Source organism: Carcharhinus amblyrhynchos, chromosome 5, assembly GCF_965287045.1.
Source record: "Carcharhinus amblyrhynchos chromosome 5, sCarAmb.v2.hapA, whole genome shotgun sequence".
Taxonomy (NCBI): domain Eukaryota; kingdom Metazoa; phylum Chordata; class Chondrichthyes; order Carcharhiniformes; family Carcharhinidae; genus Carcharhinus; species Carcharhinus amblyrhynchos.
Window position 1 is genome coordinate 54,773,287 of NC_137328.1, and position 72,089 is coordinate 54,845,375.

Below are 72,089 nucleotides of genomic sequence, written 5' to 3' on the forward strand. Positions count from 1 at the left end.
CAAGGGCAGATTGTGTTTAAAAAACTGGCACGTAAATTTGCCTTGTGCAGAGGAAAGCAGTGCTGTCTAATTGGCACTCAGATATGTGATTCGAATTCTTAGAACCGCTTTACTGCATTTTAATTACAGTTTGCTCGATTTAAAAGGGTGGGAAATTACCACTTTTTTTCCCAAAAATATTAAATTGCAAATGTGATCATCAAAGAGGATAAAAGTTTAACAATACTGCGAATCTTTGGCGTGAAAATGTTATCATAGAGAGAGGCTGCACCCTTGCCAGCAGCAGTGAAAAGAGAGAGCTGAGTTTGCTTTTATCTTACCTCTGCATGAACTGGGCCAAAATGGCTACTTTCTGTTTTTTGCCGTGGAGTGTGATTTAAAATTACTTCCTGATGGATTACCTGCTGGTGACCTTCGGGCAAACTGCGATTAATTTTACCAAAGCCATCTGGGGGCCCCATCAGCGGCCAAAAATTATGACCTTGGCATTGTTGCCTGAAACCAGACACCGTGGAGCTAAGCTGCAAAATACCAGCATGGAGGCTTTTGTTTAGGATTCTAAGCAAGTTTTAAATTAGGTAGGACTGGAAAAAATGACTCATTTGAAGCTTTTTATTCCCCCTTCCCCTCCTTCTTGAAAGATTAATCCAGCATGCGTTCAGAGTACAACATCTTGTCTTAATAACAGCAGGAGAAAAAAAATCAATTAATTGAGTAATGAATTGCAAATGTGGTAGATGATGTCTTGTATTTCACGAGAAGAAATAAGATTTATTCTTCTGTGAAGACGTTTTGATTCTGGAGACAATCTTTACAATTAGCTCCTACCGATCCCCACGTGATGCGCCGTAAAATAACAACGTTCTGTCACAATCAAGTTTTTCTATCTTGCATCAGCAAAGAAAAGGATTAAATCGAACAAGCCCTTGTTGAGGCCACAGGTGTCAGCCCGACCTGCCAATTGGAAACTTTTGCTTCCAATCCGGATCAAATTGTGCAACAGCAACAACACTTGATCACAGGAGTGGAATCTCTTATTCTCTCTTTCCTTTTGTCCTGTAGCAGCCGGAGAGAGAAGTTGAAATTTAAAATTTGACTGTGGGCAAGTCAAACCAATGGGAATTGCCACATTTCCATTTTGATGTGCTGCTTGGAACTGCTTGTAAACTGGTTATTGTGTTTAGCACTCATTACCAGCAGCACGTTAACCCCAGCTTTACTTCATTTTCCTTTGGCATTGAAACCTGAGTCGTGGTTCCAATGGTTTTATGACCAGAACTCGTAATTCCATGGCTGAGTCAAGGCTGCAGGACACAAAATTTCCTACCAGTCATTAAACTCAATTTCACATATTGGATTGCATGATCCAGGTCTTTATTTCAAACTGGTTCCCTCCTGTTTGTTGATTCATAAGAACATAAGAACATAAGAAATAGGAGCAGGAGTAGGCCATCCAGCCCTTCGAGCCTGCCCCGCCATTCAATAAGATCATGGCTGATCTGTCGCTGCTCAGTTCCACATTCCCGCCCTCTCCCCATAACCCTTAATCCCCTCTCCTATCAAAAACCCATCAACCCGCGTCTTAAAAATATTTAGCGAGGCAGCCTCCACCACTTCAACGGGCAGAGAATTCCAGAGATTCACCACCCTTTGAGTGAAGAAGTTCCTCCTCAACTCTGTTCTAAACTGCCCCCCTTTTATCTTGAGGCTGTGCCCCCTAGTTCAAAATTATTGGGAGAAGTAATTTTAGAATAGTGTGTGGAATCTGCACATTTTCTCCGTGCCTGCGTGTGTTTCCTCTGGGCACTCTGATTTCCTCCCACAGTCCAAAGATGTGCGGGTTAGGTGGATTGGCCATGATAAATTGCCCTTAGTGCCAGGAGAACTAGCTAGGGTAAATGCATGGGCATGTGGGGATAGGGACTTGGTGCGATTGTGGTTGATGCAGACTCAATGGGCTGAATGGCCTTTTTTTGCCCTGTGTGATTCTATGATAATTCTTCCTATGAAATTGCTAATCATAATGTAATTCATATTTGAGCTTATATTTACTTTTCCTGTTGCATTTGAATAGCCAGAGTGTATGGCACATTCTCAATCAATCTATTAGAGACCCTTCTAAACTTCTTAACATCCCACCCCTATTGATTGTATCTTTATTTCCCAGTGGAATAGGCCTACAGGTGAGGTGTAAGTCTACAGCTGCACAAAGTGAATAGTTGCATTCCTGATGAAGCAGTTTTTCCAAAGGTGGAGGGCGTTTCAATCAAGTGTTGCTCGGCTGTGCTGCTACAGAGGTACAGCATTTAGATAGCTGCCCATTCCCTCCTGACTTTGTCCAGGATTCTAAACTGATTCAAACAAGGGGCAGAGGAAGTGGTTTTTGAATGTCAGTCACAACGAAGTGGGTAAGATCTTTGTCTTTTTGATACAGGTCATCTTAAAGTTGGAGCTGGTTGGCACAATGGACAGTAAGAAGTCTCACAACACCAGGTCAAAGTCCAACAGATTTATTTGCTAGCACAAGTCACAAGCTTTCAGAGCATTCTCCCAAACTTCCTGCTTCTCATCTTAAACCTATGTCTCATCGTAACGGACCCTCCAACTAAGAGGAATAGCTGCTCCTTATCCACTCTGTCCACGTTCCTCATATTCTTGAACACCTCAATCAGGTTGCCCCTCAGCCTTTTCTATGCCAGCGAAAATAACCCTAGCCTACACAACCTCTATTCATGACTTAAATGTTCTACGCCAGGCAGCACCCTCCTCCAGTGCATCACGTTCTTCCATGTGGAAACCAGAACCGCACACAGTACTCTAGGTGCAGCCTCACCAAAGTTCTATATAACTCCAACATGACTTCCCTGCTTTTGTAATCTATATCTCGACTGATAAAGGCTAGTGTCCCATATGCCTTTTTCACTACCGTACTAAAATGTCCTTCTACTTTCCGAGCTCTGTGGACAATCATGCCAAGGTCTCTTTATTCCACAGAATTCCCTAGTGTCTTACCATTCATTCAGTACTTTCTTGTCAAATTACTCTTTCTAAAGTGTATCAGCTCACACTTTTCAGGATTAAATTCCATCTGCTACTTATCTGCCCATTTGACCATTCCATCTGTATCCTCTTGTAGCTCAAGACATTCCATCTCACTGTTAACCACCCAGCCAATCTTTGTGTCATCCACAAACTTAATAATCCTACATGCCACATAGTCATCAATGTTGTTTATACAAATGACAAATAATAGGGAGCCCAACACAGATCCCTGTGGTATGCCCACTGTACACCGGCCTCCAATCACTAAAGCAGCCTTTTGCCATCACCCTTTGTCTCCCACAATTGAGCCAATTTTGAATCCATCTTACCAAATTACCCTGTGTCCCATGTGAATTTACCTTCTTTACAAGAGTCTCATGTGGGACCTTGTCAATGGCTTTGCTGAAATCCATATAAACTACATTGACTGCACTACTTGTCTATACATCTGATCACCTCGCAAAAAATTCAATCAAATTTGTTAGGCATGACCTCCTTGTAAAAGTAAAGTTTATTAATTAGTAACAAGTAAGCTTACATCAACACTGCAATGAAGTTACTGTAAAATTCCACGAGTTGCCATACTCTAGCGCTGTTTGAGTCAATGCACCTTACCAACATGACTTTCAGATTGTGGGAGGAAACCCCTGGAGCATCCAGAGGAAACCCACACAGACACAGGAGAACATGCAAACTCCACACAGACAGTGACCCAAGCCAGGAATCAAACCCGGGTGTTGTGAGGTGCTGTGAGGCAGCAGTACTAACCACTGTGCCACCATGCTGCCCTATGAAGTGATACTGACTGTCCCTGATCAAGCTTTTCCTCTGCAAGTGGAGATAAATGCTCTCCTTCAGAATTTTCTCCAATAATTTCCCTACACTACCTCTCTATCCTCTACTCCCAGAAGACCAAGGGCAATGGACCTTCATTTAACAAGATAAAAAATAACGACTCTTCCCAAGGGTATAGACTTTACTCTGACACATAGATAGATCACTGAAGCTGTTGTGAGCCTTCTGTCTCCTTTCTCACATTGACAGAACCATCAGTACACGAGCAGTGCATCACTTCTCTTGATCATCTTCTCCAGTCTCCTCAGCATGTTGTTTATGGAGAGGCCAGCAGATGCTGTATGCTCAGCCATGTCACATTGCATTGACAATACAAATCACTCCACACATATTGCTGCCCAATAAAGACTATCCACTAACACACAGCCACATTGTTACGCACACAAGTGAGATGTCCCTCAGTCCCCTTCATTCAACAATAAGTGCCAAACATGACATGTGACAATGCAATAAACTCTTTGAAGGAGATTGTCCCAACAAATGTTCATAATGTACATAATGATTAAGTGAACAAAATATATCATACCATATAAATGTGCAAAATATAACAGTATCTCAACATCCATTCCACCATTGTGCCTTCAATAATATTACTCCCAATATATTGCTGATGTCCACCTAGCCTCAGTGCAACCCCACAATCAGCAGTTGATGAAGAAGCACGCTGCTGAGAGCAATGTCCCTCTGTCTGAAATGACCCTAGCAGATGTCCTCTGGTTGACCAAGGACTTGAGGGGCTGGGCCAACTGGTGGTCTCCTGCATGAGTGCAGGGGTACTCTCCCCGGCCTTGCTTACTTGGAGGCTCTGGGCTCACTGACAGAGGGGATGAGGAGCACCTGCTCATATAGGGAATGCCCTGGGAGGATGCCCTCCCACCCCCTCAGTTTGGTTGGCTGGCATTCCTGCTCTCTCTCAGTGCACAAAGCCACATCCCTGTGTCATTAGAGGGAGATCCAGTTGTTTCATTCTTCTTTCACCGTCTCACTGCTGTGCTGAGCCTGTGGCTAGAGTGACAGAATGCAGCTCCTCGTGCATGTGGGTTGTGTATTAAACCTGGTTCCCCACGATGGTCACCAAACTCTCTGTGAAAGAAGGTATCCGCTCATAATACAGGGCTATGGCAAAAGTCACGGCTTGACCGGACATGTCCACCATCCACGAGAGGTTCTGCATCATCTCTGAAACCACCACCAGATGTTCCCCTGCCTGTCTCTGCATCTCCATCTGTCTTACTGTGGTTGAGACCAGAGGCACATCATCAGACTGGGACTCAGCATGGGCCTGATCCCAAACAGTCCTCCTCCCACAGTTCAGGAACTTCAGTTAACAAAGCTTCCTTCAGCTGCTGGGATGTGCCCCATATTATATATTAAATACAAGTGTCCTCTGAAAGTCAAGCAAGTGTAATTGAGCCCATGGATGATGAGGGAGACTAGGTGACTGTGCTTTCCCTGAGTGTTATAGGCCTTTATCCTCAGAAGTGGAGCAGTCTGTTTCTACTTTGAGCTTTTGCCTTCTCAGCCTGTGGCAATGAGCCGCAGTAGACAACAAGAAAGACATTAAAGAAAAATGTAGTCCACAATTTCACGTGTCTCTCTAATGTACCAATGTCTCAATACCAGATTGGAGACATTCGCACCCTGCTGGCGAGTCCAACCTTAGAATCTGAGTCATGGAGCTAGCTATTAACCTCTATCCAACAAAAGGCAGGAGATGGTCAGGACTTTAAAAATGTTAAAATGGGGAACGTGTCCCCATTGCCATTGTTATGTTTGTGGGTTCTGCAAAGCAGGATGGGAGACTTCATTAACATATTTAAATACTGAGGTGGAGACGCCGGCATAGGACTGGGGTGGGCAAAGTAAGAAACCTCACAACACCAGGTTAAAGTCCAACAGGTTGGAGATTAACCACATTTAAATAAGGCTCCCTTTGTAACTGGGATAACAATTTATATCCCACAGTTGCAAATGGGTATTACAGGGACCTGGTGAAAGGAGGTGGGCGCTGCCACTCCACAAGTTTAACTGCCTTTTCCAGCTCTCCATGTGGGCCAGGAGGAGTTGGAGCTGGAGCAACAAGGGAGCCTCGGCCTCCACCACCACCACTGATCATGGCCTCTTGTTCCCACCTGCCATAACTGTTGGTCTCGATGTCCCCAAGCCTTTTTCTCCATGGTGCCAATTATGGCCTGTCCCATTCATCTCAATTGCTGGGGATTGTTCCTGGCTTTGGATTCCTGCTGCTAATTTCTCTAACCAGCAGACAGCCAGTTTGTCAATGTGGCTGGCTGCCAGGTGGAAAATGGAAGAGATAAACTATGATGATATCTTGACACCAAACACTGGGGTATCTGGGCTATTTCCAAGCTCCCTTGCACCCTCCTCATAAATATCAAGAAGATGACTTTTTGTTTACTAACCAGTTGAAGTGTTTTGAAGTGCAATTAACATGCCCCAGAAATGTGTTGTACAGTCCAGAGAAAGTAATATCCAATTACTGATGTTGTTAGTATAATTATTCATATTAAATTTCCAGTCACCTTATTCGCAAATGGCAAATTCCCAAGACTGGCAAGCACCATGATTAAGGCTAATAGTTAAGGATGACAAAAGGATAAAATACCTGCAGATGCACAAACATTTCTTTTCACTGCAGGCTATTTTAAAGAATTAGCATCATGGTGATACTCGATTCCAGAAGTCAAACAGGAATCAAGTTGTCAAAAATCTGAGCCCAGAAATGACTGAGCTAATTTGCATGCACTGAAAAGTTGCTATTTTGAGAAAGATATGTCTCACAAGTGGTTTTTATGTTGGTCTCAATTCAGATACATGTCAATGTGGCAACTGATGGATAAACTCAAGCCAAACTATACTACTGTACTAAACTACAATAATTTCCATTTATATTGGGCCCTATTTTATCTTTTTGATTCTAAGTGCTGGGTGGACTTAACCTGGGAGTGTTTCAGATCTGACTTTTAGACCCATTCTCAGATGCCCCCATATGCACCCTGCCTGAAAAAATATTAGCGATTCTGAATCGCGCCTGTGGGTGGGGCTTAACGTGCCCGAAACCCTGCAGCTTCAATCGGTGCCTCCAAATGCGCAAGCGCAGAATAAAATGATAGAGTGCTGTTCCCCTGCCACACCACTCCCAGGCTGAATAATGCTTCCCCCTGGCCCGCACAGACATTGCTCCACCCCCACAACATTACTGACCCCCTTATCCCACCAATTTCTTGCCATCCAGACCGATCGTGGACACCCCCACCACCCCCCCCCCCCACCCCCGCCAGCCCATTGATCTCAGGCTGAGTGGCAACAGACCCACCTTCCCCTCCACTGATCTCAGGCAGAATGGCAGCAGACCTCCTTTGACTCCATTGATCTCAGGCAGAGTGGCAGTGGACCCCCTTCCCCCACCACCGATCTCAGGCAGGAGCCACTTCCTCACTCGCTGGAGCACCTGAATCAGACTTCTGTGGAGTATGTCTGTTTTGCGCCGATTCTGGATGGACAAATGCAGTGGTAAAAGGTGAAATGCCGGTAAAGGTGGGCGTGCAGCCTATTAAGTCAATTTAAATGCATGCAAATGCATTTAAATGGCCGTTGCGCTCGTTTCGTGCGATTGTGGCCATTTTCGGGTCTTGGTAAAGGGGCAACTGGCGTGGAGGAGGGCGCAGATCGCACTATTCGCCTCACGCCTGACTTTACCAAGTTTTTGTGCCGAAAGGCACAGGCAAACACAATGGTAAAATCGGGCCCATTGTGTCATTAACATGCTAAAATGTCCCAGGGATTAGCAATCAGACAAAAAGTGATAGCAAGCTAAACAAGGAGATATTAGGATAGATATCCAAATGTCTGATCTAAGAAGTCAATTATAAAAATTATCTTGAAAGAGACAGGGATTCAGCAAGGAAATTGTAGAGTTTAATATCGACATCAGATATCGACAGGCAGCAATGGTGGGGTGTGGGGTGAAGGGAGGGTGGATTTACAGAAGGTCAAAGTTGGAAGACTGCAGAGCTATTTCAGTGTCATAGAGTTGGCAGAGTTTACAGTTATGGAGGGGCAAGCTATAGAATGATTTGAGTGCTAGAGCGAGATTTTAAAATGTTGGTCATTGGTAATGTTGGCATTGGTAAGTGGGAGTCAATGAAGGCTTGTGGGCACAGGGCTTGGGCATCAATGGGACTTGTTGTGGGTGAGGATATGGGCAGTAGAGTTTTGGATGAGCTCAAGTTTATGGAGAATGGAAGATGGAAGATCATTTGCCTGATCCCAGTTTAAAGGTAATGAAAGCATGGATGTGGATTTCAGCAGCAGAAATACTGTGAGACAGAAATGGAAAAAATTGTTGTGGAGATGGAAACAGACAGCCTTTGTGATGGAGAAGTTACATGAGTTTTGCGTCTGACAGCACCTAAAGCCAATTATTTGTTATGGAGGAAGACATGCTTTCTCCGGATTTTGGGTAAAAAGGAAATTCACCCTTCAAACAGCTTAACACGAGCGTGTAGCTTGAGGAAAAGATCTTGGCGTTTCTGCAGCTATGAATCTTTATTGATAAATATTTTTTAGCCCTTTTTGCTTGGGCTTAAAATGGAAACAAATATAAAGAAACCTCACCCTGGCTTAAAGAAGAATAAGGGGCATTTGGGTCTTTACTAAAATGCAGCAAGACAAAATAGCTTGATTTTTAACCCATTCACTGGTTCCCATGGTGTATGACTGATAATTCCAATGATATTAATATAAAACACAATCAGGGTGCCTTTAAATCTGCCTCTCTGCTGAAACCGGGCAGGTGTGTATTACTGTTACTAGAGAGGCAGTGCTCGACAGACTGGAGGGGCTGATTGTGGACAAGTCCCCAGGACCGGATGGAATGCATCTGAGGGTTCTGAAAGAAATGGCGGAGGTGATAGTGGATGCGTTGGTGGTTATTTTCCAGACGTTGCTGGATTCCGGGGAAGTGCCGGAAGATTGGAAAGCGGCTAATGTTACGCTGTTGTTTAAGAAGGGTGCCAGGCAAAAGGCGGGGAATTATAGGCTGGTTAGTTTAACATCTGTTGTAGGTAAAATGTTAGAATCTGTCATCAAGGAGGAAATAGCGAGGCATCTTGAGGGGAATTGCTTGATAGAGCAGACGCAGCACTGTTTCGTTAAGGGGAAGTCGTGTCTGACAAATTTACTGGAGTTCTATGAGGCGGTGGATAGAGGAGAGCCGGTGGATGTGGTCTTTCTTGATTTTCAGAAGGCGTTTGACAAGGTACCTCACAAGAGGTTATTGCAGAAGGTCGAGGGACATGGAGTTGGGGGTAGGGTGTTAGCGTGGATAGAGGACTGGTTGTCAAATAGGCGGCAGAGAGTGGGGGTCAATGGGTGCTATTCGGATTGGCGGTTGGTGACGAGTGGAGTGCCCCAGGGGTCGGTGCTGGGGCCTCAGCTATTTACCATTTATATAGATGATCTGGAGGAGGGAACCGAGTGTATGGTGTCGAAATTTGCTGATGACACCAAGATTGGTGGAACGGCAAATTGCGCAGAGGGTGTGGAGAGTCTACAGAAGGATCTAGATAGGCTGGGCGAATGGGCCAGGAACTGGCAAATGGAATTTAATGTTGGCAAGTGCGAGGTGGTCCACTTTGGTAGGAATAATGGTAGGAAGGATTATTACTTACGTGGAGAAAAACTGCAGCAGGCGACGGTGCAGAGGGACCTCGGGGTCCTTGTGCATGAGTCGCAAAAACCCAGCTTGCAGGTGCAGCAGGTGGTCAGGAAGGCGAATGGGATGCTGGCCTTCATAGCGAGGGGGATTGAATATAAAAGTAGGGAGGTCTTGTTGCAGCTGTATAGGGCATTGGTGAGGCCACCGCTGGAGTACTGTGTGCAGTTTTGGGTGCCGTACTTACGCAAGGATATTTTGGCCTTGGAGGGAGTGCAGAGGAGGTTTACTAGGCTGATGCTGGAGTTGAGGGGGTTGAGCTATGAGGAGAGGCTGAATAAACTAGGCTTGTACTCGTTAGAGTTTAGAAGAATGAGGGGAGATCTCATTGAGACGTATAAGATGATGAATGGGATGGATAGGATAGAGGTGGAGAGACTCTTGCCGCTCAGAAAGGACAGTAGGACTAGAGGGCACAGCCTCAAGATAAAGGGGGGGCGGTTTAGAACGGAGTTGAGGAAGAGCTTCTTCACTCAAAGGGTGGTGAATCTCTGGAATTCTTTGCCTGTTGAAGTGGTGGAGGCTACCTCGCTAAATATTTTTAAGACGCGGGTTGATGGGTTTTTGATAAGAGAGGGGATTAAGGGTTATGGGGAGAGGGCAGGAATGTGGAACTGAGCCACGACGGATCAGCCATGATCTTATTGAATGGCGGGGCAGGCTCGAAGGGCCAGATGGCCTACTCCTGCTCCTATTTCTTATGTTCTTATGTTCATATGTGTCTGCTTAACATTGCCAGGGAGGTTTACACACTGATGTCCCCCTCCTATCAGAACTGGCAGGATTCTTCTCTAAAGGTGCTGAAGGAGCTCTGGTAGTGTCATTGAGTTTCATCTGCTATTTTAACTCATCACCTCTGAGGAAACCATATTGCTTTCCTGCAGGTAAGTGGGTGGAAGAGTTGAGGCTACTGTCCATGCAGAATAGTTTTGCAGGAGGAACCATCAGAAAAGTTTAGACCTCCAAGGCTCCCACCTCCCGATCACAAGGACTCCACTGTGTAACTCCCCTGAGTGCTGGGGACTGTCTTTACAGTCCACATTTGCCCTGCCTCGTGACACTCAGCTTGCACCCACCATCTGGCTGTTTCTCCCCACAAGTCATTGAATGGACAATTGACAGGAGTGTTACAGATGAGGCTCATGAGCTGAAATTATGTGTTGGGGTCAGGGAATTTGTCAGTTATCTCCACTCATGCCCAACCAATTTCTACCCTAAGTTAAATTCAGACTAGAATTTACAAAAATTAAAACAGATGTGGTGCTGATAGAGGCCACTCATTTTACCTCCTAGTTTAATGGTTTGTAGTGTGCAGGCAATGCTAAGCAGATTGTTGAATAGCTGCACACCTAAGCAGGGGGCTAACATGAATTAACGTCAGTCTGTGCAGCTCACGCCAGGAGGTCTTGCAGCTCAATGGTAGCGTCACTACCTCTGGGCCAGAGGTCCTGGGTTCAATTCCCAGAAGAAATGCAAGAAGCAATGCCTGAAGCAACATGTCTAAAAATGTGGTGTCAACCTGGTAAAGGACGACTTGCATGCAAAACTTGGAAGCAGCACGCAGTAGTCAGAGCTCAGTGATCCCACAACCAACAGATCAGATCTAAGATCTCAAGTCCTGCCAAATTCCAGTCATGGTAATTGGACAATTAAAATCTAACAGACGGACGTGGATCCACAAATATCCCCATCCTCAATGATGGAGGAGCTCAGCACAGCAGTGTAAAAGACAAGGCTGAAACATTTGCAACAACCTTCAGAGTTGAAATGATGATCCATCTCCACCTCCTCTGGAGGTCCCAGCATCATAGATGCCAGTTTCCAACCAATTCGGTTCACTCCATGTGATATCAAGAAACGGCTGAATGAACTGGATACTGCAAAGGCAATGGGCCCTGACAACATTCCAGCAATAGTAATGTACTCCAGAATTAGCTGCATCCTAAGCCAAGTCCATGTACAGCTACAACACTGGTATTTACTGAATATTGTGGAAAATTGTCCAGGTATGTCCGATCCAGAAAAGGCAGGACAAACCCAAGCCAGCCAATTACTGCCTCATCAATCAATCTCAGCAAAGTAATGGAAGGTGTTGTCGACAGTGCTCTCAATCTGACACTATCCCCCTGACACTGAGGGGCAATTTAGCTTAGCCAATCAACCTAACCCACACATTTTTGTCAAAGGCAACAGCTCCAAATCACTCACCATCCTGACTTAGAAATGTATCTCCGTTCCTCCACTGTCATTGGGTCAAAATCCTGGAACTCCTTTCCTAACAACATTATCATTATTCCTGTGCCACTAGAACTGCAGTGGATCAATAAGGCAACATATCAGCATCTTCTCAAAATAATTAGGGACTGGCAATAAGTGCTGACCTTGCCAGCAAAGCCCAGAATCCATGAATGAATAAGAATAGGACTTGTTGATCATAGAACTAAGGAACATTCATAATGCCTTTCCAAGGGCTGATAATCACCTTTGGATTCCTTCAACTTCCCTATTATTCCTCAAAGAGAAAATAAGTGTGTGATAACACATTAAAAATAAAGAGCTGCACTTCTCAAGAGGAGGTGCACTGTGGTTGAAGAAAGTGCTAGAATTCATTCTACAACTGGTCGAGGAAAGATAGCACAACCTGTATGCTAGGGGCTCTAAGATTTTCTGACATTACTCTGAAGGACTTGTTGCAGCAGGTCACCTATCCATAGGGGATAAGGAGAACTTCCAGGCAAATTTGCAAAGACAGCAAGTTCCAAAGACTCACTACTCTCTGAGAGAGAATAAAATTCTCCTCTTCTTGCCTTATTTGCCACTTATCAGCCCAAGCCTGAAATAATATCCAGGTCCTGCTGCATAAGAGCATGGGCTGCTTGAGGGTCTGAGGAGCTATGAATGGTGATGAACACTGTGCAATCATCAGTGACCATCCCCACAATGTGGCGAAGACGGCGTCGGACTGGGGTGGGCACACTAAGAAGTCTCACAACACCAGGTTAAAGTCCAGCAGATTTATTTGGTATCACAAGCTTTTGGAGAACTGCCTCTTCATCAGGTGAGTCTCACCTGATGAAGGGGACAGTGCTCCAAAAGCTCGTGATACCAAATAAACCTGTTGGACTTTAATGTGGTGTTGTGAGACTTTCTACTTGTGACCTTATGATGGAAGGAAGATCATTGATGAAGCAGCTGAAGATGGTTAGGGCTAGGACATTATCTTGAGGAACTCCTGCGGTGATATCCTGGAACTGAGATGATTGCCCTCCAACAACAAAAACCATCTTTCTTTGTGCCAGGTATAATTCCAACCAGCGGAGAGTTTTTCCCCTGATTCTCATTGACTTCAGTTTTGCTAGGGCTCCTTGATGCCATACTCAGTCAAATGCTGTCTTGATGTCAAGGACAGTCACTGTCTCACTTCATGAGTTCAGCTCTTTGTTCATGTTTGGACTAAGGCTATGTTGAGGTCAGGAGCTGAGTGGTCCTCGCCAAACAAAAACTGAGCTTCAGTGAGCATTGCTGAGTAAGTGCTGCCTGAGAGCACTGGAAACAGCCTTTTCCATACTTTCCTGATGACCGAGAGTAGACTGATTGAGTGGTAATTGACCAGTTTAGATTTGCCCTGTTTCTTTGCCCTCCTATCTCCCCAACACATACCTGGGGAATTTTTCACATTGCCTGGTAGATGTCTGGTAGATAACTGTTCTAGGAGAGCTTGGTTAGGGGCACGATTAGTTTTGGAGCAGAAGTCTTCAGTACTATTGCTGGAATGTTGTTTCAATATTGCACCAATCATCCTGAGTTTTCAAGAAAACAATTTGTTAAATGTTGAAAGGTCATAAAATTATGTGAACAGGAAAACTTCTTCAACAGACTTCATAGCATGAATTTAAAAAGTACTTTGGCACAATGTTATCATAGCACGTAAACACCAGGTAGTTGTGAACACATTCTCAGGGACCAGTATCCAGAATGAATTCCAAACCTCAGTTGGATCAGTTTTGTTTAATTAATTACCAAATTGCAAAATTTGGCCCAAATTTGATTCATTTATTTTGGATTGCCTTGACACCTTCAAGAAAGCAGATGACGCTGGGATGGGAATGGGGGGGATGTAGGGAGGGACATATAAGTGGTCAAAATGTCATTCTATACTACCATGCTTCTATTTCTCCTTCGTGCTGCTATTATTTCTATGATGTTACTGCTGCAATTTTCCCAATCTGAGCCCTGATCTTCTTGTGAGAACGTACAGCAGACTCCAAATGCAGACTCTTGGTTTGTTCATAGATGATTTAAGTTTTGGACATTGCAAATGTCCTGCATTTAAAGATGAAGTTATTCATCTGATTAATTTAGCCTTCAAGACAGTCGGAAATAGAAAATAAATAGCTTCACTTTGATTAATCTTTGGAGAAGAAAAGATTAATGTGGGATTTTCCACCCCTGTTTTTGGTGGGCAAGAATGGAATAAACCAAGAATCCAATGGGAAACCTAAAATGGCTTTTACGCTGGTAGCATTTCCTCACTCAGTTGTCTCTACTTCCTGCTGGTGAAATAATGGATTGCTGCCACTCAATGACAGGAATGCCATTATAATGCATTTAAATATTATTAGCAGGGTCACATGATGCGGGGAAGAGTTTAATATCAGTTCTGATCAGGCTGCTCTTTAAGGATGGCATCGTGGTCTCTGTGGAACCAGCCTTGCTGGCTCTATCATGCCCACCTCACCAGAGTGACAATGTAAACCATGATTTGCTTTGTCAGAGTGTCAGAAAATTGGGAGTGAAAACTCGGCTATGCATCTGGAGAGATACATGTCAGTCTTCAATCATATTGAATGAATCTGTGCCTGATTCTCTGACTAAAATTGGGAAAATTCTTCCCTTCGTCAAAAAATGAGAAAATTCTGCCGAAAGACTTTTTAGTTACTTTGGTAGGACAAGTTGCTCTCCTGGGGACTTCAGGCGAAGCAGCCATCCGTCATTTTGCTCACAAGGTTACATCAGGACAGATGTTGGTGAAATGTCCTTGCAGATGTTAGCCACTCACCACAACTATGCAACTGATGCTGTCCTCCCAGTTTGGAATGTGGAATGTATCTTGGATGTGGTTGGCTTGAGGTTTCTCTCCAGTGATGACCCAGAATGGCTGATGCAAAACTTGTGGTGAAAAAAGAACAGATATCCTTTAGTGGACCATCAGAGAGAACCATACAGAGCCAGACAGATACCAGACCTGACCCCTGGTGTACCCCTGATCTTAGCAGGGGCGAAAATTGGCAATACAGCAGCACAATTGGTTTGAATATCCCTGGACATGGGATATAGAAAGAAAACTAAATCTGGATTGGAATCCAGAAAACTGCTGGAATCAGACATATCTGGATTTTGGATATCGGAACAATGGATGTTTATTATCCTACTACGTTAAATAGCACATCATCACTTACAGTGCGAGGTCATACAGGAAGAATAAGCAAGGTAAGGTGCCAAAGGGTGAGTAATAGCTATGGAAACAGCGAATCAAGGCCTTCAGGAGAAGGCAAATGGAAGGTGGGAAGTTTGCTGAATTTGCCAGACAAGACTCCAAGATTTTGCTACAATCTTGGACCAGGTCCCCAAATTTGCAAATAATCCTGCTGGGGATCGGGAAACTGCTTGTTGTTAAAGTAGACCAAATTTGAAATCCCAGTTACTCACTAAGGGAATAAAGTCACAGAATTCCACAACTTTAAAACAAGCAGAATCATTTTTACTATATATGAGTTAATAAAGTAAACAGTTGATAGTATCTATTTTATACGCTAACATCCAAAAATAACATGGACTTTAATATTTTGGATGGCGGGATTTACCTTCCTGCCATCTGAACAGTTAGTGGGGAACATTTCCCCGTCATCTCTGATTGCTCCTGCAATCAGTCAATTAAGGCTCAAATAAGCGCTGTTTAGCTGCAGGCTGGACTTCTGACCCTCACTAGGGAGGAAGGCCTGCCTTAAAAACATGCCCGCCAATCAGATTGGTCAGCTACTTTCTGGTCCCCGCAGGAGTTGCAGTGAAAGAAGAAGAAGCACTTCAACATACCAGAGCCTGAGTCCTGGGGCAAGACAACAAGGTAGGTTTTGGAGATGCCAGGGTGACGTGGGGAGGGAAGGCCTGGAAGGGAGATGGAGAATGGGTATTTGAGATTCCGGAGAAAGGTTAGGGGTGGAAGGGAGCCCAGTGGCCACTGGATGGGGTGGGGTGCCTGAAACCAGAAGGGGGCTTCTGATGGAGGGCACCCATCCTTCCAGCCGATGTCTAAGCCTGTTCATTTTCAGGTTTCATCCACACCAGGTAAATCCTCTAATCAGTCTAGGTGAAAAACAGCCTTTATGTGGCCAGTAATTAATCATTTATGGATTTCAATTGAGGTAAGATGGGTGGGCCAAGAGGCCTTGCCTAGCCCAGCATAAAATCACTGCCAGATCGAGATGGGTGGGAAGACAGAAAAAATCACATTCTTTCAATTTTACTCACCAACCCCCCCACTGGCCCAGCCACCACACCCCCCCAACCCCCCACACCCCTCCAATAGTTAAGCTGAATATTGGAGCCAACCTTCTTCTTCATTTGTTCTTGACTCACTGACAACTGCTGTAAGCCTAACCCTTGAACTGACCTGTGATCTGTGATATCTCCCGAGGGTTCACCCCATTGCCCTGAGGCAGAGTCAGATGTGATAAACAAAATGTACCATAAATGTTTCAATCTCCAATTAACCAAAAGTCTCTCCCCACAGGTGTGAAATGACTATGGCTCTGCCCCTAAATATACACAGACAAAAAAATCCAAAATAATATAGCTCCTGTCAAAAAGCTGGAAGAGAGAAAGCACAGTGTGTAATAGTCAATACATCCAATGAAAGCAACAAGAAGCGGTGACAGATTGTACAAAAAGCAAAATTTAGCTACACCACAATCACCAGATTACTTGGCTGAATCCATTTGTTTTTGCTGAAACACAGAAAAATAATATGGTGCAGTGTAATGACAGACTGTCTTTAACAAAATAGCTGTGGTGAGCTCTGAGCATCCCCTCCCTTTCTCTCTCCAAACTCCATCACCAAGGATCGCAGTAGTATTTTTACACTGAAACAATAGCACAACATGAACATGAAAAGATTTTTGATCTCTGTATTTTCCTAATTGTTATTAAAGTTTCATCTTTAAGTTTAAACTTTATTTATGAGTACCACAAGTAGGCTTACATTATTACTCTGCAATTAAGTTACTGTAAAAATCCTCTAGTCGCCACATTCTGGTGCCTGTTCGGGTACATTGAGGGAGAATTTAGCACGGCCAATGCACCTAACTAACATGTTTTTCAGACTGTGGGAGGAAACCAGAGCACCCGGAGGAAACCCATGCAGACATGGGGAGAATGGGAATTCTGCACAGACAATGATCTAAGCCAGGAATCAAATCTAGGTCACTGGCACTGTGAGGAGCAGTGCTAATCATTGTGCCATTGTGCCATGATAGGGCTGTATCTTGTTAGAGCATCGGATCTCATCGTATAGTCCATTAGATGGACTTTATCCTGCACTCTTTGGCTCAAAGTGATGTGGCACATGGTAAAGGTCATGGTTCTCATTCCCATGTATTCTACACAGACCAGGAACACCCAAACATGGATGCAGTAGTTTCTATTCCCTCTAGGCCTGCAGCATTAGAGGGAGAATTCATTTTTGTACTTCTCCTTTTTCTTTTCTCTCTCTTTCTTCAATCTCTCTTTCCTTGTCTTTCTTTTTATCTCTGACTTGACAGTAATTCACCCTTTTTCTCTGTCAGTCCTGTTTCTTTTTCAATCTTTACATCTTATTGTGCAGTGACCGGCTGGAACAGAGAACTAATAATGATAGTGTGAGGGCAACAAGGCACCTGGAACCAACAGAGTATCTCCTTAACCAATAAGTATCTCCTTACCAATAATTTACCATGGCCAGTGCACCTAGCCTGCACATCTTTGGACTGAGGGAGGGAATCGGAGTACCCAGAGGAAACCCACGTAGAAAGGGGAGAATGTACAACCTCCACACAGAGATGATGTGGAGTTGCTGGTGTTGGACTAGGGTATTCACAGTAAGTACTCTCACAACACCAGGTTAAAGCCCAACAGGTTTATTTGGTAGCACGAGCTTTCGGAGCGCTGCTCCTTCACCAGGCCCTCACTTGATAAAGGAGCTGAGCTCCGGAAGCTACCAAATAAACCTGTTAGACTTTAACCTAGTATTATGAAACTACTTACTATGTCTACACAGCCAGTCGCCAAAGGCCAGAATTGAACCCCAGTCCCTGGCACTATGAGGCAGCAGTGCTAACCATTGTGCCACCATGCCACCTTGTTGAAGTCAAAAATGGTAACTCTGGAGCATTAGGTGCTGGCTGATGTCAGAATCTGCCTCCTCTGCACACTCCCAGTGCACACTCACAGTGCCCACACTATAATGACCGACCTAAAATGATGATTGGCATGACCCGTACCAGAATATGTGCAGTAGTTGTGGATGGCATTTCACCCTGAAAGACCAAAAATGCAGGTACATTGCAAGCAAAATTTGCAGCAACTGTCTCGAGGTTCAGGCAATATGATTTGTTCAACGTAGAACAGGTAGGTGAACTGTAATCATTGCAAATCATTGTCAAAATCATTTAGCATTGATCTGAAAGTGGCTCATATTCCCTATAAAAAGCATGGGTGGGGAGGCTTCCCTCCTGCTGCTGAATGCATATTTGGCTGGGTGAGGTTGAAACTCACAGAATCCCTACAGTGCAGATGGAGGACATTTGGCCCATCGAGACTGGTGGCCATTGTAACTTTCAGAGGACTGACCAATGGTGCATACTAGCTGTCTGCTTGTTCCTGCTGATGGGCAGCCTGAGCTCATACATTATTTACAGAGATAATTCTTCCTGTCTCTAAAGGAAAGGAGGAAAGGTTACGGGGTTGTGTTTTGGAACAATGGCTGCTATAAGGATCACAGTTAGCCTGGCTCGATGCCAAGACACATGGATGAACAATGCCAGGCACAGGTTCTGTCCCTTCAGGTGGCAAAAGGATTGTAATCTGTTGTAAATCTCTAATTTGCATAGTAGAGATCCGCCACCCAAAAATGGCATGTGTCCCAGGGCAGCCAGAGGAAGATCTTTTTAAAAATGGACATAATTTGAGGATCAGGCTTAATGTGTAGTAAGTTTACAGTTCCATTCTGAGGCCGTAACTGCCATGTTGATGTTAGTTTTGACTGGTTAAAATTCTGAAATCTTTGTGTTTGAAAGACTTGAAAGGAAAAGCTTAATCATTTTGGCAGCATAATAATCTTCCTATAATCATCCAGACTTCAGAACAAAGAAACCTGGGCCAAATTCTTATACCTCCCCCCACCCCTATTCGCAACCCCAGCCTTTCCCCTGACATCCACCATCTGAAAAACCCAGGCCATGTTAATTGAGTTAGATACTTCCTTATAAAGCCATGCTGCATCTTCTCCTTTCCTCAACCACGTTGACATTTTAAATCAATTTTAAAAATAAGATTTTGAAAAATGGATTAGTCTGTGACAGTGGAGTGCAATTTCCACTTCCAGTACCATTTTGTATCTTACTCCAGATATTGTCCCTGGTGAGCAATCAGGCAGGCCCACTCACACAAATATTTTATCAGTCACTGTCCTCCCCCATCCAGTATCCTGTACAATACATAGAAACAGCTTCTTATTTTCCCAGTGGTGCTCTATATAATCTCTTCACCAGTCAAGTAGTTTAAATAACTTCTATATGTAGCAAATTCTGAATTAATGACACTCCAGCTGCAAACAGAGTTTTCTGTCATTTGCCATGATACTGGAAGATGTAACTGCTGCTATACATAGAGAGAACATAGAGTCTCCCAGCAGCCAGCTTCATATTAATTCACAGAAAAGGCCCCATCATGGCTGCCAAACCTCTGAGGAATCATGTTCCAAGTGTGAACAACTGCAGAGGAATCCTGCCTCTTTGACCCTCAGCCCACATCATGTGTGCATCATATAAATCCTGCTGATGTTCAAAGCCAGATTATAACCCTGACCCCGCCAGGTGGAAGGGGGTGGCTGAGAAGAGATTAAAATGCTGTTTAGGGCGTCGCCCACTGCAAACTCCCTTAGTCGCTTCCCTTTAGCTGGCAGGTTTCCTGATGGCCCAACACTGGCTGATTAAACTTAAAATTGAGATTAAATCTGAAGCACGCAGTTTCAAAGAAACAAAGAAACAAAGAACAATACAGCACAGGAACTGGCCCTTTGGCCAACCAAGCCTGCTCCAACACATGATGCCTTTCTAAATTAAAGACCTTTTGTCTCTACGTGGTCAATATTCCCTGCTTAATTCCTTCTATTCCCTGCTTATTCATGTTATTGTCAAGACGCCTCTTAAACATTGCTATCATATCTGCTTCTACCATGTCCTCTAGTAGCACATTCCAGGCACTTACCACACTCTGTGTAAAAAAACTTGCCCCTCACATTTCTTTTAAACTTTTTCCCTTTTAAATCTGTGTCCCCTTGTAATTGAAGTTTCTACACTGGGAGAAAGATTCCGACTATCCATCCTATCCGTTTCTCTCATAATTTTGTAAACTTCTATTAGGTCACCCCTCAGCCTCCATTGTTCAAGTGAAAACAAACCAAATTTGTCCAATCTCTCCACATAGCTAATGTACTCTAAACCAGACAACATCCTGGTAACCATTTTCTGTACCCTTCCCAAAGCCTGGTAATCTTTCTGGTAATATGGCAACCAGAACTGTACGCAATATTCCAAACTTGGCCTAACTAAAGTAATATAGAGATGCAACATGACTTGCCAATTCTTACGCTCTCTGCCCTGACTGATGAAGACAAGCATGCTGTAATTCCTTCTTGACCACTTTATCTACTTGTGTTCCCATTTTCAGGGAACTGTGGGCCTGTATGCTTGTATCCTATTGTATGTTAATGCTTCCAATGATTTTGCCATTTACTGTATACTTCTGTCCTGCATTAGACCTTCCAAAATCCACCACTTTGCATTTGTCAGATTAAATTCCACTTGACATTTCTCTGCCCAAGTCTCCAGCTCATCTACATCCTGCTGTATCCTCCGGCAATGCTCCTCACTATCCTCGGCTCCCCCAGTCTTTGTGTCGTCTGTAAACTTACTAATCAGATCACCTACATTCTGCTTCAAATAAGAGTTGGCACAGCAGCTTCCTGGATCACTGGGACTGTTTCTGGGGAAGGTGGATCTATACAAGCAGGATGGCCTGCGTCTAAACCAGAGCAGGACTAACATCCTTGCGGGCAAGTTTGTTCATGCTGTTGGGAGGAGTTTAAACTAATTCAGCAGGGGGAGGGGACACAGACTGTTCGCAGAATGGGGACATGGAAAAATACAGCAAAACCATCAAGTCAGAGGGAGTACAGCTGTATTACGTTTCAAGGGAGCAAAGCAAGGTTGGATTTTTTCCACTTTAATGCTAGGAGTATTACAAGTAAAACGGATGAGCTAAGGCTGAAGATTGACACATGGAATTGAGATATCATAGCCATCACAGGGAAATGGTTGATGGAGGGGCAGGATTGGCTGCTTAACATTCTGGGATATAGAATTTTCAGGCAAGACAGGGAAGTGGGTGAAAGAGGAGCAGGCATAAGGAGTTAGTTACTGCATTAAGAAGAGATGATGCTGGGAATCGGAGCGGGCGAAGGTCTGTTGATCTCAGGTAGGATTTTACGGTTTCCGGAAGTGCAAGGCCATAAAATCCTGCCCTAGGATCATGAGGGGACTTAATGTATGGATGCTGATTGATGTCTCTCATCATGGGATAGAATAAAATGAGGGGACACAGTTTAAAAATAAAGGATCTCCCATTTGAGATGGAGATGAGCAATGTGAATCTGTGGAACTCTCTTCTGAAGTGTCAGTGAGTTTTTTTAAGACTGAATTATGTATATTCTTGAGTTACAAGGGTGACAAAAGTGAATAGGAAGAAAAGTGGAATTAAGACCTCAATCTGATCAGCCATGGTCTTATTAAATGGCGAGTGGGCCAAATGGCCTACTCCTGTTCCTAATTTGTATATATGGGATGATTTCACCATTCTCAACATTAATTGGGATACACATAGTGTTAAGAGCTTGCTTGTATTTCTTGAAAAGTGCACAGAAGAACATTTTAGGCCAATACATAGGGGGTTCAACAAGGGCAGGTGCAGTGCTAGACTGATTCTAGGGAATGAAACAAATGGTTGAGGTGGTGGCGATGAGGGAGCATTTTAGTGATAGCGATCACAACGTGGTACAATTCAAGCTTGTTATGGACAAGGAAATAGAGAAGTTGCAAAAAAAAGTTTTGCATTGGGGAAATGTGGAAGTTGTTAAGATAAGGCAGGATCTGGCCAGGGTAGACAGGGAACAACTACTTGTGGGGAAATCTACAGAAGAGCAGTGGGGGACATTCAAAAAGGCAACAGGGAGGTACAGGCCCAAAATGTTCCCTCTGGGGTAATAGGAAGGAGTAACAAGCTCAGAGAACCATGGATGACCAGAGATATTCAGGGTATAATAAAAAGGAAAAAAGAAGCTTTTAGCAGGTACAATGGGAGCAAATTGGTGGAGGCAATAGTGAAGTATAGAAAGTGCAGCATGGAACTTAAGAAGGCAATTAGGAAAGCAGCGATATGAGAAACCTCTGGCTGATAAAAGAATGGAAAATCCCGAGATATTCTAATAAGTATATCAAAGGGAAGGGGATAACCAGGAAAAGAATAGGGCCCATTAGGGACCAAGGAGGCAATCTATGGGTGGAGTCAGAGGACATTGGTAGAGTGTTGAACTAATACTTCACATCCATCTTTACCCAAGAGAATGAGGATGAAGATATGGGACTCAGGGAGAGAGAGACTGTGAGGATCTTGAGGAAATTGACATAGGGAAATACAAGGTATTTGAGGTGTTAACAGGCTTAAATATGATCAAATCTCCAGGTCCGGATTAGTTGTATCCCAGGCTGCTGGGATGGAGGTGAAGGAGAAGATTGCAGGGGGCCTCAATCAAATGTTTAATGTGTCTCTGATCATGGGGGAGATCACAGTAAGAAATCTCACAACACCAGGTTAAAGTCCAACAGGTTTATTTGGTAGCAAAAGCCATTAGCTTTCAGAGTACTCGCTTCTCCTTCATCAAGGTGAGTGGGAGTTCTGTTCACAAACAGGGCATATAAAGACGCAATTTACAAAATAATAGTTGGAATGTGAGTCTTTACAGGTAATCAAGTCTCAAAGGCACAGTCAATGTGAGTGGAGAAAGCGTTAAGCACAGGTTAAAGAGTATTGTTTCTAGGCAGGACAGTTAGTGAGATTTTGCAAGTCCAGGCAAGTCATGAGGGTTACAGATAGTGTGACATGAACACAAGATCCCGGTTGAGGCTGTCCTCATGTGTGCGGAATTTGGCTATCAGTCTCTGCTCAGCGACTCTGCGCTGTCATGTATCATGAAGGCTGCCTTGGAGAACGCTTACCTGAAGATCAGAGGCCAAATGTCCATGACTACTGAAGTGTTCCCCAACAGGAAGAGAACACTCTTGTCTGGTGATTGTCAAATGGTGTTCATTCATTCATTGTCGTAGTGTCTGCACGGTCTCCCCAATGTACCATGCTTCGGGACATCCTTTCCTGCAGCGTATCAGGTAGATAACATTGGCCGAGTTGCAAGAGTATGTACGGTGTACATGTTCCGCACACACAAGAACAGTCTCAACCGGGATCTTGGGTTCATGTAACACTATCCGTAACCCCCATGACTTGCCTGGGCTTGCAAAATCTCACTAACTGTCCTGTCTGGAGACCATACACATCTCTTTAACCTGTGCTTAATGCTCTCTCCACTCACATTGTCTATACCTTTGTGACTTGATTGCTTGTAAAGACTCGCATTTCAACCATTATTTTGTAAGTTGAGTTTGTGTCTTTATCATAGAAACATAGAACCCTTCAGCCCATCAAGTCTGCACCGACAATAATCCCATCCAGGCCCTACCCCCATATCCTTATATATTTTACCCGCTAATCCCTCTAACCTAAGCATCCTAGTACACTAAGGGGAAATTTTAGCATGGCCAATCAACCTAACCTGCACATCTTTGGACTATGGGAGGAAACCGGAGCACCTGGAGGAAACCCACACAGACACGGGGAGAATGTGCAAACTCCACACAGACAGTGACCCGAGCCGGGAATCAAACCCAGGCCCCTGGAGCTGTGAAGCAGCAGTGTTAACCACTGTGCTATTGTGCCGCCCATATGGCCTGTTTGTGAACAGAACTCCCACTCATCTGACGAAGGAGCAGCGAGCACTCCGAAAGCTTATAGCTTATGCTACCAAATAAACCTGTTGGGCTTTAACCTGGTGTTGTGAGACTTCTTACTGTGTTTACCTCAGTCCAACGCTGGCATCTCCACATCATGGGGGAGATGCCAGAGGACTGGAGAACAGCTAATGTGGTTCTGCTATTTAAGAAATGTTATAGAGATAAACCAGGGAACTATAGGCCAGTGAGTCTCACATCAGTGATAGGGAAACTATGGGAGAAAATTCAGAAGGAGAGAATCGGTCTCCACTTGGAAAGGCAAGGTTTGATCAGGGAAAGTTAACATGACTTGTCAGAGGGAGATCATGCCTAACAAATTTGATTTAATTTTTTGAAGAGGTGACCAGGTGACCAGTCTGGAGGGTACTGCAGTTGATGTAATTTATATGGATTATAGCAAAGCCTTTGACAAAATCCTACATAGGTGACTTATAAAGAAGGCAAATGCAAATGGGATTGAGGGTAATTTGATAAGATGGATTCAAAAGTAGCTCAATTGCAGGAGGCAGAGGATGATGACAGAAAGCTGCTTTAGTGACTGGAAGCCAGTGTCTCAGGGTGTACCACAGGGAGCTGTGCTGGGTCTCCTATTATTTGTCATTCATATGACAATGTGGGGTAGGATTAGTAAGTTTGCGGATGACATAAAGATTGGTCAGGTGGTTAACAGTGAGGCGGAGTGTCTTGGGCTACAGGAAGATATAGATGGGATGGTCAAATGGGCAGATAAGTGGCAGATGGAATTTAACCTTGAAAACTTTGGAAGGAGTAATTTGACAATGAACGGCATGACACTAGGAAGTTCTGAAGAACAAAGTGACCTTGGCATATTTGTCCATAAATCTCTGAAGGTAAAAGGGCATATTAGTGAGGTAGTAAAAAAGGCATAAGGGACACTTTCCTTTATCAACCAAGGCATAGATTACAGAAGCAGGGAGATCATGTTGGAGTTGTGTAGAACTTTGCTGAGGCCACAGCTAGAGTATTGTGTGCAGTTCTGGTTGCCAAATTATAGGAAGGATGTGATTGCACTGGAGGTGATGCAGAGCAGATTCATCAGAATACTGCCGGGGATGGAACATTTAAGTTATGAAGAGATGCTGGATAGGCTTGGATTATTTTCGCCTCCTCTCTTAGCAAAAAAGACTAAGAATCTATCTGATTTTGGTGTACAAGATTATGAGGGGCATGGACAAGGGGGATAGGGAACAGCAATTCCCCTTAGTTAAAGGGTCAGTTATAAAGGGACATAAGTTCAGGTTGTGGGGCAGGATGTTTAGAGGGGATGTGAGGAAAATCTTTTTTACCCAGGGGTGTTGACAATGTGAAATGCGTTGTCTGGGAGGGTGATAGAGGCGGGTTGCCTCATATTTTTTAAAAAATACTTAGATGAGCACTTGGCACATCATAACTTGGCCAAGTGCTGGTAAATGGGGATTGGGTAAGTCAGGTTTCTCACATGTTGGTGCAGTCTCAATGGGCCAAAGGGCCTCTTCTACACTGTGAGATTTTATGATCCTGTGAATTGAATATTCTTTTTAATAGGACTCTATTGGCAACACAGATTCTCCAAAACATAATTGGAAACAATCCCAAAGTGAAGTACAGCAATCATCTTGATATCTCCATTTTTAATATTTATTGAAATCTGTTGTTTTTATTCAATACTTTTAAGGAATTAATTTGCTATCTCAGTTTGCTTACTTTGTACCCATGCAATACAAAAGTCTTTTAGCACCTTTTCATGGCTTCTTGTGGTTTATAAATCTCTTTTACTAGATATTTGCAAAAACATATTGGCACACATTTCCATCTCCAACTCCTCCTCCCCTCACCCCCGCATCCTCCACCATAGTGAGTCTCTGTTAAGTGCACTCATCTGCTCAGAAAGCTCAGGGGAGGGGAGTGTTTCTATACATTTGAATTCAGCCTTTTATGATTTTATTTGAAACATGGTTTCTGACATTTTGTACTAAATAGATTCAAAACAGATTTGGAAAAATAGTTGTATTGTAGTTCCAGGCTATTTTCTTTAATCTGTTCCACCTTTTTAAAAATAAACTATTTGTGTAACAGTGTGACTGTCTTCCGATAAATTGGGCCAAATCACCAATGGATTGTCCAGATGCAAAACAGCACAAACTGTCAACTGCAAACAGATCTGCACATTCAGCTTATTCAAGAGGAAACTCCACTTAGAGTCCACTAGAGTTTGTGCTGTGGAGCGAGTTCAAAATGATATCAGGTTTGTAAATGCTGACACTTCTGATATCCGACTCAGACTTATAGCCCATTAGTAACCTGCTAGAGCACTTAGTCACACAAAGAACATCTATACATCCTTTATTTTTCTGCAGATGTCCTATTTAACTAAGTTCTTTTAGTATTTTTTGGAGAAATACTTGTATCATCTGGATAGAATTTTGTGAAGTCAGGGCTACACTGTGCTATTTCCTCTGCATGTGCTCTGCACAAGCTGTGGGAGGATATGTTCATTATTTTTCAGGAGTCAGGAATGAGATGCAATTATGGGGCCTAACGATTTGGCTGATAACATCTCCCTGCTGCAGCCAGTATAGTGGGCAGCTTGTACGAGCCGGCAGCTGCTGAGAGTGTGCCCCAGTTTCTGGATAGTCTCAAAAGCCCTTCTCATTCTGTTTATTTGAAAAGAAGTCATTGTTTTGTTAGGTGATGCAAATGTTTCTCCTGGAGCCAAAGTTATTAAAATTGTGCGAGAGTAGCTTATATTCATGCACTCTGGTTGTGTTTGTGAGCACAAGTTTGTGTAAAGTATCTGTGATCTGCCAAGATTTTGCCTTCGATCTATTTTGACAACACTGCCCAATTAATAACCATAAAATGACCAAGAAATGTTTATTACAGTAGTCCTTCTACATACTGTCTTCATAATGTATGTTTTTTTAGTCTAGTCTATCAGCTGATTGTATATTGCATTAAAATTGGCAGAAGGCCACATAACAGATTCAATTAGACTTATTATTCTAACGGTGATCACTAACAAAACATTATCACATTTCCTAGTTGTGCAATTCAAATGTTTAATCTTTAAACTGTGATGTATTCTAGTGTTACGTCTTCATTCTTCTGCACATGTAGCTTAGGCGGGTGCTGCCAGCATGGATGATGCTTGCAGCTCTTTGGTACCTCCAGTGTGGTTCTTTAACCTTTAGGCAGTATTTCCTCAGGTGCTGCTCTCTGGATAGTCACACTCATGTTGGCTGCACTCATCAGAACTGCGGTTTTAAGGATAGGAAACATCACTGTAAAGGCATAGGACATAGGAATAAGACCAAAACTGGGAGTAGGAGCTCAGGAGAAGGACCAAATTCTGAATCTCAGAACTGGGACCTTGTGTTCAGATACAGAATTTCAGGAATGGCAGCATTACTGGTTTTTTTTTCCAGAGGGCAACAGTATTCAGAGAAAAGAAGCAAAATGGTGACTGCAACCAGCTGTTAGCCTTCTGATGATACAATCCAGAGAATCATAGAATCTCTACAATGCAGAAGAATGCCATTCAGCCCATCAGGTCTGCACCAATTCTCCAACAGAGCACCTTACTCAGGCCTAATCCCTGTAACCTCATGTAGTTACCCCACTAATCCCCCTAACCTACATTAAGGGGCAATTCAGAATTACCAGTCAACCTAATCTGCATATCACAGCCTCTTCTACTTTTCTTCTTCATTAAGCTTAAGAGGTTTATTGTTGAGGATTGAGATTACCAAACATTATGGTCCATTTTTTCATGAGAGAGAAGAGAAATGAAAGACTGTGGGAGAAAACGAGCACATGGAGGAAACCCACGCAGACAAAAGGGGAGAATGTGCTGGCTCCGCACAGACAGCAACCTAAGGCTGGAATTGAACTTGAGTCCCTAGCGATAGTTAGCAGTGCTAACAACTGTGTGGTTTTGATATTGTGAAAGCACAGATGTTTGCTGTTTTTTAAGCCTTGTCAAAAAGTTTTATTTCAGGTTTCTGACTCCATTCATACACAATAGAATTAACAGTGAAATTCTAGCTTTCATAAAATTAATAATATTTTTCAACATATTGATACTGTGCTGAAGTCTCTCCTTTAATGGAGATTGATGTCAAAGGTGATCCATGATTTAGTGTTATCAACATAGGTGAGAAGCTGATGTTGTTTCTCCTTTAAGGAGCGCCACTTTCTAACGTGCATATTGGATTCAATAATCAAAACAGAAAATGATGGGAACACTCAGCAAGTCTGGCAGCATCTGTGGAGAGAGAAACAGAGTTAAGGTTTTGAGTCTGCATGACTCTTAACTCTATTGAATTCTCCACAGATGCTGCCAGACCTGGTTCTGTTCTTGTTTCAGATTTCCAGCATCTGCAGGATTCTGCTTTTATTATTAGATTGAATTGTTCTCTTAAAGCAGTTTGTTTCATATTTTGATATCAATGTGTGGGAGCAGTGGAGAACAGAATCCTGGTGTTGTGTATTTGTGTAGTCATCTGTTTTGAAAATTAGAGGTGGTACATGTGAAGCACTAACATCTTACCATACAGTACAATCCATGACTTAATCTTGCTGTGAGCATAAAGATTATAATCATACAACTGATTGTGTACAACTTAACTCAAAATGGTAGGAAAATAGAATCAGAGAAGAAAGTTTGAGGGTGATCATTATTCATCTTACCTGGGCTTTTTTAATGATGTGGATTGGTTTTAAACAACAGTTTAATTTCAAATACTGAAGTCTTCAATGTAATCTCAGTTTCAACCATAAGCACATTTTCTAAAAGATTCTGGACAATCTGAATTAATAGCCTAACATCTTCATGAACAGATATCTGGCAATAAATGCTGGAATGGTCATGAGAACTGTCACCAGGATTTGGTACAAACTCCTGAAGCAACGCCACCTAGATTAAACCCTAGCTACAAGTGTCCACTGATCTCAGGAGAGAGGTATAGATTGTTTATCAATTGAATGTTTAATTGATTTGGAATTATTCTGTGGGTGTACGTACACCATATGAACCAAAATGGTTCAAGAAGACAGCTCATCACCACTTTCTCAAGGCCAATTAGATGGGTTATAAATGTTGGCCTAGCTGGCGACATCCACATCCCTTGAATGAATAATAATAAAACTCAGTGGATGATTGCACAAAGATATTATTTTGGTGCCCTCTGCTCAGCTAACAATTAACTTGAAACCTCATTCCAGGTCTGCAGTGACAAACAAAAAGCGAATGTTGGTCATAGATATTGTTCACTGAATGAATGCTATGGTGCTGAGGAAAAACCTCAGTTAGAAAGTGCCTGCGTCTCAAATATCTGAATGTGGCACTGTTGTGGAAGAGCTGCTTCGCTTTTGTGGAGTGTGAAATCCAAATCAGAGCATTTCAAATTGAAGAATTCGTGGTGCTTGACATTACTCAAGTCAAGCTGCCATTACAACTTATTCTGCCATCACTACAGATGGGGAAGCAGCTATGTTTGGACACTTGTAAAGGTGAAGACAGCTTTCATAACTTACGGACAATTCATCATTCACCAGGAGCAGCAGCTGAATGCGACACATCTTGAAAATCAGTTTAGAAATTGTGAACAATTTTGAAAGCCATGCACTGAACTGCAGGCAATTAAAAATCCGGTAGAGGAATTCAGCGACAGAAGTCTTGCAGATTTTATGCTTCACTGTGGGAAAACAAAAGTGAACACTCATATTTCTGATTTGCTCATTCTTTAAATTATTTATGGAAGAAAATATCAAAACATTCCCTAAATTAGTCGACCTCTGGCTGGTTTTTTTGTGTGAACTGGAATTCTGGTATCCTGGCCAACATTTATCCTTCAATCAACATCACCAAAATGGATTAACTGATCACTCAGCTCAGTGTTGTTGTTACAGTTCAAACAAATTAACTGCTGTGAAATGCTTTGAAATGTTCTGAGAACTGGAAGCTGCATCTTTCTTGACCAGTTGTAGGAGGGGTGTCTTGATGCATAATGGACAGAATCTTCCGATGGCAACTGCAATGAATGTTGAGATGTTTGTTGCTTTGGGATCCCACTTAATGGGAGGTTTGAACTTCCAATGAGTAGAAGTATGATGTACTGGTGTCTCCACGATCGTCTCCAATACTGACCTTAATATTGGAGACTTGGGCTTAATACTCAATACTTTGGTGGAAATTCTTTGGGATTTTCCTGTCGTTGATATCAGATGAAGGACAGTGATTGACATCAGGAGCTGTTACAGGAAAGGCTTGAGAACCTCTGCCCTGCACTCTGATGTCATTTATCCCTGCATCTCTGACATTGTCTGCTATGGCTCTGCACACCCAGCAATGAGGTGCCAGGTGGGTAAGGTAGTAGGTGGGTGAGATGGCTGGTGATTGAAGTGGTATTAAGGTCTGGAGGGAATATAAGCAAGTGATCAGAGGGCTAATTGGGAGGTTGGGGGTTAGTTGGATGGCTGAAAGCTAGTCAGGTTGGGCCAGTGGGTGTCGGAGAGTCAATAGGAGTGACAGAGGGCTCAGTTCTCAAGGTATCCAAGAGTTGGACTAGGATTTTTCTGTCTAACATGTCCTGAGTAACTATTCAGGTAATCTCATCAGAATTGTCCAAAGTCAAATTCAGGGCCTGATTTTACCATTGCGATGTGCCTGTTTTTGGGCACGAAAACTTGGTAAAGTTGGGCATGAGGTGAGTAGTGTGACCTCCTCCTGCCTCCATGCCAGTTTCCCCTTTACCAAGGCCCGAAAATGGTGACGATTGGGACTGTGCCCAAAACAGGCATGACAGCAATTTACATGATTTTGCATGCATTTAAATTGACTTAATGGCCTGTGCCTCCAACCTTACCAGACTTCCCCCTTTACCACCACATTGGCCCATCCAGAATTGGTGCAAAACAGACATGCTGCATAGAAGTCCAATTTGGGCACTTTAGTTAGTGCCTGGCGTCTGATGGCTCTCTGCTTGAGATGGGTGGGGGGAAGCGGTGGGGGGGGGGGTCCTCTGCCACACTGCCTGAGATTAGTGGAGGGAAAGGGGGTTCTGCTGCCACTCTGCTTGAGATTGGTGGGGTGGGGTAGGGTGGGGGGAATGGAGGGGGCGGTGGCATTTGCCACTCAGCCTGAGAACAGTGGGTGGGAAGGGGGTAGTGGCCTGCGATCGGTCTGCTTGGCGGGGGTGGGGGAATAAAGGGGTCAGTAATGTTGTGGGGGTGAAGCAGTGTCTGTGCGGGCCAGGGGAGGCATTATCTCGCCCAGGAGCAATGTGGCAGGGGAGCAGCATTCTATCATTTATTTTTCTGCTCATGCGCAGTAGGATACGCTGATCAGAGTTGCGGGGTTTCAGGCATGTTAAGTGCCTCCTCATGCCTCTGCAGCATGATTCAGAATCATTGATATTTTTGCAGGCAGAAGCATATGTGGGGCCACCAGAGAACAGGTCTAATAGTCAGATCTGATACACTCCCAGTTTCAAGTCTGCCCAGCACTTAGAATCAAAATGGTAAAATAGGGCGCTCAGAGTCAGACATAGTCCTAGAGGAATTCCAGGAACTTCCCAGAAAATTTCCATATTGGTCAGTGTGTCCACAGGATCCTGATGTATATCTTTGCTCAAATGCCCAGTTCCCAACAATCTGGAAACTGGAAGATTCAAGCTTGTATAATTGCAAGTTTTTGTTGAGATTCTGGCGGCGCAGTGGTTAGTGGTGCCGTGGGAATCCCACGTTTTTGCCCCATGACAGTGGAGTATTTTTGAGGATTTTGGTTCACATATACACTTGGCAGCATGAAGCTTGGTCTCTGCAGAACTTACTGGTTGTAGTTAACTGCAGAGGCAATACCCTCCACATAGAGGTGCACATTGTTGTAATTTGTTTCGGAGTTTCTTTGACACGGTGAAGGGATTCTGCAACTGCTAGCTGACCAGAAAAACACATGCTTATTCCATTTCTCCCTGCAGAGTCTCATTTGTACGTTGCATGATTCTGTGAAGCCCTCTGTAATTATGTTATAACATCTGGTATCCCACTGTCTAGAAAGTAAACATTGTTGTTTCTACCTTACAGTTCATGGGTAATTACTGGTAAGCCGGCATTTACAACTCAATAAATAAGCTGTGTCAATATATTACCATCAGAAACTGCCACTCAGAACTTTTTGGTTCCTTTAAATTCTGTCATTTACATCTAGTTGTCATGAATGCAAGATATAAATGAATGTATAAAATACATTTTATTAATACAATAGAGGCATCTTGGGTCTAATAGAATAATGTTCTCTCTTAATAATATTACAGTAGAAACATTTAGCACAATTTCACAAAACATCATCTGTCATGTAGAGCCTTCTGATAGAGCACTTTTAATTTTTTTCTTTTTTTTGAATCTCAGTGGTCCTTTTTCAAAATTCTTGATATAAATAAATGACAGCTTTATAAAAGTTTTACCTGTGTTCAAATAGTGTGACGTTAAAATAGTTAAAATTTCTGTATTTGGTTCAAACAAAGATTGATTGCTGTGCAGCACAGGCACTGCAATAAACCTTCATTCTCTAGATTAAGGAAGGGAAAGGCAGCCAGTGCTCCCACTTTGCGCTCCAGTGACTCCTACTCAAAGGTACAAGCACAAGGTGAGCACGTGACTGGCTCAGCTGCCATGGCCCCCATGAACAATACCCAACTGTCCAGCCTCCCACATGAGGAATCATGGCAGAGGGCACCCACTGGCCACAAAAACATATCCAACAGGATGTTACCTTCAAAAATAAAGTGGGAGGGAGAAAAGGATCAATTTCACTCGACTAGTGAAAATAAGTGGAGAAGTGGGTGGAATGCAACAGCTGTTGCTACAGGGATCAAGACTGGTCAGATCTAAAGTCAGAAGAGCTGCCTGGATAAAGTGCAAGCCAATCAAAGCTGTGAACATCTGGCCCATGCTGAATTATAAAACCTTGGCTTTGCTTTGTGACACAATGGGGGGGGGGTGGAATTTTAACCCTCCATGTGTAGATTGAGGATGAGTTAGAAGTAAAATATGTTCTATGTTCTAAAATGTTTAATGTTCTGATACCCGATACCAATCTGCCTCTGATCCACTCACTTCTGGTTTCAATGGAGATGTTTTGGGGGATGGATGACCGATCCACCCTCAGGAAGCTGGATGGTCAATCAAATATTTTAAGGAGGTGGTCCGATACTCCATGGAGGCTAGGTTACCTAAGGATCAGGAATCCCGTCAGGTAAAAGGGACAGATCTATGAGGTAACTGTATTTATGCCACTGCTTATGAACCAGGATGAGTAAGAGTATTTCCCTGAACCCGAAATGTTTTTGCACACCCTGTGATGTTTGACTCCCTCAAACTGTTGTGATCTCCAACTGCTAACCCTTTACAATCTCTGACTCCCCCATTCCCCGCAATTTTTCCCATGACCCATTGACTGTCCACATCAGCCCCACAATCCCTGAAGCTCCCAATCTCCATGGTCAGCAACTCACCCCTCCCCTTTAATCATTGGCTCCCACCAACAGCCATGCTCTCTGCTCCAGCCCATCCTGTGCAATCTCTGACCCCTCCTGCCACTGTCTCTAATTCCTCCCTTACTCCCCACAATCTCTAGTTCCTCGCTCTCCTCTATGATGTCCGGCTCTCACCACTGCTTACTGGTCAGCTGCTCCTTAGCTGTTTTCTGCCCATCAGAGAGTCAGCCTGAATCTTGGTCATGAAGTGAGAACATAAGAACATAATAAGAACATAAGAATTAGGAGCAGGAGTAGGCCATCTAGCCCCTCAAGCCTGCTCCACCATTCAATAAGATCATGGCTGTTCTTTTCATGGACTCAGGTCCACTTACCTGCTCACTCACAATAACCCTTAATTCATTAACTGTTCAAAAATTTATTTAACCTTGCCTTAAAAACATTGAATGAGGTTGCCTCAACTGGTTCACTAGGCAGGGAATTCCAGATTCGCAAACCTTTGTGTAAAGAAGTTCCTCATCAATTCAATCCTAAATCTAACTGGATGTCTCACTGGATATCGGTATATGCCAGAGGAATAGAGGTCTGCTAATGTTGTGCCTTTCTTTAAAAAAGGAGTGAAGGATATTACAGGCCAATCAGTCTGATTTTAGTAAGGCTTCTGACAAGGTCCCACATTATAGACTCTTTAAAATAAAAGTCCATGGGACCCAGCGAGCTGGGTCCAGAATTGGCTCAATGGCAAAAAATGAAAGATAATTGTTGATGGGTGTTCGTGACAGGGAAGGCAGTTTTCAATGGATTCCAAAAGACTCAATACTAGGTCCGCTGCTTTTTGTGGTATATATGAATGATTTGGATATAAATGTAGAAATTTGTAGATGACATCGAAATTGGTGCATGGTAGATAGCGAGGAAATTGCTGTAGACTGCAGGTCTGGTCAGGTGGACAAAAATATAGCAAATGGAATCAACACAGAGAACTGTGAGGTAGTGCATTTGGTGAGGTCGAACAAGGCAAAGGAACATACAATTAATGGGAGGATACTGAGAGGTGTAGAGGAAGTGAGAGACTTTAGAGTGAATCTGGGTAGCTGAAGATAATAGGACAGATTGATGAGGTTAAGAAGGCATACGGAATCCTTTTGTTTATTATTTAAGACGTAGAATATAAGGGCAGAGAGGTTATCCTGGAACTATACAAATTTTAGTTAGGCTAAACTCCAGTACTGTTTGTAGTGCTGGAGACTTCATCGCAAAAAGGAGGTAATTACATTAGAGAGCGTACAGAGGAGATCTTCAAGGATATTGCAGTGATGAAGAAAGATTGGATAGTCTGGAGTTGTTTCTCTTGGAGCAGAGGAGGCTGAGGAGAGATTTGATCGACATGCACAAAGCTGTGAAGGACTTGGATACAATGAGTGGGAAGAACCTATTTCTCTAAACACAGAGGTCAGTAACCAGGGGGCAAAAACTTAAAGGGATTGCTAGAAAAATTAGAGGGCAGATGAGGATTTATTTTCATCCAGAAGGATGTGGGGGTCTGGAACTCTCTGTCTGAAAGGGTAGCAGAGGCAGAAACCGTCAATTCATTTCAAAGGTGTTTGATACGCACCTCAAGTGCAGTAACCTGCAGGATGACAAATCAAATGCTTGAAACTAGGATTAGACTGGGTGGTTCGTTTTTCAATCGGCACAGACACAAGTGGCCTATTTCTGTGCTGTAAGCTATTATTCTATTCTTTGAAAGCTGTGGAGAAAAGATAAAAGATTTCCTGTAACCAACTTCAGCAGGATGTCCAAGAAAGCTACACTTCTGAGTTTCCCATCTGGAAATACTGGCCCCACTCTTCTCACAGTTCCAAGTAAATCTCAGGGCAGTGGCCCTAAATTTGCTCACAGGTTAGTTGCAAACTGGCACCATAACTCCACACACAACATGCGGCTAGAATAAATCTCCCCATACCAACCCTCTCAAATGCAAGGACAATAACAGGGACAATAATGGACTTAAGTATTAGGCATTATAATCAGTTGGCAAATTTCAGTTTGTCTAGAGTTTGATATCTAAGCCGGATATGATTATGTCTGTAAGTAGAAACAGCTGAATGTGAGCATTCTTCATTCAATGGAACTCTCCCAGCTGATCTTATCATTGAGAGCTCTGCCAGATGTTGTTATCATCGAGAATTCTGTCCCTCGTGTGCAGTAGTCTAAACGCAGAGTCAAATATTAATTATTGAATCAACTTGGAGCCTATGAAGAACTTCACATCAGATGATTAAAGTTTAAGATTTTTTAAGTTTATTTATTAGTGTCACGAATAGGCTTACATTAACACTGCAATGAAGTTACTGTGAAAATCCATTAGTTGTCACACGCTAATGTCTGTTTGGGTACATTGAGGGAGAATTTAGCATGGCCAACATATCTAACAAGCACATTTTTCAGACTTGTGGAAGGAAACCGGAGCACCCAGAAGAAATCCATATAGGCACGGGGATAAAATGCAGACTCGTACAGACAGTGACCCAAGCTGGGAATCGAACCTGAGTCCCTAGCGCTGTGAAGCAGCAGTGCCAACTAGTGTAATACAGTCCATAGTGTCGCGAATAGGCTTACATTAATACTGCAATGAAGTTACTTTGAAAATCCCTTAGTTGCCACACTCCGGTGTCTGTTTGGGAGAATTTAGCTTGGCCAATGTACCTAACCAGCATGTTTTTCAGATTTGTGGGAGAAAACTGGAGCACTTAGAGGAAACCCACACAGACACAGGGAGAACATGCATACTCCGTACAGACAGTCACCCAGGATGCTGTGGGAGGCAAGGGAGGAAATTGCGGGTCCCCTAGCTGAGATACTTAAATCATCGTTAGTCACAGGTGAAGTGCTGGAAGATTGGCAAGTGGCAAATGTTGTGCCTTTGTTTAAGAAGGGCTTCAGGGAAAAGCCTGGGAACTACAGGCCAATGAGCCTCATATCTGTGATGGGTAAATTGTTGGAAGGTATTTTGAGAGACAGGATCTATATGCATTTAGAGATGCAATGACTGATTAGGGACAGTCAGCATGGTTTTGTGAGTGGAAAATCATGTCTCACAAATTTACTAGAGTTTTTTGAAGGGATAACCAAAAAGGTAGATGAGGGCAGTGCAGTTGATGTTGTCTACATGGAGTTTAGCAAGGCCTTTGACAAGGTAGCGTATGGTAAGTTGTTGCACGAAGTTAAATCTCATGGGATCCAGAATTCTGTATCTAAATGGATACAGAATTGGCTTCTTGACAGAAGCCAGGGGGTGGTTGTAGAGAGTTGTTTTTCAAACTGGAGGCCTGTGACCAGCTGTGTGCCTCAGGGATCAGTGCTGGATCCACTGTTATTTGTCATTTATATTAATGATTTGGATGACACAGTAGGGGGATGGTTAGTAAGTTTGCAGATGACACCAAGATTGGTGGCATAGTGGACAATGAAGAAAGTTATCTCCAACTGCAATGGGATCCTGATCAATTGGGCCAGTGGGCTGATGAATGGCAGATGAAGTTTAATTTAGTCAAATGCGAGGTGATGCATTTTGGTAGATTGAACTAAGGCAGGACTTACTCAGTTGGGTGTTGGGAGAGTTACAGAACAAAGAGATCTAAGAGTACATGTTCACAGCTCCTTGAAGGTAGAGTCACAGGTAGACAGGATGGTGAAGAAGGCATTCAGCATGCTTGGTTCATCGGTCAGAACATTGAATACAGGAGTTGGGACATCCTGTTGAAGTTGTACAAGACATTCCTAAGGCCACACTTGGAATATTGTGTGCAATTCTGTTCACCCTATTATAGAAAGGATATCATTAAACTAGAAAGAGTGCAGAAAAGATTTACTAGGATGCTAGCAGGACTTGATGGATTGAGTTATATGGAGAGGCTAAATAGACTGAGACTTTTTTTCTGTGGAGCGTAGGAGGCTACAGAGGTCTATAAAATAATGAGGGGCATAGACAAGGTAGATAGTCAATATCTTTTCCCAAAGGTAGGGGAGTCTACAACTAGAGGGCAAAGGTTTCAGGTGAGAGGGGACAGATACAAAAGTGTCTAGAGAGGCAGTTTTTTCACACAGAGAGTGGTGAGTGTCTGGAACAAGCTGCCAGAGGTAGTAGTAGAGTTTGGTACAATTTTATCTTGTAAAAAGCATTTAGATAGTTAATGGGTACAATGGGTATAGAGGAATATGGGCCAAATGCGGGCAATTGGGATTAGTTTAGGGATTTTAAAAAAAAGGGCAGCATGAACAAGTTGGGCCGGTGGGCCTGTTTCCATGCTGTAAACCTCAATGACTCTAAGCCAGGAATTGAATCTGAGTCCCTGGTGCTGTGAAGCAGCAGTGCTAATTACTGTAACATAGTCCATATAGTAGAGACGGACTGTATGGCCTGTGGAAGGAGTGCTCTTTAAAGCCTGGATAGGCTTTCCCCATTCTATATTCTTCTGTGTTTGTGCAGGTTAATAGTTTATTCTTTTATTTGTCCTTAAGAAGTCGATTACATTGGAAAGGACCATCCTTAATTGCCCAAATTTAATCTAGTTGTGCTGAGACCCAGTGAGACTTCTTCTGAACCACTGTAATCAATATGGCAAAGATACTCCCTCAAGGCTTTTAACAGGGAATTCCAGGATTGTGATGATGAAGGAGCTGCAATAAATGACAAGACGGTACGTGATTTGAAAGGGGGCTTGGAGGTGATGGTGTTCACATGATATCACTGCTCTTGCCTTTCTTGGTGGCAGGGGTCAAAGAGATGGGAGTCTGCTGTCAAAGTGACTCCATTATGGTTTGTGAACATCTAAGTGAGTGAGAACTCCCTTGATAGCCTTGTGGAAATGTACACCAACTAGTGTAGCGCTGAGATTTACACACACAAAGCCCTCAGGCTAGATTGTAGACCTAGTTTGAGTTATTGCTCCTCAGCCGGGGCAACCACGTGGGCATCACAGTCAGTGTCAGTACCCATTGGCTAGAAAAAACAAAAATCATCCAGAATTCCTGTTTTTGGTTGTTTTCCATTCATTCTTATTGCACATATATTAATGTTGGATTTAAACAGTATCTGCTTCTTCTGTGATATCCTACAAAGCAAAATAACTTGACAACTCCAGTGTCTAGACTGAAGATTAATGGCCACTTAAGAATCTATTCCTGCTGCCACTGGTATTTTACCAGTTGCAGAGGGTCCATACCACATGGTGAAGCTGCCATGTTAACCCTTGTAGCCTAACTGTGGGTTTGGAGGGGTGGTGGTTTGGGGGATGTGCACTCTCCTATCTGAGCACCTTCTGTCACATAGAGGTTCCTTTCACACCAGCAGAAAGCTTAACCAGCTGCCACCTGGCTTCTCAATTGCTGGCTCTGAGCCGCCCCCCCCCCCCCCCCCCCCCGGCGCGCCACCGTCACACACCATCTCATTGGGGTCTGTCTGACTTGCCCTGCTTACCTTGTACTTTGGCATCCAGTGGTGCCCCTATTCAGGAGCTGACTGCAGTTCCAACAGTGACCAGTGCTGCTGCTGGGGCTAAAGAGCTGCAGCCACCTGATTGGCCATCAACTCGGGGAGACAAGGCATCCTGTCTCAGTGCGTTGGAAGCCATCACCTCAGACAACTTAATATCTAATGGCCATAAAATCCGATCGTGGCATCCCAGGTCAGCAAAGGCAGGCTGCCACCTGGCTTTCCAGCTGTTGGGCAGGGTCATTGCCTTCAAGTGAAATTCTGGCCTGTTTTCATGTAGCTTTGTAATTTTTGTTGAAAGCAAATCTCACTATTGCTCTGCGATTTTATGGTGCCAATTTATGCTCCTGTTACATCTCATGTAGCTTGAGCCTGCTAAAATCTGACTATCTAATCTGCTCTAATTTGTGTGCTGACTTTTACCCTTTCTGGTAATGTATTTATTCTTCTTATCCTGTGGTCACTACTCCACATCACACTAATCCATCAATCTATTTGTTACTCTTAGCAGTTCTAGCCACATCTCCAGCCTTGTAGACTTACCAATTGCTTGAAGGAGTCCTGCGCAGATTTTCGGAATTCCAATCCTTTTTCTTCATTTAATCTCCTTTTGTATTCATTGATAATTAGACATTTGAAAACTTCCCAAGCAATAATATCATTATTCTTACCCATCTCTCTCATCTGACTGCAGATTTCCTCTTCCATTTCCTTCCCACAATTTTGAGATCTGTAATAAATGTCTACTAATGAAATAAACCTTTGTTCCTTTTAAACCAACCACATTGGTGCTGACTGTAACCTTTCTTTGTCTACATTAACTCTCTATATAGTTTGCATTGTGCTGCAGTGAATAATGTCCTTACTTCTGAGCCAGAGCTCTGGGATGGAGTCCCACCCCAGGACCTGATGATTTGATTTATTATTGTCACATGTATGAGTATACAGTGAGAGGTATCATTTCTTGTGTGCTATACAGACAAAGCATACTGTACAAAGAGAGGGAAAGGAAAGAGTGCAGAACATAGTGTTACAGTCATCGATAGGGTGTAGAGAAAGGTCAACTTAATATGAGATAGATCCATTCAAAACTCTGATGGTAGCAGGGAAGAAGCTGTTCTTGACTCAGTTGACATGTGTCCTCAGACCTTTGTATCTTTTTCTTGATGGAAGAAGGTGGAAGAGAGTATGTCCTGGGTGTGTGAGGTCCTTGATTATGCTGGCTGCTTTTCCTAGGTAGCAGGAAGTGTAGACAGAATCAATGGATGGGAGGCTGGTTCCTGTGATGGACTGGGCTTTGTTCATGACCTTTTGTAGTTTTTTGCAGAGTGGGACAGATCAGGAGCCATACCAAGCTGTGATACAACCAGAAAGAATGCTTTCGATGGTGCATCTGTAAAAGTTGGTGACAGTCACAGCTGACATGCCAAATTTCCTTAGCCTCCTGAGAAAATAGAAGCGTTAGTGGGCTTCTTTAACTATAGTGTCAGTGTGGAGGGGCCAGGGCATTTATTAGTGATCTGGACACCTGGAAACTTGAAGCTCTTGACCATTTCCACTTTGTCCTTATTGATGTAGACAGGGGCAAGTCTCCTTTATGCTTCCTGAAGTTGATGAGAATCTCCTTCATTTTGTTGACATTGAGGGAAAGGTTATTGTCACTGCACCATTTCATCAGATTATCTGTCTCTTTCCCGTACTCCGTCTTATCATTGTTTGACATCCGATCCACTATGGCAGTGTCATCAGCAAACTTGAAAATCAAGTTGGAGGAGAACCATAGAGCCATAGAACCCTACAGTGCAGAAAGAAGCCCTTCGGCCCATTGAGTCTGTACTGACCACAATCCCACCCAGGCCCTACCCCCATATCCCGATACATTTGCCCACTAATCCCTCTAATCTACGCATCTCAGGACACTAAGGGGCAATTTTAGCATGGCCAATCAACTTAACCCGCACATCTTTGGACTGTGGGAGGAAACCGGAGCACCCGGAAGAAACTCAAGTAGACACGGAAAGAATGTGCAAACTCCACACAGACAGTGACCCAAGCCTGGAATTGAACCCAGGTCCCTGGAGCTGTGAAGCAGCAGTGCTAACCACTTGCTATCGTGTCATCTACTGTGCTATCGTGGGGATTTGGCCACACAGTCACAGGTATATAAGGAGTATAAGTAGGGGGCTGAGAACACAGCCTTGTGGGGCACCATTGTTGAGGATAACCATGGAGAAGGTGTTGCCTATCCTTACTGATTGTGGTCTGTGGGTTAAGAAGTCTAGAATCCAGTCACAGAGGGAGGAGCTGAGCCCCAGGTCATGAAGTTTGGAGATGAGCTTTGTGGGAATAATGATGTTGAAGGTTCACTTAAAACATTACTGGGATAAAGGGCTTATCTTTTCAATCTGAAAGGTTGAACAGGTTGGGCCTATACCCCTTAGAACTTAGAAGAATGCAAGCTGATCTTATTGAACCAAATATGATCCTGAGGGGATTGTTGGGTGGATACTGGGAGAATGTTCCTATTGTGGCAGAAACTAGAATGGGAGAGCAGCTGGGGGTGGGGGGTGAGAGGGGGGCTGGGTGGATACAAAATATTAAGAGTAAAAGGTATCACTTTTAAGACAGAGATGAGGAGAAATTGCTTCTCTCAGTCGTTTTAATGTGGAACTATTTACTCCAGGAAACTGTGGAGGCTAGATCATCGAACTTATTCAAGGCAGAGTTAGACAGATATTATACAGCCAAGGGAATCAAGGAGCGCAGAAGCAAAATAGGATTAGGACAACAACCAGATCAGCCATGCTGTTAAGGAATGGTGGCTCAAAGGGCAGAATGGCCTATTCCAGCTCTTAATCTTAGAAGGTTGAGTTCATTGTAAATATTGTATGAATTTATTGAAGCACATTACTCCATATTTCAGTTGTACTGGCAAGACCAGTTGTTCAGAATGTTCTAAGGCTAGCCCTTCATTTCGTGTTGACCAGTGTCTGGAGTTCACTTTCTTGATACGGTCTCTGAATGTCAGCACTTGATTAACTTTGACCAGGTATTCCTTGTGCTGAAGGATTGTACCCACTGCACATTATATGGGTTTCTGCTTGGCCTGATGGCATTTCAAATGGAAGGTAGAGACTTGTGTTTTGCAAGGGTTTGTGTTCAGAGACAATGTAGGATAATATCGTACAATCACACTCAGAGAATCAAATGGTGTGTGCTGAATATCCTCTAATCTTTCTGATCTAGTGGTGATGCAGAGATCATCTGCAAAGATTGGTTTTTGTATGCTGAGAAATTCTGGTTGGTCATTCAAGTAAGTAGTTTTTTATCGTATCTTCATGTGCACACGTTTTTCCCTTTTGGGGAATAGTGGGGAGAAGATGGTGGAAGGGTTCCCAAACTGATTATCAGCCCATTGAATTGTGTTAAGAATGCTCCTTCTATGGTCAACTAGTCCTGGTGTTGTACTTGAACCTGGGGCTTCTGGTCCAGAGGGAGGGAAGCTATTATCGTGCCACAAGACATAAGCATTGGACAGCAGGAATATCATCTCAATTCAAGGTTTTTCTTCATAGTTCATTTGTGGGGCATGTTTATGTTTAGTACTGCCACCACTCTTCAAAAGTGTACACCTGCCATAAAAGGAATTTTGCGAACAGAAAATGTTTCCTGGACACTTTTCTTGAAGAGAATGCCCCTTTAAATGTTGAGAATTTAATGCCTGTACTCATGAAAAATGACATTAACATTCCACAGCAAACAACACATTCCAGAACATGTTTAAGAGTGAATCCATGGAATAAACAGAACATTGCACTATTAATGGGGTGTTACAGACATTCTTTCACTTGTGTAAAAGAACACCGTCATGTTTGTGATTGATGGTCGTTTCACATTTGCCAAAAAGCTACTAGGCAAAGGTTTGGAAAAAACAACTGACAGAGGGAGAATGGGAACTTGAAATGAAACAAGAAAATGAGAAGCAATATCTGGACTGTACACAGATTAAAATACAGTAGGAAGAAGGACAGGATCGTTGAAATGCTATAGAAGGCTCAGAAAAAAATAATTTAATAGCTACAGCATTCACATACTAATATGGTTCAACTTTGCTTGTATTTGCCTTATTTAATTTTAAAAGGATGACTTTTGATCAGATGTATTGATGTCTTCCAGCATGTAGCTGCAACAACACAAGGTTACTTCTCCCTCTTCCCACCTATTTTTGCCCTGATTATTGAATTAACACCATGTACATTAATCTCTGGGTTATTAACCAAGAAAAACAGGAAATGTTTGAAGTACTCAACAGGTCAGGCAGCATCTAAGTTAATGGGCACGATTTTCCTTCAGTCTTTGAGATTCTGATGTCAAGTCCCAATAGGGGTTCCTGGGGAGATATTTTCCCATTGGCCACCTACAAGACAAGATCAATGTCTTTTTAAGGATTGTGGGCGGGCTGCCTATATTGCCAGCCCAACCCTAAGGAGGGTGGTTCCAGAGCCTCAACAGCCCTGCCCAGAGAGGTGGACATTTCTGAGGTAGTTGTGAGAACCTAAGCGTGCATCAAAATGGAGGCACTCCCCCACCCCACCAGGGAGGGATCAAAATAATTAAACATTTTAGAGGGGCCAGAGATGGTCCCATGTCCCCAGTTTGGCCCTCACCAATGCGTACGCAAAAATGGCGACAAATCATGCCATGGCTTGATTGACTTGCTGATATAATTAATTAAAATGAGCATGGAACACTGCTTTTGCTGCAATTGTATTAATCAATTTAATGATTACATTTCAGTAATAATGACTTTGCTAACTAATTTGGTGCATGCATGCATCTTGCTGTAATCCCAAAGAACCACAGACATCTCTGTCCATCAGGGAGATATTTTTAGCTACTCATTGCTTGAGGGGCACCGCTCCCCATGCAGGGACCAAGATGGGGTGACAGGGCCACCATGAACTACAAGGACAAGGATTGACCTGTGCTGTTGGCGTCATTCTGCATCACACACTTGCCATCTAGCCAAAGGAGCTAGCTGACCCCGAACTGATACATGCAGTAGGATAGCTAACAATAAAATAATTAATAATAATGTCAAAAGTTAAAGCCAATGTAGGCAAGACTTCAAGAGTTCATACCTTTGCATTTGTCTGAAATACTTATGTTGACCTGGAGCTCTGCTTTAACTCTGTCCTTTTTCCTCGTCAGTTCCTCTTGCTTCTCCAAGTGATGATTCCTATGGAGAAAGGGCATTCTGTATGTGCGTTGCTGCATGTTATGGAGATTGTTGAAGGGGGTGGCACATACAGGGTTAATGTGGGACTAAGTACAGCACCACCCACACAGTGTTGTAAGAAGGTGTATGGACCAGACCTAGGCATTTTTAAAAATCTGCTATAAACACAACAAAGAAGGAAATCCCAGTCTGGGGGAAACGATACAGCAGGAAAACTCTATAATTAGATGTTAATACATTCAAATAAGGTCCTGACCTTTCTGGGTGGGTGGGGTGAATGGGGAAGATCAGGCGGCGAGATCTTGCTGGTGGGATTCTCACTTTTGGCCTCTTCTGGGATTTTGCACCCACATTGCTGTTTATGCCCACAGCAAACACTGGCACAAAATCCAGGCCAGTAGTTCTCTTGTGATTACTTCCGAGGTTACCTGACTATCACTATTGAAATCCTACAGTAAATTCTTGAACAAAATAAGTTCTAAATTATGCAGACAAAGGGCGTTTGAATTAAAAATAGCATGTTATATGGCTGCCTTAGGGGAAAGAAGGACTTCAGCAACTTTGACTAGGCTGTAGAATTTGATAAATGATTTGTTATTTGCCAGCTCTTCCTGTCCAGGCCAAAAATTACAGTTACTGAATGGTTATTATAATCTATCCATCACATCCAGTTTCCTCCAGCGCTCTTAGAATTTGGGATAATATGTTTCAGTTCTGTAGCATTACTCCATGAAATTGGGATAAATTCCAAAATGCCCCAGGCTTATGATTGGAACACAGTCCCTCAACCACTGGCGCCAGGTTTGGGATGTACCTGTGTAACAGCAAATCAAGGTGATTGGCACATTCCTTTCAAATGACCAACATGTTTGATTGAATCAACGGTGCTGTAGATGCAGTTGGCAATGTTGAGAGTTATCAGTTTTTACATCTCCCTTGTTCCAAGGAAAACACAAGGGAAGTTTCTCAACCCACTTCTGTAAGAATCAACATTGTTGTGGCTTACAGTTACTTTCCGTTATCCTGCCAACTTTTGGTTTTGTATTGATTGTGTTGTCTTATGGTTACCAAGGTTTAATATGTTTGCTATGCCTTGGCTACAAAAGATTATAGCAAAAATGTAATGGTACAATCTTCAACAGAGAAGTGCAAGGTGAGAAAAGAATCTCAAGTGTGCATTAATATTTGCCTCAAACAATGCAGGAAAATGATCATATCTCTCAATTTCTCTTTATAGGGCATGAACTTAACGCATGCAGCTTATGAAACTGTAACATATTCACTGCACATATGCAATCGCTGTGTTTTCTCCAGTGAATACAAATACTGCATTAAATAAGAATTTTGAGATTTCATGGTGACAGGTGGAATGATGGCAGGCCCGATGTAGGGAGTTTTACATTCCAATTGTGACTAGGTTACTGCCTTGATCCCACCCAAAAAACAGAATGGAAATCGGGACTAGAGGGAAAGGCGATGTGGGAGGGGATGAAAGGCTTTTTCAGCTTCAATATGAATATTAGGCTTGTGCCTATCACAATCCAGGCCCAAAATGGCCACTTTCACTCCCAGCCACTGTCTTTCTATAAAATATTATAGTGTGCGCATGAACATTGAGAATAAGGAGTTAAATCTGCACTTTCTAATTTATCTGTACTGCTTTGAGAGAAATTTAAGCAAATACTTTGGAGAAAAATTCATAATCTGCATGGCCTCGTAATAAATTGAAGCCATTAGTGATTATATCATTAATGGATATCTCATATATTCTTCTGCAGACTAGGTAAACTCTATCTCACCAGATGTTAAATTAATCTTCAACTCATGGATATTTCCAAGTGTAATGGGAGTTGGAAGTGCATTTGAGTATATGGGAGGATACTGGATTTGGCTAGGAATGTAGTACATGGATCATGATGTGTGTTTAACTGTGTGCACATGTGGCAATGTAGGCAGCGTGCAAACCTTGTGCTGCCTGCTGATTTATATGATGATGGCATGCAGCCCAGTGATAAACCCACCCCTGATTGGCTGCACAGCTAAGGGGCCCATGTTCATGCAAGTCTGGCATAACTTAAAACTAGCTAAGACCAAATAAAGCCAATCTCAACCTCTTAAAAGGGAAGTACTTTTTGGCAGGAGTTGGCGCTGAAACTGATTCAAGACGAATTTCTGAACAACAAGATTTCAAAGTGACACAACAGGCCAGAGAGCATGACTCAAAATTCTTTGATGTGGTGTTGGGGGCTATGGTGCAGAAGGTGGAGGAGGAGAGAGGTCTTCTTCCCTCAGAGGGCCTAAAGGCCTTCCAAATAGACATTGGGAGTGGCTAGTGGTTATAGCCACTGTCAGCAATTTAGATCAGAAGCAGAGCCACAAAAAGCACAATGACTTCACAAAGCGGTCAATGTTAGTGAATGAAACAACACATTCATATCCTTACAAATGCATCACTAGCCTAACATGATGTTCCATTGACTACTTCTCCTTCACTTACCCACCAACAGTCTATCAAATATGACTCATGCCCATCATTCATAGCTTCACCTCACCCTCACACACTTAGTAATGCTGTAAACAATACATTCACACCTTTCCAATTATTCAACTGTGACAGGTACATCACCCAGCACTAATGTCACTGACATATTTCCCTCTTCCTTCCAGGCCAAGGTGGCCCATAATTGGAAGCAAGAGTATTTAACCGGTAGGGAACTTACATCTCACCTTTATGGTGCAGACACTTCTGGCAATCATTTGTCAAGCTACAGTAGAGGCAGCAGCTAAAGATGGAGCTAAGACAATTGCAGATGATGACATGTTCCAATCAAAGCCACCTCTCATGAGCCATTCACTCCCATCCCACAATTTCCTGTGAATTACAAGCTACAGAAAGTTGAAAGCATCTTCTTACTACCATCCCCCTGCCCCAACAACAGCTCATCTCAACCCTTCCCTTGTGCTTTTGCTCTTTCACTTGTCACTTGTTCAAGGGCTGATCTGGGACTCTGAAATTAAAGAAAAGCATGAGACTTAGAACACCAGTAATCTCCTTTACACAGCCAACCACTCAGATGGGATCTGCATACGGTGACTCACTGAGCATGAGTGGACTGCATCAAGGGCAGGGTGAGTGGATGGTATGAGTGCCAGCTCCCATGGGTTGTATTGCAGATAACTCAAATGAGGATTTTTGTGGGATAGATACAAAAAAAGGCTGATCAAGGTGGACATGCTGTCCACTTGCTGTCACTGTCAAGGAGCGGAGAGCCCGGCCTACATAGCACAGGGTTTTGTACAGTTGGAACCCACCCTCTCCAGTGTGTAAGTGGTGGCCAATGATATAAGAGAACTAGGATCAAAACAAAGTACTGCGGATGCTGGAATCTGAAACAAAAACAGAAAATGGTAGAAAATCTCAGCCCATCTGATAACATCTGTGGAGAGAGAATAGGGTCCACAATCAAAGTGCTGGCTCTATTCTCTCTTCACAGATGCTATCAGATGAGCTGAGATTTTCCAGCATTTTCTGTTTTTGGATCACAGCAATACTTCTGGACCCAACCAAGATACAAGGCGGGATTTTATGGCCTCACTTTTCCTGAAACCATAAATTCCCACCCGATGTCAACGGACCTTCCCATTGACTGCCCCTCGTCCGCTCCAATTGGGCGGAGTGGTAAAATTCCGGCCAGTGTCTGATGGCCAGTGTCTCAACTCACGTTGCAGCCCAACACATGAACACTGCAGTGAAGCTCAGACTTCAGCCATGAAATCTCAGCTTGTTGTCATGCCCTGCAACTTGATGCGCTGCAGGTTCAGACTGCTGCCATCAAAGCTGTGGATTCCAGTGTTCAAAAGGCCTCTCAGCAATCCAGCAGTTTATACTCCAGTAGATTACTGAGGTGCTGCCCCATGGGGAGTGGCAGTTGTCCCATGCTGCATGAACCTGCTGCCTTCTCTCAGGGTGACAATCTGCTCTGAGGCTGTGGGTCTGGCTGCGAGAGTTGGCAGAATTCTGTGAACATCTCCTTTGTACAATGCCAAACATGTACACCCTACTCCTGGATTAAATGGAGATAAAAGAAGGAAGACCCTATGTGGATGAAATTTCGGGCTGCGAGTGCTTTTTCCTCACCTCATCCATCTTTGACCAGTTTGTCCTCTTTCTTGTTGTCTTTGCTCCATCTCCCTCTCATGCTACAGTCCAAGGGGAATGGTAACTATAACACCCACAACTGGGAGCAAGTGGACTGAGCAGAACCTTTGCTGTCACAACCAAGGCCTTCTCCACGTGTAGCGCTATTTCCTGTAGACCTCACCAAATCTAAGCAGCTCTCCAAAACACAAATGCTTTTGCAAACTCATACTGAGTCAGGACAGATTAATCAACAAATTATTGATGATCATTTTATTTACCTCAGCTAGGGCTCCTTCCTGCTGCTGAGCACAAAGTCAGCTGCATGTCTTTAAGAGGAGTGAGGATAAAACTGGCAGTGCTGGCATCAACACAGTGATGCACGCTGACTGATGTCACAGTCGGCCTACTCTGCACATTTCCAGCTCACCCTCATAACATCTGTGGCAGCCCTTTTACCAAGGTGGCATTTGGTGCCAGCTGTGCTGGACATCTATTCACATGGCATGAACTCCATTTTGGGATGAAAACTATGGGTAATCCAAGTTTGCAGCACTGTTTCACAATGCTTTCCATCTCTGGTGGGTTTTCCTGATTCCATGTCTTGGTCTGTTGTATATTAATTGATAGAAATACAGCCCCGTGATCGATTCATTAACAACTCTGTTATTGTTGTATCATGTGACTATTTTTCATCCAGAAGTTTCTATGATCCCATGTTTCCTTCGCCAAGCAGCCAGATTGTTGGCAGCCTTTTTTTCCCATCCCTATGGTTAAATTTCTTTCCCACTGTGGCTTTCAGGAATTTCCATTATTTTCAGTGGGAAGCTGCCAGCTGGTTTTGGCTTAATGGGTAAGTGGTAGGGTGCGCAAACAATTCAATAACAGCATTGTAAAAACATTCAGGCTAAAAAGGCAGCAACTGTTTCTCATTTGAGTTTCATACTCACATGGCATCAATCCCTGAATAAGAACAATGAAAAATCCCGTCTTATATTCCATCATGCATAATAAATGGAAAGTGAGTACAGTTTTCTCAGTCTGCTTCTTCAATATTGGGTGAAATTTTCCCGCCTGGAATGTGGTGGTAGACAAGATTGGCGGCAAGTTTCCTGCTGATTGGTGGGTTGGGCTCTTCCTCTCGAAACCTCATTGATTATGTATAGACAGGTTCTGCATTGAATCATGTGGTGGTGGGGGAATTATTTCTCCACTTGCTGTCACCTCTTGGGGCTGAAGATCCTGATGGAATATTTAAGTGCCGCCTGAGCACTCTCTGCAGCTAGCTGTATGGTCAGAAGTTCTGAAGATGGCCCAAAGGAACAAAAAGAATGCGGTTTAGGCACAGTCCGCTGGAGGCTTTAATTAGAGGTGTTTGCTAGTACCACGAAGTTCTATTTTCAGGGAGCGATCCAGGTGATCTCCCAACCTCACCTCGTTGGCCTGGGAGGCTATCGTGAAGAAGATCAGCTCCACAGCAAACCACCAGTGGATTACCATTCAGTGCAAGAAGAGGATGAATGATGGCATTTACAGCACCATGCTAAATTATCCTTTAAATTCTCCCCAAACTCTCACACTCAAATGAGATTATGCACTCAAAGTATCACAAAGCTCAAGGACCTCAGATAAAGTTAACTGGGGATACTTCATGCTTTGAAAGCCTATCCATCAATAACTGGGCTGGAATTCTCCAGCCGTTCATGCTGGTGGGATTCTCTAATCCTGCCGGCAGAGCACTCCTGCCTGCAGGTTTCCTGCTGGTGTGGGGTGACATAAATGGAAATTTCCAATGACAGTAGTGAGACCAGAGAATCCCGCCGCTAGCAAACAACATGCCATCTTCCACCAACAGGAAACATGCGGGTGGGAGGCTAGAGAATCTCACCCTTCATCTTTCGTCCTGCCGCATAAACACCTTCAACCCTATTGGGGAAGGCTCAGCACACGCAGCAGACATGCATGCTTCCCAACCTCTACTCCATATTGCACCTTATCCATTTGTCAGCATGCAGGCCAAGTTAGCCCACAACAGCAGGGGGACATCCAAACTGAATGAGGGAGAGCCAACATTAAGGAACTCTCCAAATTCAAGGAAGACACCATCAAGTTGGTAGAGGAGACAAGATCGTCCTCTCCCAGCAAATCAGTACAGGTGGGCCCTCCATGAGTTGATATGAACATAAGAACATAAGAAATAGGAGCAGGAGTAGGCCATCTAGCCCTTTGAGCCTGCCCCGCCATTCAATAAGATCATGGCTGATCTGAAGTGGCTCAGTTCCACTTTCCCGCTTTCTCCCCATAACCCTTAATCCCCTTGCCTACCAAAAACCTATCTACCCGCGTCTTAAATATATTTAGCGAGGCAGCCTTCACCACTTCAACAGGCAGAGAATTCCAGAGATTCACCACCCTTTGAGTGAAGAAGTTCCTCCTCAACTCTGTTCTAAACTGCACCCCCCCTTATCTTGAGGCTGTGCCCTCTAGTCCTGCTGTCCTTTCTGAGCAGGAAGAATCTCTCCACCTCTACGCTATCCATCCCTTTCATCATCTTATACGTCTCAATGAGATCCCCCCCCATCCTTCTAAACTCTAACGAGTACAAGCCTAGTTTATTCAGCCTCTCCTCATAGCTCAACCCCCTCAAATCCGGTATCAGCCTAGTGAACCTCCTCTGCACTCCCTCCAAGGCCAAAATATCCTTGTGCAAGTGTGGTGACCAAAACTGCACACAGTACTCCAGCTGTGGCCTCACCAGTGCCCTGTACAGTTGCAGCAAGACCTCCCTACTTTTATATTCAATCCCCTTCGCTATGAAGGCCAGCATCCCATTTGCCTTCCTGACCACCTGCTGCACCTGTAGGCTGGGTTTTTGCGACTCATGCATAAGGACTCCCAGGTCCCTCTGCACCGTCGCCTGCTGCAGCCTTTCGCCCTGTAAGTAGTAGTCCTTCCTACTATTATTCCTACCAAAGTGGATAACCTCACGCTTGCCAACATTGTATTCCATCTGCCAGGTCCTCGCCCACTCGCTCAGCCTATCCAGATTCCTCTGCAGACTTTCCACACCCTCCGCACAATTTGCTGTTCCACTTATCTTTGTGTCATCGGCAAATTTTGACACCTTACACTTAGCTCCCTCCTCCAGATCATCTATATAAATGGTAAATAGCTGAGGCCCTAGCACCGATCCCTGGGGCACTCCACTAGTCACCAACTGCCAATCCGAATAGCACCCATTGACACCCACTCTCTGCCTCCTATTTGACAGCCAGTCCCCTATCTATGCTAACACCTTACCCCCAACTCCATGCCCCCTAACCTTCTGTAACAACCTTTTGTGTGGCACCTTATCAAACACCTTCTGAAAATCAAGAAACACCACATCCACCAGTTCCCCTCTATCCACCGCACTAGACACATCCTCATAGAATTCCAATAAATTCGTCAGACACGACTTCCCCTTGACGAATCCGTGCTGCATCTGCTCTATCAAACAATTCTTCTCAAGGTGCCTCACTATTTCTTCTTTGATGACGGATTCAAGCATTTTTCCTACAACAGACGTTAAACTAACCGGCCTATAATTCCCTGCCTTTTGCCTGCTACCCTTTTTAAACAGTGGCATAACATTAGCCGTTTTCCAATCTTCCGGCACTTCCCTGGAATCCAGCGAGGTTTGGAAAATAATCACCAAGGCGTCCACTATCACCTCTGCCATTTCCTTCAGAACCCTGGGATACATTCCATCCGGTCCTGGGGACTTGTCCACCATCAGTCCCTCTAGTCTCTCGAGCACTGCCTCTCTAGTAACAATGATCTCATTCAGGCCCTCCACTCCTACCATCTTTCCATCGTTAACACCCGGCAAACTATTCGCGTCCTCCTCCGTGAAGACCGAAGCAAAAAAGTTATTCAAGGCCTCAGCCATTTCCTCGTCCCCCATCACTAAATCCCCCCTCTCATCCTCTAAGGGTCCAACATTCACCCTAGCCAGCCTCCTCCTCTTTATATATTTATAAAAACTCTTACTATCCTTTTTTATATTTAGCGCTAGCCTAGATTCATATTCAATCCTTCCTTTCTTTATCAACTTCTTTGTCATTCTTTGTTGATATTTAAATCTCTCCCAATCCTCTTCTTGCCCACTACTTTTAACCACTCTAAATGCATCAGCTTTTAATTTAATACTCGCCTTTATCTCCTTCGTTATCCACGGCTGATTATCTCTTCTCCTACGATCCTTCTTTACCATCGGAATAAATTTCTGCTGAGCACCAAGAAAGATCTCCTTAAAGATCCCCCACTGTTCCTCAGCAGACCTACCTCCCAATCTGCGCCCCATCCTGACACTAACAGCAAGTCACATATGATGTTGCATTCAGCCTGTTCGTGAATTAAACCTATCTTTTATGTTATACTGCCAGAAGCAGGTCCAGATAGACCAGCACATCCGACATCAGCCCTGGTCTCCAGGACACAGCAAAGGAGGATGATGAGAATCCATTTGCAGAAGATACACCACAACATTCATCTGCACCCTCCCTCAATGCAGAGATACACATCCCAGTGAGTCACACATCTAGATGAAGTCCAGGGTCACATTCTCTGCACTGACATGTCTCTGCAGCAATCTGAGGCAGTGAGATCCTAGGTCTCTGGTACTCAAACTAAAGGCCATCAATATATGTTCACCAAGAAATCCAAAAAGAGACTTGTCTATCTAAAGAGTGGTAAGAATGTGGAACTGTCTCAATGGATGAAGTGAATAGTATAGATGCATTTATAAGAATAGAAGTCTCGCCTTAAAGCTAAATTCTGTGGGCAGTCGTTGGCATTGTTGGTGGGCTTCCCATTAACATTTTAATTGAGGGGCGGGGCAGGAGTTAGTTTGCTGGGGACTGTAGTGCCACATAAGATCTAGCCCATTCAGTGTAAAGTGAAAGATCCAACAGAAGAGAGGCTACTTTTTAAAAATTAATTCCAGGGATGTGCGCATCATTGCCTGGGCCAGCTATCATTGCCCATCCCATATGCCGTTTAGTAGGTTGTGATGAGCTGTCTTCTTCAACTGCGGCAGTCCATGTGGTGTAGGTACACCCACAGTGCTGATAGACAAGATGTTCCAGGATTTTGTTCCAGTGACACTGAAGGAACAGCAATATAGTTCCAAGTCAGGTTGATGAATGCTTTGGAGTGAAACTGTCTGGACCTTAGTCTTCCCATGCATCTGCCGCACTTGTCTTTTGAGATGGTAGTGATTGAGGGTTTAGAAGGGGTTATCTAAGAAGTGAGTTCCTGCAGTGCATCGTATAGATGATATACATGGCTGCTATTGTTCATTGGTGGCAGAGGGATAGATTGTTTGCGGAAGGGGTGCCAATAAAGCAGGTTGCTTTGTCCTGGATGGTGTCAAGTGTTGTAGCGGTACTCATCTGGGCAAGTATGGAGAGTATTCCGTTATACACCTGACTTGTACCTTATAGATGGTGGAGGCTTTTGGGAGTCAGGATTCTCAGTCTTTGACCTGCTCTTGTAGCCACAATATTTAAATTGCGACTCCAATTCAGATTCTAGTCAATGGTACCTCACCCTAATTCATCAGCCTGACTTGGAACTATATCGCCCTTTCTTCGGTGTCACTGGATCAAAAACTTGGAACATCTTGCCTAGCAGCACTGTGGGTGTACCGACACCACGTGGACTGCAGCAGTTCAGAAGGATGTTGATAGTGGGAGATTCAAGAATGATAATACTATTAAGTGTCATGGGGAGATGGTTAGGTCCACTCTTGCTGAAGATGCTCATTGTCTGGCACTTATGTGGCGCTTAATGGCAAATTTTATTTGCCATTTGTCAGTCTAATTCTAGATATTGCCCAGGTCTTTCTGCATTGGGACATAGATTGCTGCAGTTGAGAGACAGTGACGTTGCATTTTTTGTGGGAAGTGTTGTGAGTTCTTGCAACTACATGTGGCATATCATTGCTATATTAGCAATGTAAAGAGAAATTTACCCTTTAGTTCTAAATATCCTTCACTTGTTAACAAATGTTTGAATTACATTGATGTTAGTTAATTTGTTAGTAAAAGTTTTTAAAAGTTGCCCATCTGTTTTCTTTCTACTGCTCCCATTTGGATTCCTTTCTTTTAAAATGATCATTTGTTACATGGATCATAACACATTTTAAACTGAACCTTAATTGACTATCTGATATCTCAGGCTTAGTAAAACAGAGCAGCTAAAGGAAGGTGAAAACCACTTGCATTAGTGAAAATGCCTTTCTATATACCTGCTAGATCCAGTTTCCTGCTTTTCACCCACCCCTCATGATCGGACACAGCTCAACCCTTCCAATCACCACCACTAACCCCCTGGCCCCACCCCACAATCCTTCCAATCTTTTCCATGAAGCTTCTGGTCTGCACATCTGAGTTTTCCAATTTCCAATTCCCAAAACTCCCATACTTCTGCAACACTTCCTACTTCCTCAATGACCCTTCTGATCTGTTCCCCGCTGGTCCCTGATCCTTAAAATGTTTTTTGCAATATTAAATGAAAATGATTTTGATTCTTCTGATCTCCCACACACCCGTCTAATTTCTCTTCTTGATACCACATTTCTTGTTCCTGAGCCTTCGAAGTTCCTCCCCAACCATTTTGGAATTAAATGGCAAATTAGAGATGCATCTGGCAAGGATGAGACAGTAATCATGGATGACTTTAACTTACATATAGACTGGGCAAACCAAATTATCAATAATACTGTGGCAGATGAATTCTTGGAGTTTGTAGAAGATTTTGTTTTAGACCAGTATGCCAGGAAACCAACTAGGAAACATGCTATCCTAGATTTGGAATTGTGCAATGAAAAGAGGTCAATTAATAATCTTGTCATGAAAGGTCTGTTAGGGAGTATTGACTAGAATGTGGTGGAATTCTTCATTTTGAATGAAGTATCCATTCCAAAACTATGGTCCTAACTCTAAACAAATGGAAGTATAAAGGTATGAGGTGTGAGTTGGTTACGAAGGATTGGGAAATGTAATTAAAAGGCTAGATGGTGGATTGGCAACAGGTAATATTTAAGGAACGAACATATGCATTGCAACAGTTATACATTTCTTTCTGGCACAAAAACACGAGAGGAAAAGTAGTCCAATCAGGACTTACAAAAGAAATTAAGGATAGCATTAGATCTAAAGAGGAATCATATAAACTTGCCAAACGTAAGTAGCAAGCCAGGAATGAGGAGCTGTTTAGAATTCAGCAAAGAAGGCAAAGTGATTAAAAGCGGAAAATAGAGTCTGAGAGTAAATCTATAAGGAATATAAAAGCAGATTGTAAAAGCTTCTATAAGTCTGTAAAAAGAAAAAGATTAGAGAAGACAAATATAGGACCTTTACAATCTGAAATGGAAGAATTTATAATGGAGAACAAGGAAATGGCAGAGCAATTAAACAACCACTTCAATAAAAACAAAATACTGTAATGCAAATAGAAAATATTGCATAACTTGGCTGGTCTGGCAGCATCTGTGAAGAGAGAAACAAGAGTTAATGTGTCAAGTCCAATATGACTTCTATAGAGCAACTACTTTACTACTATCACAAATCATTTCCCAGAATTGTCAGGGAACCATAAGACCATAAGATATAGGAGCAGAATTAGGCCACTCGGTCCATGCAGTCTGCTCCAGCATTCGATCATGGCTGATATTTTTCTCATCCCCATTCCTTTTCCCCATAACCTCTGATCCCCTTATTAACCAAAAATCTATCTATCTCTGTCTTAAAGACGTTCAATGACCTGGCCTCCACAGCTATCTGCAGCAAAGAGTTCCACAGATTCACCACATCAGTGATTTGACTGGAGAGCAAAATATAATATTTCTAAGTTTACTAATAACACAAAGAGGCTTCAAGGTAATTTAGACTAATTGAGTGAGTGGGCAAACACATGGATAAGTATGAAGTTATCCATTTCAGTAGGGAAAACAGAAAGATGCTACTTAAGTGGTGATAGATTGAAATGTTGATATACAAAAGGGACCAGAGCGTCCTTGCACAACAGCCTTTGAAAGCAAGCTTGCAGGTGCAGCAAGCAGCTAGTAAGGCATATGGTATGTGGACCTTACCGCAAGCAGATTAGAGATCAGGAACAGGGACATCTTACTGCAATTGTACACGACCTTGGTGAGTCCACACCTGGAGTGTCTTGTGCAGTTTTGGTCTCCTTACCTAAGAAAGGATATGTTTGCCATAGTGGGAGTGCAGCAAACGTTCATCAGACTGATTCCTAGGATGACAGGATCGTTGTATGAGGACAGATTCATTCAACAGGGCCTGTCGTCTCTGGAATTTAGAAGAATGAGAGGGGATCTCACTGAACCGTATAAAATTCTGACAGGGCTGGAAAGGACAAATGATGTTTCCCCTGGATAGTGGGCCTAGAGCAAGGGATCACCATTGCTGGATATGGGGTGGACAATTTAGGATTGAGATATGGGATTTTCCAGCTGCACTCACCCCGAAACTGGAAAATTCCGCCCAAGGTCAATGAACCTTTCCTGCTCCGATTCCCATGGTGCGCGGAATGGGAAAATTCACACCGAGAAGTTCTTTCACTAAGAGGATGATGAACCTGTGGAATTCTCTACCACAGAAGGTTGTGGAGGCCAAATAATGGAGTATATTTAAAAGGAAATAGATAGATTTCTAGACACTAAAGGCATTAAAGAATCAGGCATGGCGTTGAGATAGAGGATCAGCCACAATGATATTGAATGAAGGAGTAAGCTCAAATCCCAACAGAGTTTCAGGGTCTAACTATTTTCTGGGTATCAGCCTTCCTTATTTCGGTAATAATTTTCCAATCCTGCCCATTTTGGAATACTCAATAATAAATGGGGTTAGATTTTTGTGGACCCATCTCTATCAGAAACTATCTCAAATCATATTACAAAGGATCTGTAAAACCCAGCAGAAAACTCATGAATAATAAATAGATTTAGGCAGAGATTCTTGAAATAAAATGACAAGCATGCCAAGATCAACTATTCTCTCTTCCCACAGTACTTTTAAAAAGAGTATTCTTCAATTTTTCCTTACTTTCAGGCTTCTCTACACAATGAAGACAGAGTGGGAGCGTTGAGTGGGGGAGGGGGAGAGGACGAGATTGGACAGAGGGTTATTGAATAATGGGGATGAACATTGCAGTGTGTGATTAACCCATGGCTGTTTGTTGTGATGCAGCCAGCATGCAAACATCTCGCTGGCTGCCAATTTAAATGAAAGCAACATGCAACCCTATGTTAAGTGTGTTGCTAACTGTCTGCACACCACAGCAGGCAACCAAGTTCATGTGCCAGTTGACTTTAGTCTGCATTAGTCAAAGCCAGCCTCCACTTCTTAAAGGCAAGGTGCTGAAACTGATTAAGGAAGAGTATTTGAGCAGAAAGCAGGATGGAAATGGTGTAACAGGCTTGATAATGTGCGCCAAGTTTCTTTGTAGATGGATAAAAGTCCATAAGAACATAAGAACTAGGAGCAGGAGTAGACCATTTGACCCCTTGAGCCTGCTCTGCCATTCAATAAGATTATGGCTGATCTTTTTGTGGACTCAGCTTCACTTACCAGCCCGCTCACCATAATCCTTAATTGCTTTGCTGTTCAAAAATGTATTATTCTTGCCTTAAAAACATTCAATGAGGTAGCCTCAACTGCTTCACTGGGCAGGGAATTCCACAGATTCACAACCCTCTGTGTGAAGAAGTTCCTTCTTAACTCAGTCCTAAATCTGCTCCCCCTTATTTTGAGGCTATACCCCCTAGTTCTAGTTTCACCTGCCAATGGAAACATAAGAACATAAGAACGTAAGAAATAGGAGCAGGAGTAGGCCATCTAGCCCTTCGAGCCTGCCCCGCCATTCAATAAGATCATGGCTGATCTGTCGTGGCTCAGTTCCACGTTCCCGCCCTCTCCCCATAACCCTTAACCCCTCTCTTATCAAAAACCCATCAACCCGCGTCTTAAAAATATTTAGCAAGGTAGCCTCCACCACTTCAACGGGCAGACAATTCCAGAGATTCACCACCCTTTGAGTGAAGAAGTTCCTCCTCAACTCTGTTCTAAACCGCGCCCCCCCCCCTTATCTTGAGGCTGTGCCCCCTAGTCCTACTATCCTTTCTGAGCGGGAAGAGTCTCTCCACCTCTATCCTATCCATCCCATTCATCATCTTATACGTCTCAATGAGATCTCCCCTCATTCTTCTAAACTCTAACGAGTACAAGCCTAGTTTATTCAGCCTCTCCTCATAGCTCAACCCCCTCAACTCCGGCATCAGCTGAGTAAACCTCCTCTGCACTCCCTCCAAGGCCAAAATATCCTTGTGTAAGTACGGCGCCCAAAACTGCACACAGTACTCCAGCTGCGGCCTCACCAATGCCCTATACAGCCGTAGCAAGACCTCCCTACTTTTATATTCAATCCCCCTCGCTATGAAGGCCAGCATCCCATTCGCCTTCCTGACCACCTGCTGCACCTGCAAGCTGGGTTTTTGCAACTCATGCACAAGGACCCCGAGGTCCCTCTGCACCGTCGCCTGCTGCAGTTTTTCTCCAAGTAAGTAATAATCCTTCTTACCATTATTCCTACCAAAGTGGACCACCTTGCACTTGCCAACATTAAATTCCCTGTTTCTATCTTATCTATTCCCTTCATAATCTTACATGTTTCTATAAGATCTCCCCTCATTCTTCTGAATTCCAATGAGTGTAGCTCCAGTCTACTCAGTTTGTCCTCATAAGCCTACCGTCTCAACTCCAGAATCAACTTAGTGAATCTCCTCTGCACCCTCCCCCCACCCCCTGTGCCAGTATATCCTTTCTCATGTGAGGAGGCCAAAACTACACACAGTACTCCAGGTGTGGCCTCACCAGCACCTTATACAGCTGCAACATAACCTCGCTGATTTTAAACTACATCCCTCCAGCGATGAAGGAAACATTCCATTTGTCTTCATTACTTGCTTCACCTGCAAATCAAATTTTTGTGATTCATGTATAAGGACACCCAGATCCCTCTACACAGCAGCATGCTGCAATTTTTTACCACTTAAATAATAGTCAATTTTGCTGTTATTCCTACCAAAATGGATGACCTCACATCTACCAATATTGTACTTCATCTGCCAGACTCTTGCCCACTCACTTAGATTACCTATATCCCTTTGCAGACTTTCAGCATCCTCTGCACACTTTGCTCTGCCTCTCATCTTAGTGTCTTCTGTGAATTTTAACACACTACACTTGCTCCCCAGCTCTGAGTCATTTATGTAAATTATAAACAATTGTGGTCCCAACACTGATCCCTGAGGCACACCACTAGTTACTGATTACCAACCAGAAAAACACCCATTTACCCCCACTTTTTGCTTTTTGTTAGTTAACCAATCCTCTATCCATGCTAATATGTTACCCATAACACCGTGCACCTTTATCTTATGCAGCAGCCTTTGGTGTGGCACCTTGTCAAATGCCTTCTGGAAATCCAGACATGCCACATCCACAGGTTTCCCATTGTCCACTGTGCATGTAATGTTCTCAAAAAATTCCACCAAATTAGTCAAACATGATCTGTCCTTCATGAACCCATGCTGCGTCTTCCCAATGGGGCAATTTATATCCAGACAGCTTGTTATTTCTTCCCTGATGATAGATTCAAACATTTTCCCTTCTACAAAAGTTAAGCTAACCAGTCTATAGTTACCTGTCTTTTGTCTACCTTCTTTTTTAAATAGTGGAGTCACATTTTCCATGGGAACAAGCCCAAAGCGCAGCGAATTTTGATAAATTACCCCTAGTGCATTTGCTATTTACCCCGCCATCTCTTTTAGTACCATGGGATGCATTCCATCGGGACCAGGAAACTTGTCTATCTTTAGCCCCATCAGCTTACCCAACACTACTCCTTTCATGATAATGATAGTTTCTAGATCCTTACCTGCCATAGTCTTCTTGTTATCAAGTTTTGGCATGTTATTTGTGTCTTCCACTGTGAAGACTAACACAAAATACCTGTTCAATGCCTCAGCCATTTCCTATTTCCAGTTATTACATCCCCCTTCTCATTCTCTAAAGAACCAATGTTTACTTTAGCTACTCTTTCTTATTTTGTATAATTGTAGAAAGTGTTACTATCTGTTATTATCCATCATAATCCATAAGATGGATAATAATACTTTTCTTTATAGCTTTTTTTGTGGCCTTCTGTTGACCTTTAAAGGTTTCCAATCCTCTAGTTTCCCACAAATCTTTGCCACCTTGTATGCATTTTCTTTCAATTTGATACCCTCCTTTATTTCCTTATAGAGGGCTTATAAAATTTACTGTGGCCTTTGTGATTAAGGTAACATCAGGAAAAAATAGGAAAATATTAAAGTTAAAGACATTAAAGGCAGGATATTACAGCTTTGCTCAACCATAAAACCCCACCCAAGGTCAATGAACCTTTCCATGTTTTGCTCCTTGCCCACTCTGATTCCCGTGGCGAGTGGGACGGTAAAATTCTGGCCTATACCTCACTGTGCAAAGCATTCAGCACAAAACAGTTGAACTAATCGTTCAGATAGAAGTAAATTAGTTGATGTGGTAGCCATTACAATGTTAAGGTTGTGAATTATGTATTTCAGAATATTTGACTTTGCAAAGGAGAATTAAGCCTGACAATAAAGGGCTGCATGGCCATTTAGTGTTGAGATGAAGATAAATTTCTGTACTCAAGGGACTCTGGATCTTTTAAATTCTCTACCCTGAAGAGCAGTGGATGCTCTTTGAACACACTCAGGGCAGAGATTGTTGGATTTTTAAGCATTAAGGGAATTAAGCAATATTGGGATAGTGCAGGAAGGTGGAGTTGTGGTAGTAGATGAGCTATCAATGGGCTGAATGGCCTGCTATTGCTCCTATTACTTCAATTTGTATGTTCTTAAAAAGTAATGCAGCAGTGAATGGTGAACTGGATGATGTTACAGATGTCACCGAGTCCAGCTTGGAAAGATGTAGGCCCATTGAAATTCAGGGCTACAGTCACCCCCCCAACCATTGGTAGCCATGTCCTTGCCCTGCCCTTGAGGTTCCAAGTCTGATTGCAAAAGGTTGTAGATTTCTATGAGCACCTCCTTCAAAAAGCACACACATGCATACACTGCTCCTCAGATAGTGGTAAGACCCTTGGTAGACAACATCTTCTGCTGAGGACCCGTCTCGCTTATTTCTTCCTTCTTCGCGAGTAGCTTGTCCTGGCCTTTGCTGCTTCTGCTCCATCTCCCTCTCATGTGACAGCCCAAGGGGAATGATAACTAATGCACCCAAGTGAGTGATCAAACTCAGGCTTTTTCCACATGTGGCACCACTCCCTGCAAACTTCACGAATCTTCTAACAACTCTACTAACCACCAAGCACTTCCACAATCTCAAATAGAGCCAATGGAAGTTAATCAGGAACTAACCTGCAAGTTGCTGATCCCTTTAAACAGCACTAGGGGAATGGTCCTTCTTGTTGTTGAACACATGTTTAAAAGAGGGCGTTAGATGGAGTGGTAAGGTCAAACATGAAAACACCAGTGTCAGATCAGTGTTAGACACTGGTTAGCCTTGCAATCAGCTATCCTGCATGCTTCCAGCAAATGCCTATATGCCCTCACCAAGACTACGTTTGGTGTGGCCACAATGAAAGTATGCACAAATGGTGCAGACATCATTTTTGGAACCAAAGCGATACTAAACTACGGGCAATATGAAGGCCAACTTTGTGATGTGGGGATTGCCACTTTATGAATTGAGCTGTTTTACATACATAGTTTGGGATTTCATGGGGTGACCGTTGCCTCATCCACCATCTGGAAAGTCAGAAACAACCTCATCTCAGCTGCATATAGAAGAATGAATTCTATCTGCAGTCAGGGCTTCCCTCCCAAAAGCAGTGGGCAATTCTGGTTCTCCAGCGAGCCTGGACCAGAGAAGATGAAGAAGGCTGTAGAATAAAGATAATGCATAAGATTAAGAGCGTGCGTTGGTGAGGATGCAGGGTGGTGGTGCTGGGGGATAGGGTGGGGAGGCCTTGTTCAGCTCTTGGCTTTGAAAGAGGAAATTCAAAAAGGAAATAGAGAGAGTGCAATGCCAGCATGTTCCTGTAAAGATAAAGGGTGGGACCAAAATGTTCAGGGAACCCTGGATGTCAGGAAAAATACAGGGTTGGATAAGGGAAAAAAGGAAGGCTTACGGCTGATATGGGGACTACAAACAGTGGATGCCCTAGAGAAGTACAGAAAGTGCAGTGGAGCATTCAAAAAAGAAATTGGGAGAATGAAATACAGGTGGGAAAAATAAAGGAATATCCCCAAGTGTTTTCTAAGTAATTTAACAGCAAGTGGGTAATCAGGGAAAGAGTATTGCCCATTAGGGACCAAAATGGCAATATGTTTGTGGAGCCAGAAGATGTAGGTGAGGTATGTATGTATGTATGTAGGTGAGAATGGAATCGGCTGCCGTCAGTGGTGGTGGAGGCGAACTCGCTGGGGTCTTTTAAAAGACTTCTGGATGGGTATATGGAATTTAATGGGATTGGGGGTTATAGATAGGTCTATTGATTGGTAGGTGTTGATGTGATCGGCGCAACTCGTGGGCCAAAGGGCCTGTTTGTGCTGTAGTGTTCTATGTTCTATGTTCTATTAAATTAATATTTTGCATTTGTGTTCACTATATGGAGAAGGACAATGTACATATAGAAAGCAGAGAGAGGGACTGTGATATAATTAGGCAGCACTGAGAGGGAAGAGGTGTTAGCAGTTTTGGCAGAATTAATAGATCCCCAGGCCCAGATGAGATGTATCTTAGGCTGCTGTGTGAGGCAAGATGGAAGATTGCAGGGACACAGATGCTAATTTTCAAATCCTCCCAGGCTACAGGAGAGGTGCCAAAGGACTGGAGGACAGTTAATGTGGCACCATTATTCAAGTAGGAAAGTAGGGTAATATCAGTTGTAGGGAAATTGATCTCCATTTGGAGAGACAAGGATTAATCAAAGATATTCAGCATGGCATTATTAAGAGGAGATCATGTTTAAAAATTTGATTGAATTTTTCAAGGAGGTGACTAGATGTGTAGATGAGGGCAGCACAGTTGATATTGTCTGCATGGATATCAGCAAGGCTTTTGACAAGGTCCCACATGACAGACTGATCAAGAAACTTTGCCCTTTAGTAAAGGTGTCAATAACAAGAGGACATAGATTTAAAGTAAGGGCTGGAGATTTAGCGGGGATTTAAGGAAAAGGTTTTCCAGCCAGAGGGTGGTGGGAATCTGGAACTTGCTGCCTGAAAAGGTGGTAGAGGCAGAACCCTCGTAACATATAAGAAGCATTTAGATGAGCACTTGAAAGGCCATGCCATACAAAGCGATAGATCCAGTATTGGAAAAAGAGATTAGGATAGGTGCCTGATGCTAGTACATACACAATGGGCTGAAGGGCCTCTTTCTGAGCTGTATGACTCTACAACAGTTGGGCACAGCCAGACTTATCAAGATGCTCCCATGAATCTGCATGGAGAATGACAGGTTATATGGTGGTCTGCTACATGGTGAAATATCCATCCACAACTTTACCAGTGGTCCCAAATGGCTTTCTGTGGAAACCCGCCAGTGTCCATTAAATATATTCTTATATTTCTAGATATGAATGGCAACCAAAGCACAGAAATGTTAAGTGAAAATTTGACAATACCGGGCTTGATGCCATTTTCTTTTCATTTACTGATGCTTTAGTGGCGCGGGAGATGTTTTTCAAGGTTTAAATTAAAGGTGCGTATTGACAAGTCTGTAATCCATAAAGACATGCTACAATTATTGACTCTCCACCCTGTTTATTTAGTATGCCACCTCTTTGTAAGCCATACTAATAATTTTCTTGTCAGTCTCAATTCTGCCTTTGTATTTTCTCACAAATTGCATTCTTCCACAATGACATTTACAGGATTCAGAGATGCTCTGAGAGAAACAAATACTCCACTTGATATTTACATAGAATTTCAACAAGGGTATAATAGTAAAATTTGTACATTATCTTTTCAGTCCTGGCAAAGATTGCTGGCACTGAGGTAGAAAGGATCAGGGCCAGGACCACCTCATTGCATGACTACAGGAGAAAAGACCTTGCAAAAGGAATGACCATCATTCTGGTTCTAGATTTTCAAAACAATGTCTCAATAAATAGGGATTTCAATTTGAGATTATCTAAACCAGGACCGATGTTGAATCATTTTCTGTGTAAGGAATACATTTCTCAATGTTGAAAGCACTTGATGCTGAACACAAATGTCGCAACAGCAACTTGTCTGCTTTTCATAAAATTTGAGAACTATAATATGCACTTGGTATTGAAGCAGAACATCTAATCTCTATACATAGCCAAGCTGAACCGTTATGAATGTGGATGCATTTCAAAAAAACTTCAAAACTGATAATGAGCAGTAGAATATTTGTATTACACAATTTATCATTTCTACTAAAGTTCATGAATTAAAGTGAGCTTTAATCTACATTTTGAATGTTTTCTGGCAAATGAACATGGATTTGATACATGTTGGGAGTGCATCAGAGAATAGAGAATGTTCATAAAATTACATTTCCTGTAAATGTAGTTTATGTTAGCTTTGACAAAGGGTCATCTGGATTCAAAATGTTAGCTCTCTTCTCTCCTTACAGATGCTGCCAGACCTGCTGAGACTTTCCAGCGTTTTCTCTTTTGGTAGCTTATATTAATAAGGATTTTTGTGATCTGTGAGTTATTGGCATTTGGACAGTCACATGCCTGTCTTCCTTGCTGGCCTTCACCTTCAAGTTTGGTTACTTAATGAGACATATTGGTCAGGTGACCTCCAGCATTTCATAATTGTTGAAGTACCTTACCTTTTAATGGTGATCTTTCGCAATGTTAAGAACAGTGCCTTCTCCCCACCATTTCACTCAATGATAACTTCAACACTCACAGTTAAAATTGTTGCAGCACAGAACAGTTACATTCCAAAACACTTCGACTCAATTCTGAAAAAGCAAACAAATGCATGGTTCGGTCTTTCTGTCCAAATTAAAATTTTCATACATTTTTAGCGACATTAAAGGGTAAATTTTATAAATGTTCTTGCCCAGTGCTAGTGGCAACGCGTTTATGAGTTCAGGTTCAAAAGGTTAGCTGACCCTGTCAAGTCTTCTGAGCTCAATTCCCAGATTTCCAAATATGCTTCCAGCAAGTGATGCTCCTTGTTGGAAACATAGGTCGGAATTTTCCAGCCATTCATGCCCTACCACTGCTGCAGGCGAGGATGGAGAATGTGGCGCTCAGCCAAATCTCTGTTCATTGCAGCGAGGCTAGAGATTCCTGCTGGCGTGAATGACCAGAAAATTCTAGCCATGGACCCAGAAAATGTTTCCATACAATTTTAAACTGCTTGCAAAATTAACTAATTGTACACAGCACATTTTAGAAGTTTTGACATTATAAGTGCAAGACAATATTAATAAATATGTTTTAAATAGTTTAACAACAGCATGGTTTAAGAATGTAGGAATGTTTGATGACGGTATGCCTGCTATTTAATAACAAAAAATAGAATTTACTGATGCAGCGAGTCAATTATGTATTATCAGTTTCCTCATCCTTTCTGTTTTGACCTAAGGTGCCATACATGCTGGCTTTTGACATGTTAAAAACTAAACCCCTTATCTTTGTGCACTTTGTTCAATTGCCAACAGCCATTTGACTCCCAGTGGGGAGATTGAGTTTCCCAGCAGCCATCATTCACAAATGCCAGGATGTTATGTGACTGTCAGCAATGGTTAACGTTTGGTGCACCGGTTTCTTCAGGATTCAAATAATTCCCCTAAAGGTACATTTCAGAAGACTACTCAAAACAGCAGCCCTTTTGTGCTCTGCTTTTTTCCTCCTCCATTACAGCTGTACTTGTTCTCAATGTTGAAAGCACTTTCATGTGTGAACATGCATTGTATCAACTTACTGATTATGCAGGCCTGCTATCATTTTCAACTCAGCTTGAAAAATAAGGATGGTTGCCATAAAATGACACATAGCTATTAGAATGTCAAAACTGAACAATGCCTGCTTTGTACAGTGAGATCTTATTACAGTATCAGCAATTATATTTAAATGTATCTCGTTCATCATCCGGACCAAATGTACCAAAAGAATATGATCAGAAAATAGTGGGAGAACACATTGCCACAAGCCTTTTAAATAAGCCATTAATCCCACCAGCATCTGATTTGGATCTGATTAACTCAAAAATGATGAAGACACGATGTTGTTATAATGTAGGATTTGCTGAAACTGTAAAAATCTTTCAGGTGGGTAAGGATTTCTCAGAAGCTTCAACCAAGACCTTTAAAACTTATACTAAAGTAGAAAATACTGGAAAAACTCAACAGGTCTGGCAGCTTCTGTGGAGAGAGAACCAGGCTTAGTGTTTTGAATCTATATGACTTTTCTTCAGAGCTTAAGAGAGGGAAAAATGTGGTGGGTTATAAACAGTATAAGAGAGGCTGGGGCAGCTGGAGCAGATTTGAAGACCGATGATTGATGGGGGCGGTGGGGGCGGAGGGATTGGGAGTGATCTCCTGACCTCACCGTGCCTGATCATGCTGCTGCTGGAAAACAGCATGCGGTCCTAAAAACCCCGCCTGCACCTAATGCCAAATGGTTGGAATCATCCCAGCCCCTTTCTACTGGCACAAACTGGGTCACGTCCAGAAAAGGCGCAGGATAGCATGATGTTAAGGATCTCATTCTCATTAGCAAATTTGGCACGTGGTAATCTGCCCTCCCAGAATATTCCCACCTCTCCAGCGGGAGGTCATGCCAGCATGAATCAGTACTGGTCTCCATTAATGGAGACGATGGTCACGCCAAGGGGATCGGAGGACATTGGGGCTCTGCCAGGGAAGTTGTGCAGAGGGTTCGTGCGGAGGGGAGGGGGTGGGGGGTAGCACGCAGGGGCATCATGCAATATTGGATCATGTAGCGGGGGATGTCAAGGGGGCATGTCAAGGGTCATGATGGGGCGGTTACTTTAGAGGGCATGATGGGGTCATGTTGGGGGTCATGCAGAGGAACGCATGGGGAGGGTTCCGATGCCCTGTTGCCAGTGTGCCTTGTCAGGGAGGGCCTGGGAGAACATGCTGATGATGAGGGAGGAGCCCTGATGTCCGTTGTGAAAGGGAGGGTGTCTCCCAGGGCACTGAGACATTGGGTGCCCTTGTGAAATGGCACCTGAGCTCCTAGCAGCCGGGCTCACCAGTGTTTTTAGCACCACACACCCCCCCCACCCCCCGCCTCCCAGCTATCCGCCACCACTCATGGCGTGCAACCCACAATTCTTCAAAAAAGTGACTGAGTGCGGGATGACTGTGGTCTGGAGCACGCCTGATGGATTGGCACTGAGCGCTCTGGTATTCTCACTATTTTGTCACTTAGGGCACAATCCTACCGGCTCATCATGCTGGTCAACCGGGAAGACTGCATGTGAAGCCAGAAATCTGGTTCATGCTGGGCGCAAACAGATTTATCGCTGCACGCAATCTTCCTGGCCCTGTTTAGCCAGCGAGATTGGCTTTGCGCTCAAAAAGGGTATCGTATAGGTTCATTTGAACTCGTTGCTCAGACCTCTTGCTGGCAAGAATCACAACTGGTCTCCACCAGCAGAGGGGAGGGGGTGGCGTGTGGGCACGAACCTGATCCCTCACCTCGCACGCAATCTTGTGCTGCTCTCCTGTAACCATCAATGCGTGCCAACAATGAGGAGTGCCAGTGCATTTAGCTTTCTGACTAAGCGAGTCCCAACAAATAATGATGATGAACGTGCAAATAAAGTGAAACCAACGTAATGTGAAATATTTACAAGTATAATTTTGACAAACACCCATGTCATCTTTGTGGACTCAAATTTTATGATCATAGCAATGGAGTTGGGGGGGAAAGTTTTGGCTACGAAGCAGGGCCTCCTTATTTGACCAAAGGGTCTCTTGTACCCAACTGTAGCTGCAACAACTGTCAGCTAATGGCAGCTTTCACCACTGGTAATCTTCTCCTGCGCATATTGCACATATCTCTCCTGCGCACCACCAGCACTTTAAATTTTAATTATAATTACATGGGAAACAAGAAGAAGCAAGGGATTGGAAGTGGCGTACACTTCCAGTTATCCTGTCAGTAATGACATACTATTGACAAAATCCCTCCCACATTTAAATTGGTGGCACAGTACAGTATTGAGGGAGTGACGCATTGTCAAAGGGGCCATCTTTGGCTGAAATCTTAATTTGTCCCAGTGGTTTACTAGTCCTTGTGGCATAGTTTGAACAAGCGGTTTTCTGGCTGACATTCTTACCTCCATCATCCTTCATAGAAATATGGCTCGGTCAGCAACATCATTACTGTCCATGGGAGCATTTTGTGCGCAAAGACTGCCCAGACTACTGCACTTCAAAGTTGTGAATCACAATATGATAGTTCTGAGAAATGCATGAGGTGTAATGGTGACGCAAGTTGCTCCTTCCTATCACAGCTGAATCTAGTCATATTGTGAGGAGCAGAAACCCAAGTTAATTGTTTCTTTTCCAAGCCCAAAGGCACCAAGACTAATTGTGGTAACACTCCATACATAAATGGGACTTCTGTCAAATCTGCACCTAAGTTACAGCAGTGGATCAGGAGAGGCCCTGAGGACATTTTTAGCAAAGTGTTATTCAGCTGCATTTATACCAGCTGGCTCTGGCATCATTCGACATGAAAGCTTGTACTGAATAATCACATCTCATTCCAATCTTGGCCACTCTTTATTCACTGAGATGAGCTGGATTGCTGATAGAGTGCTGTTCCAATGTAGCGACTGTCCAGCGCAGCACTCCAGGAACAAATAACATCATAATGTGATTTGGAAAGCAAACTATTTACTATATGTGAGTGCAATCTCCACCTTAGGCCAGTAGAAACATGCCAGTAGATTTAATTGTGTGAACCAAACCTCACATGGCAGGGGTTCCAATTTCTTCTGAAAATCAGAGCACTCCTGTACTCATTCAGTCACGTGCAGAATACATCAAACATAGTACTTTTATGTGCTTCTCCATGGGTATTTGTGTTCCACGTTTCAGAGGAAACTGGACCACTATTCAATCCCAATAGTGTGAACTAAAGGCCATGTTGTTTAATACATTTCCCTCACACTATAGTTCACATTATAAAAGGGATAGAAACACTGGCTGCTGGAGCATCTCTCTTTTCCTCAAGTGATCCATGTGTTTATGAATGATGCTTCCCTCCATGTCCACTTGGTAGAACAGTGGTCCAATCTTAGAGGCAATAATTCCAGGGATCTAACTTGATCCACTACCGCAGTTTCATATTATGTATCAAAATATTTTGTTTTATTGTTGGTCCAATGTGGTCCATTGACCATTTTATCATATTGGTTCTTGTGCTTTTCTATTAGTGTGACCACTTCAGCAAACTTGCTCAGGCAAGTAATCTCAGTTTCTTTCTCTGTCTGAATTGCTGCTCCTACTGTCAATGTTTTTACCGCTTCAGTTAATTTCTCATTGCCAAGCTTCTTTCTTCAAGTTCTTACTGGGCGGGATTGAAAGACCCCAGAAAGAAGGCAATAAAAGATTCAAAAGGAGGCAGTGAAATTCCCCAGATGGAGGGCAATGAAAGATCCCAGAAGGATGGCAATGATAAACACAGTGGCATAGTGGTTAGCACTGTTGCCTCACAGTGCCAGAGACCTGGGTTCAATTCCTGACTTGGGTCACTATCTGTGTGGAGTTTGTACATTCTCCCTGCGTTTGCGTGGGTTTCCTCTGGCTGCTCTGGTTTCCTCCCACAGTCTGAAAGATGTGCAGGTTAGGTGCATTGATCCGAACAGGCGCTGGCATGTGGTGACTAGGGAAATTTCACAGTAACTTCATTGCAGTGTTAATGTAAGCCTTACTTGTGACTAATAAATAAACTTTAAACTATTATTTTCCCAATTCAATTCTCCTCAGTACTTGTTCTTATTTTCCAGTTGTTTTTTTCATGGAATTCAGCTTATTCTACATTATCTCATTAAATTCTCTTTAAATTCATTTTGTAAATTTTTTTGCAACGTCTTTATTCTCCAAGCTTGCTGTCAGTCGTTTCACCTTGTTGTTTCAATGTCTTGTCTAGAGCTTTAATTCTTTTTGCTGATTGTTCCTTATGTTCAATAGTTCCTCATTTCATTTGAAGTGTTTAATTTCTGAGGGGAATCCACCATGTCCTTCCTGGACATATACATTTCTCAAATGGAACCTTCATTTCTATTTGTCTTAAATTCAGCCAAACCTTTTTGCCTTCCATGTTGGTCAGGTCTGTTTCCAATAAGGTGTTGACTTGTTTCCATTCTGCAATTCTCTCATTGCCCTTGTGGGATCTTTCATTGCTCTCCTTCTGGTGTTTTTCATTGCCCTCCTTTTGGGATTTTTCATTGTCCTCCTTCTGGGGTATTTCACTGTCTCCTTCTGAGTCTTTTGTTGCCTTCTTTCTGGGATTTTTCATAGCCCTCCTTCTGGGATATTTCACTGCTTCCTTCTGGGTCTATGTTGCCTTCTTTCTGGGGTCTTTCATTGCCTTCCTTTTGAGATCTTCTTTTGCCCACTTTTTCAGGTCTTCTATTGCTTCCTCTTTCCGATCTTTATTGCCTCCTCTTTGAGGTCTTTGCCACCTATGGAGAGCTGCCCTCTGTATGGGTCTGTCTTTATCCCTTGTTTTGTGATCTCCTATCTGTGGTTTTCTTTTGTACACTTTCTGGGTTCTTCCAGTGCTCCCTTTCTAAGATCTTTGTTGCCACTTCTTTGAGGTCTTTGTTGTTTCCTCTGAAACCTTCTATTATCTCTTACTTTGTAGGTGTATTTTGCAATAAATGTACCAATGCAGGTACCGAGTGTTCTGAGCTAGGTTTTTTAACTCGTAAAGCTGCAGCACTGTCTTCTAGTGCCAGTCATTCTTTTAAGCTTAAAGATTATTTTAACTGCTGCAATTCTTTGCCTTTTATCCAAATGTATTTTTTTTAAATTGGGAACTATACTACATGATTGAAATTCATCAGTGCAGGGATTACTACCATGGAACTTCCACAGGGCCTCTCCCTCACTTTGCAGGTTTATTTTGTATGATGAATTTACAATGTTCTTTTGTCATCATTCCTTTTAGGACCATTTCCTTTTAGGATAATTTCTTGTGGATCTGTGTACTTGAGATGAAGTCACCGATATGCTTTCCACTTGTGAGAAATATAGGATGTTGATGAAGTTTTCTTCAGGTTCTTCCTTGATTTGCAATGGTAATCTTAACAAAACATCAGCATTCACATGTGGCTCCAAGTGACCATATTTAATATCATAGGTGTATGCCGATACCATCAGAGACCATCTCTGTAAACAACTAACTGCTAAAGAAAGATACCATTAAATTGCCCAAAGGTTGTCGTCAAGGGTCACCACTTCATATGCTCTTCCACATTCCTTTTTCGAGTGTCATGCAAAGTCTGTAATGGCTTCA